The 64,130-nt window shown below is 38.1% G+C and overlaps 1 protein-coding gene and 2 long non-coding RNA genes across 4 annotated transcripts; all 3 read right to left on the bottom strand.

Annotated features, from left to right (window-relative positions):
- Positions 1-10,532: 10,532 nt before the first annotated feature.
- Positions 10,533-25,313, bottom strand: LOC103446900 (probable LRR receptor-like serine/threonine-protein kinase At1g53440). 2 transcript variants are annotated; one of them, XM_070805988.1, is made up of 23 exons: positions 25,125-25,313; positions 24,797-24,944; positions 24,593-24,664; positions 24,313-24,384; positions 17,625-17,696; positions 17,445-17,516; positions 17,261-17,332; positions 17,043-17,114; positions 16,838-16,909; positions 16,668-16,742; positions 16,518-16,589; positions 15,475-15,549; positions 15,315-15,389; positions 14,747-14,812; positions 14,545-14,643; positions 14,365-14,427; positions 14,135-14,182; positions 14,004-14,056; positions 12,593-12,969; positions 12,310-12,502; positions 12,066-12,218; positions 11,541-11,593; positions 10,533-11,483 (listed from the first exon to the last, which is right to left on the bottom strand). In XM_070805988.1, exons 7-23 carry the CDS (start codon positions 17,314-17,316, stop codon positions 10,824-10,826), a joined length of 2,262 nt encoding a protein of 753 aa, XP_070662089.1. In that variant the 5' UTR covers positions 17,317-17,332; positions 17,445-17,516; positions 17,625-17,696; positions 24,313-24,384; positions 24,593-24,664; positions 24,797-24,944; positions 25,125-25,313; the 3' UTR covers positions 10,533-10,823. The 2 variants fall into 2 exon arrangements, with proteins under 2 accessions (XP_070662089.1, XP_070662088.1); XM_070805987.1 differs by having other exon boundaries at positions 10,533-11,593.
- Positions 25,314-54,168: 28,855 nt separating this feature from the next.
- LOC139188336 (uncharacterized) lies at positions 54,169-55,552 on the bottom strand. The gene is made up of 3 exons (XR_011571708.1): positions 55,456-55,552; positions 54,393-54,548; positions 54,169-54,306 (listed from the first exon to the last, which is right to left on the bottom strand). It is a non-coding gene; the product is annotated as an uncharacterized lncRNA (long non-coding RNA).
- A 564-nt stretch (positions 55,553-56,116) lies between these two features.
- On the bottom strand, positions 56,117-56,976 carry LOC139188337 (uncharacterized). Its single transcript, XR_011571709.1, has 3 exons — positions 56,879-56,976; positions 56,697-56,794; positions 56,117-56,521 (listed from the first exon to the last, which is right to left on the bottom strand). It is a non-coding gene; the product is annotated as an uncharacterized lncRNA (long non-coding RNA).
- Positions 56,977-64,130: the final 7,154 nt, after the last annotated feature.

Raw genomic sequence — 64,130 nt, 5'->3', positions numbered from 1 at the left:
TTGGTTTCCAATTGCTGGTTATAGTCCGTCACTGCAAAGTCCCCGATCTCTTTCAAATGGGGTCGCTGATGTTTACGGCTCCCAATGGCCGAGCAGAAGGTCCCATCGGTCCGAGGCAGTGGTCAGGAGGACGAGGGCGAAAAGGAGGAGGTATTAAGGGCGCATCATGACCGTCGTTTTCTTTATTTTGTTGAAGATTTTTTACTGCACACTCCACAAATGACAAGTGATGACCTTCACTGGAGCATGGCTGGATTATACATGTGACGCAGATGCATGTATGATGAAGGGCTCTTTATTTTTTCAGTACAAATTTAATAGATTTTAATTATATTTGTTGAACTCACCATATGCTTTGAACCTGCACTCCTTCGCATTAAGTTTCTCTTAATTTTGTGATGCGATTTCTTCCAATATTTGTATGCTACATTATTTGATTTGTGATTCTCACATACATCTCCTATAAGAGAATATGAACTTTATGAAAGTTCAGTAATATCCTTGAGGAACGTTTCAAATTCTCCATGACAAGGTCCTCATAACTTGTTGAAATCTAATCACTCATTTAAAGGTCAAATATGTTTTAGTGATATTTAACGATTATCTCTGACCGTCAATGAATGATTATACTTACAATGTGTACGTATTGTAGCTATTCTCCACTTTTAGGTTGCTAATGTCATTTTGTGCTATAATAAGCATGCATATTATGATGGCTAACGATTTTGTTAAGTCTCTCAAGTGGATCGTCTGGTGTAATTGAGAATACAAAGTTTTGGGAAGAAACTTGTAACTCAATGAAATCTAAAGGTTATTTAAATTTATTTATTTCTCCTCTTTAATTGTTAAAGTTATTTGTGAGTTTTTTCAAAGGAAAACTAATGGAAAGGGCTTGAAAACTTTGAGTTTTAACGATAAGGGCAAAATAAAATGTAAAGTGAATAGTAACAGTATTGATTTTTTTGTGTAAAAATATGATTTTTCGTTAAAGTGAACAGTACCGGAAGTTTTTTTGTTAAAGTTCACTTTTTCAATTGCAATGGAAAAGAACCAAGTATTGTTTTATTCATGTTAAGATTCATGTTTTGTATCTCTTTGAGGGGAGTTGGAAGAGGTGACCGTTTAGCTAGCTCCGCCAACCAATGCAAGGTTCTTTAAGAGTTGTCTTGTGCACCTCAAAGGGGTTGAGAAAGGTGACTATCTAGACTTCGACTCTTATGTGAAGTTAGTTATGCCCCTAACAGGTGATGAATTAAGCTTTACTTTGATGCTTATGATGGTTAACTATGATTGTATTTAAGTTTTTCACTCGATTAACAATGAGTTTTATTTTTTATTTTATTATTATTTTTTATTTTGGTGTGGTAACGTTATTAGAGAGTTTAATTATTTTTCTTGGGCTTACTTCTTGTACTCCGACACCGCGAACTCTGCGATCTCTTTCAAATGGGGGTCGCTCATGTTCTTTATGGGTTGCCAACCGCCGGTTATAAGGCCCCGTTGGTCCGCGGCAGCGGCCACCTGAGGAAGGAGGACGTGGCCGGGGATGAGGAGACAGTGAGGGCGCATCGTGACCGTTGATTTCTTCAATTTGTTGAAGTTTCTTTAACTGGCTCCACTCCACATATGACAAGCGATGACTGATGACCTGCATTGGGGGATGCAAGATATATAGGTGGCGGTTGGACGTGCATAACGGGCAGGAAAGTAAAGGGTTTGGCTGGCGTACATGGAAGGTTAGATACTGACTTGTGTATTTTGGTTATTACCAACCATTAATGAATCACTCGGGGATTTCCATCGCGATTGCCTTCATGATATATTTAGAGTAGGGTGTTATCCTTAAGTGGACTAAAGTTATCCGTCTTTATAAAATGAGGAAGCAAAAATGGTGAATTTTTCAGTATCCTACAATGCCCTCACCTTTATAGAAAAGTAATAGTGAACAACTACCCCAAACAAAATAGTAATTTTAAAATAAATCTTCCAACCCAGGAGACCAATATAAAAGAAAATTAGATAAATCTCAAGGGACAGACATGGTCAAGGGACAAACAAGGATGTATCATCGATCATGCTTGTGAAGACGGAGAGTAGCGACAATATATATAGGATGACCTGAAAGCACGAGTGAGATTCTCTTTCCTACAATTTCTCTAACCTTTTCTTTTCTGCTCTTTTAACACTTTTTAGTTTGTTTTTCTCTCTATTAAAAAGTTAACATAAGATGTTGACGAAACTTAATCGTGACTATTTACATAGGAGAGGGAAAAAAAAAAGGGGAAGAATTCTACTCTTTGAAAGCATGTTGGCAATCAAGGTTTTACTTTAAAGTAAATTAACAACATAGGTAACCAGACTCTTCATAAACTCATGTAGTGTCCATTCATTCCTAATTTAAAATTCATTCTCTCAAATGATTGCCTCGAATTATTTATTTATTTCATCTCACTTTTATATCAGCAAAAAACTATATGGATGACCAACGTGATGGATAAAATACAAATGCTTGTTATGTGGTTTGGAATTTAATCTGCATCATGTCAATATTTTTTGGCAATTTACTAAAATGATCAAAAAAAAGGTTTTTGTCAAACAAGGTACCGTTTGGTACGCAGACGGGATGTGATGAGACAGAACGGAACAGATGTTCCACGGATAATGTAAATATTGAAAAAGATAAGGGGAAATTTTGTCTAAAAATGTTATAAATTTATGTTCCATAGATGTGGAACCAGTCGTTCCAGTGAGGAGGTGGAACAAAAAATCAGCCAAATTTTGTCCCATGTGATGAGACAACCCGTTCCACTGTTTTTAGGCGCACCAAACGTGACGCTTCGTCCCACTGCGTTCCGTCCCGTCCCACGTACCAAACGGTACCCAATAGATTTGTTAGATTAGGTATTGGATTAGAGTGCCGACATGATTCGAACCCACTTTGTGGTGTAAATACAACACTCATCTCCACCACTGCGGTAGATGGACACTTGTAAAAATGATCAAAAATTAAATCTTGATTGTCTAACTGATGGGACACTCTTATAAATCCATGATCCATCATTTAAGGATTTAATATTGAAGGATAACCCATTTTCCGAATTGCGATATTACAATTAGGGGTGGGCACTAAAAATCGAAAACCAAAATCAAAACACCAATCAAATTGAATTGCACCGAACAGTTTGATTTTGTAGTCTTAAAACGATTTTGATTTGAAACCGAACCACAATATAAGAAAATGATTTGATTTTGGTTTTGACTTTTAAAATGTTCAACCATGAGGCTGCAGGGGCAGCCTGCATAAGTCAAATCAAGCAACCAAAATACTAAAAAAAAAAATAGAGTGGTGATATACCCACTCCAGTGTCTTATTTTCTCACTCACCTTATATTTACACCCATCATAAAAAGTGAAAAAAAAAAATCATATAACTATTTTCCCACCCAGCATTTTTCCAAAATAACCCTATATATTTATTCTCCAATTTTTCCTTTGCTTTTAAAAGAATTATGATAATTAAAAAAAATTATCATTAAATAGGAGGGTGGTAGAGGTAGATAATGGAGTCCTCAATTGCTTCCTCAGTCTCCGTTACAAGCTTATGACGTTGTGAAATTCCCTTTCCAAACGCCTTTTGCTTGACTGCTATTACGCCTTTTGCTCGACTGCCATTACGCTTAGGTAGTTGATGAATGGAAAGACCCATCTGAGGAAGCTCTTGCTGGTGGCAAAGGAATATCAATGTTGTAGCAAACTCAGCAATGAAAGCTTTTGAATGCCCATACCTGCTTCTCATTGGCACTTGCAAGCGGGGTCTTTACCCTTCACAACATTAAGTCTTCTTTGCTAAAGCCAGAAACTCCTCCATTTTCAGCCCCATAATTTGATCGGTTTTTAGATTTTTTTCCTTTTTTTTTCTTTCTCATTTATGTATTTTAGGTTTTTGGCAATATAACTAATCATGTGGCAAGACATGATTGGGTGGTCTTTAGATCTTTGATGGTCATTTTCTACAAGGATAAAGTTGTCAATCAAATAACCCATTATCCTACCAGGATAGGCACGTGTTGGCTGACACCCGAGGGTGACGAAAGCCAATTATTAAGTGCAAATGCTGAAAATAAAGGATAGATAAGACTTATAAACATAAAAGAATAATTAATATGCATTTAAGGAACGTATTCAGAGCATACAACTAACTAGAACACTAAAAGAATAATATAAAATTTAATGAAACAAAGGATGAATCCTACACCGAGAGGACTCGAAGATGCCGATGCGGAAGTGCCTTGACACCGGGATTGTATGCCTCGATTCTAAGTCTTGAAGGGGGCGCAAAACAAACATGAGTGGACTAAGTTGATATATATATATATACACACACACACTAAAACAGTTATCAATGTACTAACCCCCAATTTTTTTATGAAAACACATATATATCATGATAAACATAGGTTTTCCGAAACCTATCATGCCGTGTAATGTCTCAAATCATAACTTGTATATATAATAATCACTAGTGAATGTCCAATAACACTTCAGGCCCCATGCAGGCTCCCCGTCTCTGAGTAGACGGTCAGAGGAAAATACACTACAAGCCCCATGCCGGCTTCCCGTCCTTGTGCTAATAGCTAGAGGAAACACACTTTAGGCCCTATGCCAACATCAAACCGTCACCCGGGATGGACCAAAATCTATCCCTACGTCCCGTAGCGGAATAGGGACCACTAAGGAAGTACAAAACCATTGAACATACATATATTGAAAAGCAACTTCATAGTATAAAGTCATCCATTATCTATACTATAAAGAGGTGTTCGAAACATGTTCTAAATATCATATCGTCATCCTTCAGATATTCTATAAGAACACGGGTTATAGGAAAAATAGTAATAATTCAAAATAGAATCAGTAAGCATGTTATCTCATAAAATGTTTCATAAAACATAATCATTAAATCATGCTTTTCATGTATGCATTTCTACTATTAAAACATGCATTTTTAGAAGGGGTCCACTCACAGTACTTCGCCATCGAAAAGCCACACAACCTAGCGAAGAAGGAAGCGCCACACATAATTGCCCCTAAGCACATAAAGGATACATTTAGTCAAACTCTACTTAAACGACTTAATTTTGGAAAATGGACATCGGAAACGGGTTCAAGATGTCGAAATTAGCCTAGGAGAGGTTTTGAACGAAAACCTGAAAAATCAACCCAATAGTCAACGTTGATTGTTGATCGGGTCAACGGTCAGACCGGGTCCGAGTCAAATCGGGTCAACCAGGTCTGGGCTTGGATCTGGGTTGGGCCCTAAGGGTTTTGGGCTTAAGGGTTAATTGGGTTTAGGGTTTAGCTATTTAGGTGGGCTGGGTTTAAGGGAAAAAGGGCTTAGGGTTTTAAGGGTTTAGGATTTGGGCTTAGGGCCCCAACCGATATGGCTTAAGGGCCTTTAAAATTAAATAAGAATAAAAATAAAACAAAACTAAAAAGATATGGGCTTGGGCTTAGTGATCCGGGCCAAAGGCTTGGGTTTGGGTTTCAGACTTGGGCTTGGGTAAATGGGTTGGACCTTGGGTTAATGGGTCTGGTTGGCCCATTTCCAGGCCGAAGTTTTGGCCGGTTTCCGGACAAACTTCAAACGCCCATAACTTCTTCGTTACTCAACCAAATCGAGTGATTCAAAAAAGCAAAGTTGTAGTACTCAGTGAGACGAAGAGATTGATAGCTCGCACACTGGACAACTTACCGTGATTTGGCCGGAAATTGCCTCGAAATGGGTGGTGCTTGCCGGAAAATTTGGAAAAGCTACTCCGAGTTATTTACTGCAATTCAAACGTATACACAACTTAAAACAAGTTTTGATCTAACCCTAAAACACATTCGAAGGGTTTTTAGAAGCTTACCAATGTTGGAAAATCACGAAACTCATCAGGGAAGACGATGAACAGCAGTACCAGCCGAATGGAAGAGAGGGGTTTGTGGTGTTCTTTCTTCGAATCTTAGTTCGCAAGGGTGATGGTGATGGTGTTTAGTTATTGTTATATGGTATGATGATGAGGGAGGTGAGGGTTTGCAAAGAGGGAGGGCACAGATGAGAGGGAGAGAAGTGAGGAAGAAAGAGAGAGAGAAAGGGAGAGTCATAAAAAATTCAGAAAAAAAAAAGGTAAGGATAAGGGAACCAGGGAACAAATCAGGGGGTGGACCGCTTGGGCACACCTATTAAGACCCTAAAAACAATTTTTAAATAAAAACCCAAAACTACCTTTAAAATCGAGAGTGGGGTGTAACACTTAAACGTTGATAAAAAAAATTCCAGGAAAGCAAGCGACGCCTACACTCTCGCCGTTTTGCATATCAAAATTCCCAAATTCTTAACATAAACGTCTGTACAAAAAGCTTGCTATGTAGTGGCATCCAGATAAAAGTGTTGAGAATAGACAAGAAGCAGAGGACCAAGTTCAGTGAAATTGAAGTTGCTTACGGGATCTATATATCCCACCGAAGCTCTTTTTAATCTTCCTTTTATATTGGCTTTTTGTTGCAAGAAACAAACCTAAATTGATGGACAACACGTATCCCTCTGCCTCTTGAATGAATCCTTTTTCAGGTTCTTGTTGACGAGGACAAAAGTACCAGATATGATAGAGGTGAAGATATTGAAGAAATGCGAATGGGTAATGGTGGCGGCGGTTTTAACCCCTTTGGTGTTGGGATACAGCAATTTACATTCACTTTCGAATGGGACTTTCCTTCCAGTGACCATGGTGGATTTGACTTGCAGTTTTGATTTTCCGAAACAACGGACTCCTCTTCCATGGTTCAATGGTTGGACCAGGGGCTGGGAAATTTTGGAAGCCGAGAAGAGGAATTGGAGTCCAATCGTTGCTTGCTTTCTTGGAATTTTATTTTTTAACAATAATGTTATTCTTACAATATTTTTGTACCATAATTATATACCATCTTAGTTGACATCTGATATGGACAGCACATTATCTAAATTAATTAGCATTTAATTTCAAAATGTTAATCAATAATTAATAAAAAAATTGTTAATTAAATGATGATTGTAGTATACGAGGAGTCTCATTCTTCCATCTAAGATTATTTAGGTGTTTTAATCAATAAAAAGATTAAAATTAAATGATGTAGCTTGTCCAACTCATCTGCCACCTAAGATGGTAAAGAAATGTGGTATAAAATTGTGGTAAGAATATCATTACTCAAAAAATTTAGGAGATAACAGATCAGTAAATAGAGTTAAGGTTAGCAAGTGGGTGGACACGTGTCACATTTTTAGAGAAGTCACAGAGAGACCACAAGGCTTTATGGTTGCAGAAGATTTCATCACCTTAAAAATTCTTAAAAAAAATAATTGTGGGTGGGCCATAAGTCTTAAAAAAATAATAACAATAAGTAATTGTGTCTTTTGAAGTAAAATATAAACACAAATGATATATTTGAGTCTAATTTTTTGAAAAATATGTCTGAGAAAAATATTTGTGCCAAATGGGCACATTAGTTGGTGCCCGTATAGAAAGGAAACAACTACAATTGTTTTGTGTGTAAAATTTGTTAGCCACAAACAAAATAAATAATTGTGTGTAAATTTTTTTATTTTTATTTTAATTTTTGTTGTCTCTCCTCTTCCTTCTACCGTTGTGAGAGTTTGCTGTTAATTTCTTCCTCCCTCTTCTGTCGCCGGCCCTGGCTGAGTCCAGGGTTGGTGGTTGTCTCCCGTTTCTCATTTTCTTCTTTTATTTTATGCATGCTCCTTAGCTTGCGTTTCTCTTCTTCCAATCTATGTTTCCTGTCCACTCCCTATTTCTACTCATTCACCATCCTTTCAATCACACCTTGCTCCGTCCTTCCTCTATCTCACTCTATTTCGGATCTGCATACCACCTTTCTTCACGTAACTTGTCGCAAACCTCTCGAAATGTGTGTACAACTCTGGCTTCGGTGGAAACACCACCACCTTCCATGTGTATGCCTTTATTGGCACTGTTACTGGCGGGATCTCCTTCCTTCTGGTTTCATTAAATTTGTGGCTTAGACCACAATATGTGGCTCAGATCTATTTGGTGCTTGATGGAGGAAGATTGGAGCTTTCTTTTCCACCACTTATGGGACATCGGTTAGCTGAAGCTCTGGTTTCTGTCGGGGATGGTGGTGCACGATGGTGGATTCCGGTCAATGGTGGTTGTGGTGCAGGCTACTCGGGCTTGTTTTCTTCTTTGTTTTTCTATTTGGGCCCAAGTTTGTTGGGCTTTGTTTTGCTTGGAGGGCTAATTTTTATTTTGTGCTTGACTTGTAATTGAGCCTCCTGTGTTGTATGGTCGTTGTGTTATTAATGAATTTACCTTTGAGCCAAAAAAAGAAATTTGTATTGAAGTTAGAACTATAATATTTTCTGCCATAGCATGACAATTGTGTTTTAATCCAAATAGATGAATTTGGATACTTGAAAATAAAATAAAATTTTCGTGTACCACTTCGTGTTCTGAGCAAACTAAAAAATTTCTTGCAATTAAAAATCATGGAGTGTATGACTCATTCGCGGAATGCGTGAAATATAATTTGAATAAAAAGAAAGGAAAATTTTCAAACAAAAACCAAAACCTTAATGTTTATAAGACCATCTCTAACCCTTGGGTAAAAATCTAAAATTTTTAATTCAAAAAATTTAGTTTTTAACTAAGAAACAGTTTTTTTGCTCTAACCATTTTTGGTTAAATTTTTAGTCCGAGATTATTAAAGAATGAATTTAGGATAATTTTTTTTCTTAAAGTAACTTAAAAAAAAAGTTATGTAGACTATCCTAATTTAATTTTATGAACATTCCAACCTAAAAATATTTAGATTCCGGTAAATATTGAAAAATCACTAAACCAACACCACGAAACTCGTGGAACATTATGAAAGAATATGAAACACATGAAAGATCTTTTTTATAATTATTTTAGCTGTTGGATTTAAATTTGAACCATTAAATCTTTTTTTTTTTACCGTTGGATTTGATCATATTAGATCTTAGCTGTTAGATTATAAATAAAACTAAAAAAAATACATGTATATGATGGCCCAGCCCACCAACACAGGGGGAATTTTGGCTTAAATTTGCTCCAAAAAAGAGTTCTGGGTTACAACTCATATTTGGCCCAGGTTGGAACAAGTTGAGGTAAGTTTAGAGCCTAAAGTTTGAGTTTTACTCCAAAGTTGGAGTAGGTCCATTATGAATGACAATTTGAACTTAATTTTTGCCAGCAGAGGTTAAGCCTGGATTGGCGTGTAATTCTCTCTATCTTCGCCCCACTGACGTGAGCTTTCTTTTGTATCCCCCTGTGGATTTGTGTTTCTAGTAATGCTGAATGCGGATGCTGATCTGATTGACTGCCTTAATATCACTCTCGATGACAACCTTGACTTGGAAGAACGTTTTGACAACTCCATCCATCTTGTGGGGAGGCTCATTGCGGACAATGAACCATCCAAAAATGTGTTTAAGGAAATCTTGCGCTCTACCTGGAACAAGATGGGCGTAGTTCGCGTCCTCCGTGCGAAGGAAAATATATGTGCTAGTACTGTTGGGGAGGAGGAGGTGGCTAGGAAATCCTTGGTTTGTGAAAGATTACACCTTCTTTGTGAAACTGTGGCCGTCTTACCACTCTCTGGATGACATTGAGGCTGACCGGGCCATTTACTGGATTCAGGCTCATGGAATCCCGAGAAGTCACTGTACATAGAAGAACACCAGAAACTAGGGTTCTAAAATTGGCTCGTTCTTGAAGTGAATGATCCATGAGAAACTGGGTTTCGTGGTTTCCTTCGATTGCAGGTGGAGTTCGAAACCAACAAACCCCTCCATATCTGTTTCTCATTTCCATGCCCCATCTGGGGATCTTATTTTCGAATCTGATGAGCTTCTGATTTTGGAGGCTCTTCAGGACTCCTCTACTAATCTTTCCCATATCGGGCAGATTATAGAATATCAAGGATCTTCTCCCAACAATCATTGAAGCTTCATTTACCCATTCTCATCGCCAGGCCAATGAAGCTGCTCATCACCTTGCATGGTTTAGTCTTACAGTTAATCAAGATTGTATCTGGAGTGTTTCGCTTCGGGGTTTCTGTTGGATGTTCTTCTTGAGGACACTCCTTTGCCTTGATTGGCTTTGTAAAGACCTTTTATCTTGAATATATCTCGGCTATCGTTTCCTTACAACAAAAACATGAATATACCTTTTTTTAATAACAGAAACCCAAAGTTTTCTTTTTCACGAATAAGGAAGATTGTTTATTGTTGCACGAATAAGGAATCTGTGCAAAAAAACACGTACAAGATTGTAATTATATAATTTTTTTGGTTGCTTTCGACTTATAACAGAAGATTGTTGATTGTTGTAACAGTACGGAATCCGTGCAAAAGATGATATTTGTACATTATGCACAAAGCTGCCTAGTTAAAGTTTTTAATGGGAGAAGAAAAGGTCGGTGGGGTCATAACTTGTGAATGAAATAACTTTGCATTTGTAACAAATTCCCAAGTTTTGATATGAAGTGCAGCAAAGATGCGGAGTACAGAAACCACAGAAAAGATTAAACCACAGAAAGGATGTGAAGTACAGAAACCACAGAAAAGATTAAAGCACAAAAAGGATGTGAAGTACAGAAACCACAGAAAAGATTAAATCACACCAGTAACTGTAGCAATTCAAGATCGCCTAATGCTAATCACATGAAACTTTTAATCAATCTAGAAATAGTCCGATGATCATGTGCGCCTTAGGTTGAATGAGACGAAGTTGATGCTACTGAAGTCAACTTCTCCAAAGTGGGGAAAAAGACTCTGCCATATCAGAAATGCCTGCCGACTCTTCGAGGGAACCAACAACATTGATGTCGCCAGTGGGCTTGGCAGGTGGACAAACCTCGTCAATGATTTTTTCGCCAAGAAGTACAGAACCCTTATCGCTGCTTTTACCCCTGCGAACGCTCTGCGGCTGCTGCGGCCGTTCCTTGTTCCCATACTTCTTGGTGTCGCCTTCTTCGATGACGGTAGACTTGGACTGGTTAGCCGCAACACTCCTCTTACCCCTGCCAACGCTCTGCGGCTGCTGCTGCCGTTCCTTGTTCCTGTACTTCTCGGTGTCGCCTTCTTCGACGACGGCAAACTTGGACTGGTTGGCCGCAACAGCCGAACCCTTATTGCTGCTCTTACCCCTGCCAATGCTCTGCGGCTGCTGCTGCGGTTCCTTGTTCCCGTACTTCTCGGTGTCGTCTTCTTCGACGACGGCAGACTGGGACTGGTTGGCCGCCTGTTGCTCGGTGTCGCCTTCTTCGACGACGGCAAACTGGGACTGGTTGGCCGCCTGTTGCTCGGTGTCGCCTTCTTCGACGACGGCAAACTGGGACTGGTTGGGCGCCTGTTGCTCGATGTTGCCTTCTTCGACGATGGCAAACTGGGACTGGTTGGGCGCCTGTTGCTTGTAGTCCTCCTGGACGTTTCGGATGGGATTTAGGGACTGGTTGGGCGCCTGTTGCTTGTAGTCCTCCTGGACGTTTCGGATGGGATTTAGGACCTGGGAGGCTGGGACGATTACAGAGTAAAATAGATCTGATTAAAATTTGTAATAAAAATTGAAAAAAAAAAATGATAAATCAAGATATCCGTGAGGTGGTGGTCGAAGTTGAGAGGAAGGGATGGTGTTGGCCGGAGACTCGGAGTTAACTTCTGAGAAGCTGCGGTATCTCAACTATCGCGATTCAAGTGGGAAGAGTCAGTCTGGACTCTTGGAGAGAGAGATCGTGAGGGAGGAGAGTGAGAATTGACGATCGACATACTAGAGGGAAGGCTGAGGAGAGAAGAATCAGAAGATTCATCATTCAGTCTGGGAGTCGGTCTTTTGCGAAGGTGAACGGCATCCGTGTGTGTGAGATTTGAACAGCATAGATGTAATCTCCACCAAAAGACACTAGGTACGGTTCGGGCCCTATATTCTCGTATTGCAGAATATAATGCAGTATTTTATTGTAGTTCAACATTCAGCTTATAGACTTACTGGGGGGGCGCTCTTTGCTTGACGGCTCTTTGCTTGACAGCCAGCCCATCCACCAAGCAAAAGCCAATGAAAGCGGCAGAGCAGCAACAATTGAAGCAAGCGTAATCAATGCAACACGTTGACCATTATTTCCATTGGAACTAATTTTGAACTCTGAAATTAGTGGGAAAAGTATGATAATACGTGATTGTTAATTTGAACAAAATAAATTAAAACGAAATCGAATCACGGAATAAAGTATTACCAGGAGTCACAGAAATAGCTGATATTAGAGGTCCATTAAAACTAGGCTGGTATTGATACGATCCCTTTCCAGGCCAGTAAAAGTGGATGTTCAATAGACCGCTATCATTTACAACCACAGCTGAAATATTTTCAGTTATTGGTTCACTTCCGTTCTTCTCTCTAATGTTGACATAATTTAGTCTCCTCACATCCTGCAACACAATTTACTTAAAATAAGATGATCCAATAAATAAAAGTAGAATGATGTGATTGTGATCATGACCAAAAAAATAAACCGTTACCTGAATATATACATCAAATACGCGTTTCCTTAAACTAGTATAGTCTTCCTTCTTAGTGTATACAACTTCATTGAAATAAAATGTCACAGTATAATTGCCTTTGAGCAGACAAAAAGCATAATACTTGAGAGATACCGGGGAAAGCCTAGCTTTTTCATACAACGGTGCCTCAGTTGCCTCAGTAATGGGAACTCCACGTGTCATGCTCTTGATGTAATTACTAGTATTACTTTCTGGTACACCATAGCCTCCGGAAATGCTGTAAGCCCAGTTTTCCTTTGGACTTGTGTAAAAGAGGGATGTGTCAGTATCTTGATCATATTTATTCCCAAGAACAGTTGTTTCTTCACCACCACAATTAATAAACAAGGAATGGTCTGCAAGAAAAAATTAACATATATCAGAATATATTCTGCAACATTTAAGGTCTCGTTTGGCACACCTTATAGAGTACTCGATAGGACTAATTATACGAATCCAATTGTTTGGTGCAGTTTCTTATTAAATAGACTCCGGATTAATTATCCTGACCTCACCTATTATATACTGCTCACGCCGTTAACTAATACACTCTAAACCCTCTGTATTATTTAGTCGGGTAGGAATTTGCTCGCTCTCTCCGTCCCTTCGATCCACCGCACCCACCACCAACTCTTGACGCCGTGTCCTTGGCGAACTACAAGGCATTGCTGAAGACCAGCCGATGCCTCGCCGACGACCGCACCATCGACGAATTGATGCCCTAATTACAGATTTGAGGAGGATGGTGAAAGTTATGATGAAGCAGGTTCTCTGTCTTTGCATCGGCTTCGTTTCGTCCTCCAGAAAAGGGTTTTACAGACTTACCCAACTTTTTGTGTTTAGAGCTTCTTTCAATTTGGAAATGCAAAATTGTGAGCAACTCTGTTCGGTTTGCTGGGTTGGGGAAGATGCGGTGGCGAGAAGCCGTGTTCAGCAATTGAAGTGTTCACGAATTGACTAAGGGTGGGGGTGGGTATGGTGTTTATCGCCGGATTTGAATGAGGTTGGTGTGGCGATGGTGTTTGTTGGGGTGTTGGGTGGACAAGGGCGCTGAATTTTTTCTTTCTGTTTTTTAATTTTTTAAAAATATATTAATAAGAAAGTTTAAAAGAAAAAAAATAATTTGGAGGCAGAATATTTCATCACAAATTTGGGTTTTCTGTTTGTCCCTTTTTTTTCTCATTAATAAAATTAATAATACTCCGAACTATTTATTTGGGACAATACCAAAGGCCGTATTATTTATAAGTCATTAGTCTAATACTGCACCAAACATCCGATTAATTTAGTCAGTATTATTCAATCATATCTGACTAAAATAGTCAGTACAACCCGAGCTGCCAAACAAGACCTTAGTTTGTAATTTTCATGCTGCGAAGAATAAACTTACACTCTGATTTGTTTGCAGGACAGTATCTGTTCTTCATTTCAAATGGATCCATCCTAAAAGTAGTTACCAATATGTTATAGAAAGTTCTGATGATCGAGTCTCTTACTAATACAACAGGAAAAAAAACATACATTTGTGGCTCGGTGGTTGAGGAGTTGCGGCAGCATGCAAACAAGTTCCTGAATAAAAGTTAAGGTCATGAAACAAAATATTTTATAATTGATACTGCCCCCAACTTAAGTGATGTGCAACAATAATTGTGGAGTTTTAAACAAAATGCCTCGATGCAATTAGTAGTGGAATGTGGAAGTGGAACCATTCAATTTCGTCAACAGAACGACAAGAAAGAACATATCCTCACAGTAGTTGTTGGTTGCTTGATGCTAGAGAGCCTCCTGCCGAAAAATTGTTGAACGAAAGATCTCTAAAAGATAACATAACATGCGTCAGTCTCATTAATTAATTTGTACATATGAGCAAAAACTTAAAACTGTTACAAATGAAAGTTCTTCTAACTTCAGTTCAAAATATGAAGACATACATCCTAGTTTGGAAGTCCCCACGTTTCCGAGGTGCGATTGTCTCGTTAAGCTGTATCCAAGGTGGGATTGTCCCATCAAGCATATTTCCAGAGAAAGACCTGAACATAATTAAGCGTATATATCATATTAACGCTTGTAATTAATAAGACTCGTACCTGTAATTAATCTAAATTCTTCCAGTTAAGAATGTTATTCCTTTACATGTCAATCATATTTGAACTCATAGTCTGAGGGAGGCCACCAGTTAACTTATTGAAGCTCAAGTCTCTGCAAGACAAAACACAAGAAGGACTAACATTAAGGGAGTTTTGATCAACAATGGTATTAAAAAAAACTCAATTCTGGTTCCGTGTAATTGGCTATATTGTGAAATAAAAAAATAGAAAGGTATATCAAACGGTGCTTAATTAATAGTCCGATCCGATGATGAGGTTAAGGGTTTGTAGGAGATCACTTCTATAATGGCTAAATGTACTTTCTGGCAGTGAAAACTACTTATGACTGCGTTTGTCACAAAAAGTAATAAATGATTTTGATTCATAAAAGTGTGTTCTGAAAAAAATAGTTTTTTCAAGAAACACTTCCAAATGCTTTTACACGAAATCACTTGAACTTTTAATGATAAAAAACTAAAGTTTTTTTAATGAAACCACTTCTAGCATAAGCGTTTATGAGTATTAAACAAGCCCTAAAACTGATTCAATTTTCTTTCCAGCCAAATTAACAGGACAACTCCAAAAACAAAATTACAAAAGTGAAGTGAAATTACAGGTATCTTAGAGATGTCATTTCTTCACCAATGTATTCGGGGATTGGGCCGGTGATTGAGCAGTTCCTCAGTGTTCTGTAGAAAACCAACGTGAAGAATGAAAAATGAAGTCTTTGGGCACAAACTGGGCTAGAAGCAATTATTACAACAAACCACTCACAGAGAAATGAATTTGGCACTGTTGGCGATTTTTGGTGGTAACTGGAAACTATTATTTGCCAGGTCACTTATCAACCTGCAGAGGAATAAATATATATACATTTTCAACCTCTAATCATAATATATAGAAAAAATTAGTATCCGGTCCCTAATTACTAATGTTCATTAACTGAAATCTTATTAGTTTTCAGATTTTGATCCAAGTTCCTAAGATTAATATAATAATGAATTTACATGTCAGTTACATAATTTTTTAAAATAAAAATTAATAATTAATTTAGGATTTTAATACTCACACCTTTATTAAACTCCTAACTAATTTTTAATCCAAAACATTTCCAAAATAAATAAAAAATTAAAATAAGTTTGTACCCATTAGCTTTTTAAAAAATGTTTTCAAATTTTTAATCTTATATGTACCCATTCATGTAATTTTTTCAAATTTTTAATCTTAAAATGTACCCATTCTTAAATATACCAATTTGTTATATGTAAAATGTACCCTTTTTTGCTAGCAAAAAAAAGTACCCTTTTTTTTTATATAAAATCTATTCAATTTTTTTTCTAATCCATTTTTAAACTTATATGGATACATTCTTTTTCTTTGATTTGAGAATGTATTAATGTTAAGTTTTATCGAAGAAATTTACTAATGTTATTAAGCCTAATATCTATTATTTTTTTGTGTGGTTTTGAAGAATGTACCGATGTTTTGATACAATAATTTTGTGTTAATTTTGATGAATGTACCCATGTCTGTATACACACACACAATAGTATAATTTATATTTTAATATTTTTAATCCCACAAATTATGGGTTTTTATTTAAAATCTCATTAACATAAACAACTATAAATTTCAATTTTTAATTTAAAAAATATGGTAACATAAATAGAAATAAATTATCACATTAATTTCAAGAACTTAGATAAAAATTGAAAACCAACAAGATTTTAATCAAAGAATATTAATAGATAAGAACTGCATATATATTATATATTATAGAACCAGCAAAGTGAAAGAAAGAGGAAGTTGTCCTATACAGATACTGAAGGTTTTGCAAACCGAATATTTCTGTTGTCAAGTTTCCTTCGAAATTGTTTCCCACGAGCACCCTGCACGCCGTGTAAAAAAATTGTCTTTTTAAGAAACAAAATTACTACCTGCTAAGTGTAAGGCTGAAAATTACTTACAGGGTGTTGATATTAGTCCACTTGGCTATGGTTTCAACTGGTAAGGGACCAGAAATGTAATTCCCGGCTATCGAACTGTATGCATTCACCAGTCACCATCATATTCTCTTAATTATTTAATTAATGTGTGGCAAACCTCAAATTAATCATTGACCGGAATGAACACTTACAACTTTTTCAGGCTTATGAGGTTGTCATAACCTTTTGGAAATTCCCCACTCAAATTATTGGCTGACACATAGCTGCAACAATGAAAGAGACACTCCTATGTTTATTACTTTTGCATATTAACTCTTGATTATTATTTCTATTTTATTTAGTTTTTAAGCGATGAGTTTGGCTTTTTTTTTTCTTTTTTTTTTCATTTAAACTTACAAGGTTGTGAGATATTTCAACTTTCCGAGGCTTTCTGGAAGAGGACCAGACAGCTGATTCTCAGACAGATCCCTATGGGAAAAAATGACAAAAGACTTCTTAGAATTAATGTTTCAGAAGATTAATTATATATATATATATATATTATCTAAACATGCATACAAATAAAATCACAAGTCTATAAGTATAATTATATGTGGTGTAAGCAAAGAACAAACATAATTTTAAGACGCAAAAGATTTCCAAAATCCTTGGGAATTGAGCCTGAAAGCATATTAAACTGCAGATTCCTGCAAAAGCCCGAGAAAGTAAAACATGCATGAAATGAATTAATGAATCACAAATTAAAATCTGATGAGGTGGAGGAGATTAAGAAAACAAGTAATTAATTAATGTACTCACAATTCAGTAAGTTTCGTCAGTGAACCAAAACTTTGTGGTATACCTTGGCTAAGCAAGTTGTATTGCAGATATCTATACATAGAGCGTGGAAATGGCTTGATAAGAATTTTAACAAAACCAATTAACGGAAATTAATCAAGATGACTCTTCATAATTATATTGGCGATATCAAGCCCTTACAGATATTCAAGAGAAACCAAGCGCCCTAAGCTTGCTGGTATTGAACCATTGAGTTGATTTCACGATAGATCCCTTCATACAAAGAACCCCAATTTTCACGAGTACGTACTAAAGCATCCAGTTGATTGATTAACAATGAATTTCAATGTAAAACTATCTAGTATATATTTGTTGGAGCAATATTAGAAAATATGAAAATAATAAAAGAACTCCAATGATAACAATCATACAAAAATTCAAAACATAAATTATGTACAACATTAATATAAACAACTAGAGAGAAATTAAGAAGGACCGACAAACTTGGAGATTGAGGCTTGCTTAAATGCAGTCCTGAAGATAGAATTTCTTTCTTACTCTTGTGCTTATAGTTCGGTAGGTGTCCGTCTCTTAGGATTCAACAATCTATAATTCGAAGTTGAAGCACTGTGTTGAATGATATACCACATCAGCAATCCACATCAGCAATCCACATCAGCAAGGTTGTTATTCTGTCAGTTAGATAGTTAGTTGGGATTGTAGGAAGATATAAGGTGGTTATGAGTTTGTTAGAAACTGATTAAGACAGAAATGAGCATGTATAAATAGAAAGGTTCTCTCTAAGACTTGTATTCCAATACATTCTGAAATATACAAATCATCATTCAATCTTTTGTTCTCTCTTTCTTTTCTCTGCTGCTTTACTTAAAGATTGTTCTGTTCTTCTTCTTAGATTCATAGTGTAGTGTTAATATGGTATCATCGCCATGGGTGATCATTTGGTTTCCGCTGTAGTCTCTCTGGAAGTTTGGTGATCTATGAAGAGTGTTCGTCTTGTGGGCACGGTTTATATGCTTCGATATGGAAGTTTCTTGGGTCAGGAAGAGCAGTGCACGCCAGGTGTTTGATGTTTTGTCTCAGTGAGTTTTCTGTTTGGTATTTTCATTGCTTTACAAGGCCGATAGCCAACTGAATGTTTACATAGGCTGATTGCCATTTTCTTCTTGATTAGTATACTCTCTCCTTAAAGGCCGATTGCCGGAGTTAGTACGGTTTGTAGTAGTTTGATATTTTTCCTCTGTTCAAGGCCGATTGCCAAAGAGGATTACTTTCTCCTTAAAGGCCGATTGCCGGAGTTAGTACAGTTTGATATTTTTCCTCTGATAAAGGCCGATTGCCAAAGAGGGTTGCTTGCATTGATCTTGTTTTGTTCATCATATACAAAATCTTGGTTGAGAAATTCTTGAAATCTTGATTGTCAATATGTCTGCAAATACCATAGAATCTGTGAAGATAGAAAATCTTTTGGGCATGCTCACTGTGAAGTTGCAGGATGATAATTTTGTTAAGTGGAATTTTCAGTTTCAGTCTGTTTTGCGTGGGTATGACTTACTGGATTTCTTTACTGGTGATAATCCCTGTCCACCTAAATATGTCATACATACTGAAAATGGTGTGACAAAAGAGATCACTACTGCGTATAAGACTTGGGTTAAACAGGATATGGCTTTACTCAGTTTGCTTATTGCTACTTTATCTGATGATGCAATGGAGCATGTTATTGGCTGTAAGACATCACACGAGGCATGGAGTGCTTTACAAGATCGTTATGCCTCTGTGTCAGTTTCAAGAATCAATCAGTTAAAGACTGAGTTCCATACTGCACAGAAAGGCGGGGACTCGATTGATAAATTTTTGTTGAAATTAAAGGCTATAAGAGATCAGTTAATTTCTGCTGGAGAAAGAGTTTCTGACAATGATCTGGTTATTGCTGTTTTAACTGGATTACCACAAGAGTTTGATATGATCAGAACTGTGATTTTGGCAAGGGAGACACCAATTTCTTTGAAAGATTTTCGTGCACAGCTTCTTAGTGCTGAACTGACCATCGACTCCAGAGTTTCAGTTCTTACAGGTTCAATGGCAGCAATGTATATGGATGGGGGTAATGGAAAAGGCCATTCTGGTTCCTATCAAGCAAATGGTACTTATCATGGTGAAAGCTCTGCTATGGGGGCTAGTGGTTATCAAGGGGGTGAAAGTTCTACCATAGGGACTACTGACTATCAAGGAGGTTATGGGTTTACTGGCAGTAATCAGAGGATTTTTCCTTCTCAGAATAGAGGGTCATTCAATAATACCAGGAACTCTTATGGAAATAATGCTTCAAAACCTTATTTTGGCAACAAGAATAAGGGGTCAAATAGCTCCTTTTCTGATTCAGGCAGAAATTCTCAGTCCAGTTTTAATGGTCAGTCATCTAATGGTGGATCAAAGGGTAGTTCAAATTGGCAGAATTGGAATGTGAATACTACTTATAGATCATCAATCACTCCTGAATGTCAAATATGCTCACGGAGAGGTCACACTGCACCTAATTGTCATTTCAGAAGTACTACTCCTGCCAATCAGTATCCAATCTTGGTGTGTCAGATTTGTGGAAAGAAAGGTCATACTGCATTAGAGTGTTTTCACAGGAACAATTATGCATATCAAGGGGCTCCACCACCTCCAACACTCACTGCATTATCTGCACAAGGTCCATCTAGTTTCTCTCCACCATCAACTGAGTCTCACCCACATGGGTTTTCTGCTGCTGATACATGGGTGCTCGATACTGGAGCTACTCACCATATGACTGCAAATCTTAATAATTTGTCTCAAGCTACTGCATACACTGGAGATGAAAAGATAATCATTGGAAATGGTCAAGGTTTGGATGTGAAGCATATTGGTTCTACTAACCTTTTTACTCCGGTTCATTGTTTATTCCTCAAAAATGTTTTACATGTCCCATATATTACTGTGAATCTTTTATCAGTAAAGCAATTATGTCATGATAATGACTGCTGGTTTATATGTGATGATACTGTGTTTTTCATACAGGACAAGGCAACCAATGTGGTAATCTACCAAGGAATGAGTGATGGGGAACTCTTTACAATACCTGTGACAGTGTTTTCAAGATCTGGCTCTGTGAATAAAGGAACACAAGGTGTAAAAGCTGGTTTTGTGGGAAAGATGATCAAGACTGCGATTTGGCATAAGAGGCTGGGCCACCCTTCTGAAGAAATATTGACTGCAATGCTAAAAGCAGCCAAAGTACCAGTTAGTCTAGATTCTTCTCAGATGTTATGTACTTCCTGCATTTCCAGTAAAATGTGTAGGCAGTCTTTTCCTGTAAAACAAAGTAGTGTTACTTTTATGTTTGAAAGAGTACATTCGGATGTATGGGGGCCTTCTCCAAAAGTATCAATTGAAGGATATAGATATTACATCAGTTTTATTGATGAGTTTTCCAGATTCTTGTGGATATTTCCTTTGGTTAATAAATCTGAAGCTGTTTCTGCATTTATCAAGTTCCATGCTTTTGTATCCAATCAATTCAACACTGCCATTAAATGTTTGCAAACTGATGGAGGAGGAGAGTATATGAGTAAAGTGTTTGGTGATTTTCTAGAATCAAAAGGGATTGTTCATAGAATATCATGTCCATACACTCCTCAACAGAATGGCATTTCTGAGAGGAAACACAGACATTTGGTAGAAACAGCATTGACTTTAATGTCTGAAGCAAACTTGTCTCCATCTTTCTGGTATCATGCTTGTTCATATGCATCGTTTTTAATCAATAGAATGCCAAGCAAAGTGTTACAAATGAAGTCTCCATATCAACTATTGTTTGATAAGGTTCCTGATATTCACAACTTAAAAGTTTTTGGAACTGCAGTATATCCATTTCTTAGACCTTATAATGCTAATAAACTGCAAGCAAGGTCTGCTCAATGTGTTTTCCTTGGTTATGCTTTGGGATATAAGGGTGTTGTATGCTACAATGTGGAAACAAGGAAGATGATTTTATCCAAGCATGTAATTCATGATGAATCAGTCTTTCCATATACGATCTTGCACAGTACTAAGGTCAGTGACAGTTCAAAGACTTCGAGTATAACTCAGAGGCCTATTGTTGTTCAGATTCCTATTGCTACTGTTCTAGAGGATCAGAATACTCCGAGGACAAATAATGGTGAGGCTGTCCAGGATATGTCTCTCTCTATATCCGATCATGGTGCACATTCTGCTGACAGATCAGGTTCCTTGAATGAAGTATCCGGTTCAGAATCTTTATCACTGTCACAGGGTATCTCATCACTTCCAGATTCCTCTCTCATCACTCCTAGCTCTATTGGTATACCACAAATGTTGCCTGTCCACAATGATACACAGCTTGAGGTAATTTTACCTTTTTCATCTCCTATATCTTCTAATCTTGGTGAATCCAATAATGCTTCTGTTCATCCAATGGTCACTAGGTTGAAGAGTGGTACAATACCACAGAGGAGTTATAAGGGCTATTTAGCTACATTTCCTGAACTTCAGTCACTCCAATTGGCTGAAGACACTTACTTTGGTGGAGGTTTTTCCTTTTTGGCTGTTCATAGTGATGATGCTGAACCATCAACTTTCAGAAAGGCTGCTACAATGCCACAGTGGCAGAGTGCTATGCAAGACGAGTATGACTCTCTTCGGGCTCAAGGAACTTGGGAATTGGTTCCACCTCCTAGTGATAGGACTATTATTGGCAGCAAATGGGTCTACAAAATCAAAAAGAATCCAGATGGCACAGTTTCAAGGTACAAAGCCCGGTTGGTGGCACAAGGTTTTTCCCAAGAGAAAGGTGTTGATTATTCCGAAACCTTTAGTCCAGTTGTGAGACATACCACAGTTCGAATTGTCATAGCATTGGCTGCTATTAACCATTGGGACTTACGCCAGCTTGATATTAAAAATGCATTCCTGCATGGTGAATTGCAGGAAGATATATACATGAAACAACCACAGGGATTTGTGGATGTCACTAAGCCAACACATGTCTGCAAACTGATTAAATCTCTCTATGGGCTTAAACAGGCTCCAAGAGCTTGGAACTCTAAGTTTACAAGCTATCTACCTGCCATGGGATTTAAAGCTTCAACATCAGATTTCAGTTTATTTGTCAAACAGTGTGAAAAAGACATGGTCATTCTACTTCTCTATGTAGATGACATTATTATTACTGGTTCCAATTCCAGTACAGTTCAGAGGATAATCACAGAACTGTCTGAGGTATTTGAGCTAAAAGATATGGGTAGATTGACATATTTTCTTGGTTTGCAGATCACTTATAAATCCAATGGAGATATTGGGGTTAATCAGTCTAAGTATGTCAAAGATCTTCTTCACAAGGCCGGTATGGACTCCTGTAAACCCGCATCAACACCATGCAAACCTCATACTCCTTTGCTTCTAAATGAAGGAGATCCTTTATCAGATCCTACTTTATATCGCAGTATTGTTGGTTCACTGCAATATCTAACCTTTACACGGCCAGATATTGCATATGCAGTAAACACTGTGTGTCAATTCATGGCTAAACCAACTGAGGTCCATTTTGGGGCAGTTAAAAGGATATTACGGTTTTTGAAAGGCACTATGCATCATGGAATCACATTCTCCGCTCATACAGAAGTGGGAATTCATGCATTCAGTGATGCAGATTGGGCTGCGGATTTGAATACCAGAAGATCTGTTACTGGTTATGTGGTCTATATTGGATGCAATCCAGTTTCTTGGCAATCGAAGAAACAGGATTCTGTGTCCCGTAGTTCTACCGAAGCTGAATATAAGGCCTTGGCTCATACAGCTGCTGATATAGCATGGATCAGAAGTGTGCTCAAAGATATGGCTGTCATTTTAAATTCTGCTCCTGTGATCTATTGTGACAACAAATCGGCTATTGCTATAAGTGCAAATCCAGTATTTCATTCCAGGATTAAGCACTTAGACACTGATTACCACTTTGTACGGGAGAAAGTTCAACAGGGAGATCTCCAAGTTCACTACTTGTCCACTGAAGACCAAACTGCTGATATTCTGACAAAGGGGCTGCACAGTCCATTATTTCTCAAGCATTCTTTCAATCTCAAACTAGGAAACCCAGTTGAGATTGAGGGGGGATGTTGAATGATATACCACATCAGCAATCCACATCAGCAATCCACATCAGCAAGGTTGTTATTCTGTCAGTTAGATAGTTAGTTGGGATTGTAGGAAGATATAAGGTGGTTATGAGTTTGTTAGAAACTGATTAAGACAGAAATGAGCATGTATAAATAGAAAGGTTCTCTCTAAGACTTGTATTCCAATACATTCTGAAATATACAAATCATCATTCAATCTTTTGTTCTCTCTTTCTTTTCTCTGCTGCTTTACTTAAAGATTGTTCTGTTCTTCTTCTTAGATTCATAGTGTAGTGTTAATACACTGCAATCTTCGGATTATGGCGAACCTTATATATTTCATACTCTTAAGACACAACTTGGAATTGAACAACAAAGAAAAAACATAGAGTACAAAGGAATACTCTTATGTCCGGTACGATCTAATTAACTCTCTGTCTCATTCTGCTTTTACACGGCTGAGATTAAGAGTTATAAAGAACCCAAGTGACTTCTAGGAATGGTTGTAGTGGCTGCTCATGAATTGATGCCACCTTTTCATCTAATTCATACACCATTACAAAAGTCATGTCTTTTGCATAATGGTACTGCTTCACTATTTGGTTTTATTAAGAAGCCTAATTATATGCACTTTGCGTCAGTGACATATTTTTTCATTCAATCTTTGAAATTAAATATTATAATAAAAATTTCCAACAATATTTACTTACAGGACTTGGAGATTCGTCAATTTCCCAAAGGTATCTGGTATTCTGCCATGAATTGTGTTGTTGGATAGAATGCTTTTGATATGATATTTGAAAGAAAGAAAAAAAAAACAAAATTTAATTAGATTGAACTTATAATATCTTTAAACCCTTGCTCAATGAATATTTTTGTGAAGGGTAGTTCTTTTTACACCCGAGAGTTGTCATGAAGTCTGCAATATAACATAAACAACTGAAATTACATTAAAGATTGGTAGGCAGACAAAGAGTGAGATTAACGTACAGGTAGGTTAGGTTTCGAAGACAACCCACACTTTCATGAATAGTTCCAGTTAAACCTAAGTAGCTCATTCTACTGCCACACAAAATGAGTCCACACAAAAAAAGGTTAGTATACCACTAATTAATTAATTAATTAATTATGTATATATATGTATATATTAAACAAGATTTAACGTGTATATGTGAAATATTGTTTCATACATACATTCCAGTGATCCGGCATCCACTCACGTTAGTGCAATGACATTCGATGACAAAACCATAAGTCCAGACTACGTCACTGCAATATGTCGTTTCAATGATTTGCTCTGGCCTTAGCTCTAAGTTGCTCATAAAGACACTGAGAGCATTCACTGCCAATATTTCATTAAGTAATTAATTGATAAATGCGATGATCAAGCCTCTTAGCTGAAATTAATTAATTAAGCATGTGTTTGTGATCCACTTTGGGTTATATATAATCATGTTTGAAGGCGATAAACTTAGAAAGTTAGCTGATGATAAAAACAGAGAGTGAAATTGGTAATGAATACCTTCTTCTGATGGCAGTAAAAGTTGAGGCTGATCGGCTCTACAGTGGAATTTGAATTGAGGCCACTGTCCAAGTTGCCAAAGTAGAATATGGTATAAAAGAAGCTTACTAAGCTGCTGTCTTAGAGAAGGCTTACTCATTTCTATTGCTCGCTCGTCACTAGTTATAGAAGATAGATTGCTCCATCAATGTCGATTGCCTATATATACTACCAGTGGCGGAGGGAAGAAGGGACCAGGGTGGGGCTAGGCCCATCCTCACTTTATTTTTAGCCTACTTGTTCTTTACTGCAGCCTTTCAAATTCGTTTCGCATCCCAATTTTTACACTAATATTTGTATTTTACTCTCTCATCTCTCTTGCAAATTATTTGTTTAAATTATGATTTTGTTTTTTGTTAAATTGATCTATCGCAATTTTTTTTAATTGATTATCAAATTTATTTTGGATTTGTAAACTTGAGCGAGTATTTTTGCAATATTGTGAAGAGCAACCTATACAATTGAATGGGTGATTTTGTGGATAAATAATTGTTTGGTTACTTATATTGATAAATATATTTTAAATAGTATAGATGACGAGTCTATCATGATACGGTTTCAAAATATGAAAATTCGTCGAGTACAAGTATGATTGTTGTGAATTATTATCGATGAATTTATTATTTTGGACTCATATCATATTATATTTGTTTTATTTTATTTTTTGTAATTTTGTAGATACTATCCGTTTAGATTTTTTTTTAACATTTGAGGTAGTGCTATTCACACATCATTTTCACCTCTCACACACTTTAGTTAAATTGTTAGAAAATTGAGAGATGTGTGTGAGAGATAAAAATGAATGTGTGGATAATATCACCTTAACATTTGTGAAATGTTCCGCCTCACATGAAATCCTGGTTCCGTCACTGTATACTACAAAGCCACTTGAAAATGTAAAAATTTAATAAAAAATCCGAAAAATTAAAAAAATTTAAAAAAAAATTGATTTAATTTTTCTATAAATATTTTATCATTATCTTCCATCTTACACCACAATTTTATATTTTCTCAAATACCTTGGGTTGTAATTTCTTATTTAATGACACTTGGTACAATGTGACCGATTAAAAATTCTATCCAAAATTACAAATAAAATTATTTTTTATTTTTTATAAAATAAAAAATACTAATATTTTATTGCCTATTGCCATGACTATTCAGTTTAGGGGTGGAGATGCAAAAGGTAATGACTGTTCATTAAAGACAATTATTGTTTATTGGAGGGGATTGAATAGGAAGTTTCCCTAGGGGGCCTTCCTTACGCTGGAGTTGCTCTTAGGCTATCCTCACTCGATTGCTCAGTCGGGTTGTGTAAGGCCACTGTAACGACCCGAAATTTCTAATTCAGAAGCAAATTACTAAGATAGGCCCCAAATTCATTTTCTTAGCAAATTTCACTAAAAGATTTATCTCAGGTATTTTATTATGGCTGCATCTAACCTTCTCATTAGATTGTTTACGTACCCTACTAAGAGATCAAACCATTCGTAGTTCACATTACACTCTAGAACAACATACTAAAACTTCATTTCAATCCAACGGTCAGATCTCCGCCAATCACAACATTCGAGTGGCAGTCGACGTTTTAATTTACTAACTTGCAAATCCAATTCGAGAAGATTCATACGTTGGATTCTTGGTCCGTAAGTTCCTAAGGTCTTCAAATATTATGTACTATAATGTCTCGAAGTTTGGTGACGATCCAACGGTTGAATGGTTGTCAATTACGAAAAATCGTACGGCGATACAATTATTCGAAAATTTTGAATATTCGAATCATTGCATCAAATTTCAACGAACGGACTTTGGATATGGGCTCAGGACATCAAGGATGTCTCGCTGTCCAAAATCCATGTAAACAGATTTCACCCCACGCGCCGCCGCGCGTGGTGGTTTCCGACGACCGAAAACCCTTTTTTTTTTGTCTAACTCCAAATTCTACCAAAATTTACAGGACGATAGAGCTCAACAAGAGGAACAAGTTTTATATCTACCACGAAGTCCAAAAGTGGACGGAAGAGGGTCAATTCCGCTAATAAAACCGGCGGGTGCCTAAAGCTTCCCGGTGTCGATTCGTCGCCCACGGTGGTCCAACGGGATCAAAGCTGGTCGGGATTTACTCCTGGGATGATGGGCTACAAAACCCAAGTTGTGGCATTGGCCATCGCTTTGCCGATTCACCGGAAAAATGAAAAGGGTGGCCGGAGCACCATTGGTTTTCATCGGGTTTTATGGCCTCACACCGCCACATACGGTGGCTAATCAAGGTCGTTTGTGGTTGGATTACGTAGAAGGGAGTGAGAGCTTCAAGATGGTGGTGGTGGCGTCAAAAAATTCCACCTGAATTGGCTGGAATCGACCTCGGAAAATGGAAGGTCGCGGGAGGACAAATTGAGGTTTTTCTGGGTTATTTGGGCATTTTCACCAGGTTTCCGAAGTGAAAACCTTCTAATTTCAGGGTGACTAATTAGTAATTATAGACTCTCTACTAGTAGTAAGGCCACATGTTTAAAAAGTCTCACTACTTCCGAAGCTCGTAACTTCTTAGTTTTAACTCGGAATTAGGATCCGTTTGCATCTACACGCTCATTGGGTCGTTCTCTATTCAAATATATTTAGAAATACAATAAAATATATAAGGATAAAATACGTCCTCATAAAATTATGTTTAGTCAAGGAGAGACATTTTCGTCTTTTCACTTTCCGATAAATTTTTTTCCACATAATCATATATTTAAAATTTTTCAGGATATTACAGCCACAAGTAGCCCGACTAATTTGGCTGGGGTGGAGAGAATTTTTCGGATTTTGGGAATTCAATTGCCTAATTGGTTGGGCCATTCGGATGAGGTGGACTTGCTGTAATAGAGATAAACTCACATGTGTTGGAATCTTGATATATGTCACTTCAATGGTTAAGATAAATAAAAGAGTAATATTTCACTTACTACATTTGTATCACATCTCTAATAAAGATAGGACCCACTAATACATATAGGTCATATCTCTATTACAAAGATAGTACAAATATTGTAGGAAAAATATGATAAGAGTTAGCATTTTTTGTTTTTTTGTTTTTTTGTTTTTTGTTTTTTTTAGAAAAAGGCCTGATTCAACATTCAAAACTTATTGAAAAATGTAATGAAGTTATGCACAAGTGATGGAAAACTAAAACCTCGGAGGTAATAAGTTCTAAACTCGTGAAAAATACGTGACTCCAAACAAATCAAATCAATAGCTCCTTAATTGTATGGAGCGAAGAAGTGCTCTTTAGTTTGGATTGTATTACGTTGATGCACAAAATCAATGAGGACTTTAACACAACAGAAAGTGTTAAGTTTGTGACATTCGATAGATTGTTTCGGTCATTAGTATGGATAAATATGTAAATGGATAGAGATATGGAAGCAAATACAAGATGTACGTGGTTCACCCAGATTAGCTACATCTATGGAGTAGAGGAGTTCTTATTAATTGTGAAGGGTTTACACAAGTACATAGGTTCAAGCTCTCATTTTATGAGTACAAGTGAATGATTTAATACAAATGACATTAGGGAATATTGTGGGAGAATGATCTCTCTTTTATAGAAGAGAGTTTCTAGCCTTGTTCTGCTATTGACACGTGTCGTATTGTGATTGGCTTCCGATGTTGACACGTGTCGCGCTATGATTGGTTTCTGATGTCGACACGTGTCGCTCTGTGATTGGCCTCCTGGTTGGAGGGAAACTCTTTTGGGTCCTTGACAGTATAACGTTGACCGGTGCTCGGTAGTTTCGGGATTGGTCAAATATGGTACAAACATATTAAATAAAGTATCAATGTACTTATGACGGCTCGAGTTGATGACTATACATGAGATGCACATCTAATGTTACACTATCGTATTTTTCATATCATATTTGTACTAATTCTGTAATAGAGGAAAATCTCAATTGAAAGTGATGTAGAACCTTTTTAATGATTAAATTACATGTCCAACAAAAAACATGATTAAATTACATGGGAGAGATTATATTCACACATCCCAAATTACTTTATCCACACTATTTTTATTTTTTAGTATTTTTTAATATTTTACACATCACAAACATTTGATAGAAAAATATTAAAAAATTAAGAAGGTATAGGAAAAGTATTTTAAGGTGTGTGAATATACTTTCAATGGTTGAGATGTAAATTGATGACATGGAAATTAATTTGATTAATCATTTTTAAACAATGTACATCACTCTAAGACCATCTCCAACCCTTGGACTAAAAGTCAAATTTTTTAGCCCAAAAAATTTAACTTTTAGCCCAGGGTAATTTTTCTTTTTCCTTTTCTTTTCGCATTTTCTGCTCTCTTCTATTAATTCTCACTATTATCCATGACACCCAATTAAAACATCAATGACGTGTCTTGTTAAAAACGTCATTCATATCGTTTAAAGACGTTTGTTAAGGATTAGTGATATTCACACTCATTTTTATTTCTTACATATTTCTCTTAATTTTCGACCGTCATATCAAATGAATTAAAGAAAATCAATGAAAAAAAATTAATAAGGATGTATGGGAAGTAAATGGTTCGTTTGGGTGTGCTTTTAAAATGACTGAAAACGTTTTTGGTGAAAATATTTTTGAAACCAATCTTTAGTCAAATCCAAGTAAAAACTTGAAAAACACTTTAAGTGATTCCTACAATAAAATCCTAAAACCTACACTTAAAGTAATTTTGAAACTCAAAATCAATTTCACTAAAACTGTTTTAAATTATTTTAAAATCACATCTAAACGAACCCAAATACAAATGTGTGAATAACATTTTGTTTTTAAAAGGCGGAACAATTAAAAATTTTACCAAAAGAGAACAAGCGGAATAAATGAAGGCAGCACGATACTTGAGGGCTGCGGGTCTGCTGTCCAGTAAGTGGTGTCTCTTCTATATCTCCTCTTTTATTTTTTTGACACGTCATACCACTTAACTCTGTGATTTTTTAATAAATTAAAATAAATAAATAATAAATGTTCGTCTTCTCTCGTTCCAGTGTTTAACCATTTTTAATATGTTTTTTAAAACAAAATCTTCACAACAAAACCCAACACTGGGAGCCCGGAAAAACCTCATTTCCAGTCTCGTCCGCTATTTTCTTGTCTGTTCAAATAATACCCAATCGTGATCGACCCAGCCCGTCAAACAACAAATTTTATGTAAATTTTGGTTTGAGGAAGGAAGAAATTTGGATTTCGTGTAGATGGGGGAGGCTTTGGCGAGGAGTTGGGGTAGCCGTTGCTGAAGTGGGGTTGGCTGGCGTGGGAGACTGTCGGGGTCGGGCTAGGTGGGGAAGCGGTGGCTGTAAGTTTCTTCATTTTCAGTTTTTTTATTTTTTATTTTTTTATTAAAAGTTAACAGGTCAAGGTTAGGTTTAAATGACTAGACACGTGTTAGAGAAATAAAAGAGGAGACAGTGGAGTCACTAACTTAGGACAACACGTATTTATCACAGATAAATGAATTTGAATTTCGAGATTAGTGTAATGAATAGGTACAAATTTCAAAATTTAAATTCATCTAAATGTGATAAATAAAATAATGAGTATACATTACACTAAATAATGATGAGTAAAAATGGACTCACAGCACGTAGCCATACTCGAGTCTCTTCTTTCTCTTGCTTAGTCATACCCCCACCTTCAAAGGGCCCCCATTAATGAATTGTGAGATTTGATTATTTTGTTTCTTTTTTGGGCAGAGAGAATGGAGAGATGGAGAGACATTAAGGCTTTAATATCATTTGTTGCTGAAAATTAAGGACTGCCTTTAATTTAGGTTTTGCTATAATTGTTGTTTTGCAATTTGGACAAGTGTTTCTAGTTTCTACTTTAATTTATTAATCTTTTTGTTTTGTTTCATGGTTTCTTTTATATGTTTACTAATAATTTTGTTAATTGATCACATGTTTTAAAATTTCTTTTAAGGTAAGGGATCTGGAGACACATGTTTTTAACGCATGTTTTGACACCTAATTTGTAGGATCCATTTCATAATGTATTTCAAAAATCCGAACAGTTCATATTTTAGTATATCATTCATATATTATCCTTGCAAAAAATTAGACAAATCTGAAACCATTATGACATTCATTTGTAGTAAAGAAAATGGACGAATACAGTTCTACAAAGACACATTAAGTTTAATTCAAAGGTCATATGGTTTTGAATTTGAGTGATTTTTGGTAGACATGATCTTTGAGAGAACACTAAAAGATTAATCGTTCGGATCGTTGAAATACATTACAAAGTAGGCTCTACAAAAACGTGTGTCAAAAGCGTGTCTTCGTATCCCAACCCTTCTTCTAATTATGATACTAATATATGATAATTTTTTAACTATTTCAGTATCCTTTAGTGAAATTATGTAAATCTGACTTATTAATTATATCGGAGCAACATGGCATGCTTATAATTTTTTAACAGGACTCCTTGTGGAGCAAAAAATAATCCCAAAAATTCACAAGGCGACACATGAATGTTTACTCAAGAAAGACAAGATTGCCCTCATTAAATGGGCAGGGCTCTCAAACATCCCCATTCACAACTAAGCATCACTAAAAGTTCAAGCAGCAGACTACGACTGCTTACAGCTCCTCTGCTCATGGGATGGAAAAGTCAAATGTATTAAAGATAAGGATTAATTACGAAATCCTATCTTTAATACAATTTTAAATGAAGACGAACACATCAAGTAAGAATCCCTATCACAATCAATTAGGGATATTCCCATCGTCATTCCAAGATATTATCTCCTATTTAATATCTTGGAAAAATTCTTTCCTTGCGGATCCTACGGATGACATAACTTGGCCAATAGGAAGCCGTCATGTGTATGGCAAAACCCTACACCCATGGCCGGTCATCTCCTCCTATATATACCCGCATATTTGATTGGAGTTTTGCTTAACATAATTAGGTCATATCTATAAACAATTATTATCCTGACCAGGGTCGTCTCTGAGATTTTAGAGGCCCTATGCAAAATTTGAAAGAAGGCCCCTCCTTAAGATAAGTTTTTTTTTTTTTTTAAACAATGTATTGATGCTAGAAAACAGTCACTTAAATCAAAACAAATTTTAACACTCGCTGAATGCTAGTTTACAAATGTCATTAATTATAAGTAAAAAGAGTTATAAACATAACCTTCACTAAATAATCAAAAACTGTTCATTCTTAATTAAACAACCAAACATGAAAAACAAAAAAACAAAAAACTCTAATTTTGAAGTTTCACTTGAACATATAATATTATTATATATATCGTTTTTCGGGTGTTATTATTGGCATACAAAATATCTCTTTGTACTCCAAATTTTTATATTTAAAAAGGAAAACAAAAATTACTCTTATAAGAGGTGCACAAAGAGATTTTAAAGTACTAACACAAACAATTTTTTTTTTAAATATAGAACTGATTACATAATATTAGATAACAAAAATTTTGGAGGCCCCTTCAAATTTGGGGCCCTGTACGACCGCACATTTCGTTCCCCTTCAACGCCCCCTCTGATCCTAACTGCCAGTTTTTTATTCATTGCACAAAACTTGTGTTTCATGCATAATCTGTCATTTTGCTTTTGGCATCAAAATTCAAGAGTCAAGTTTTTCCAAAAAGCTCCACTTACCATCTAAAAGTTAAGCTTTAAATCACCTTTTAGAATTTTGTCCTGAATGTTTTAGTCTGAGTCAGCAGGCACGTAGAACTACTGGGTCCTGTATTTCTGTAAGAGAAGTAATGAGAAAAATATCCCTGATTATTTCACAAACTGGATCTATACAAGCCTAGCTAATTTCTGTTAATTAATATATGGAGCTTATTTAAATAGACTGACCTTTTTTTTTTTTTTTTAAAGAAACGATAGTTGTTTTATTAATATCAAGGAGTTAACAAACAATCATCTGAGAGGATACCCTGAATAAACGATCCGACCATTGGATCGTCACCAAATTTTGATACATTAAAATACGTAATATTTGAGGACCTTGGGAACTTACAGATCGGGAATCCGATGCACGGATCTTCTCGAATTAGATTTGTAAGTTCGTAAAATAAATTGTCGACTACTACTTGAATTCGTGATTGGCGAAGATCCGACCGTTGGATCGTAATAAAGTTTTAATATGTTGATCTAGAAGCATAATGGGAACTATGAATAGCTTGATCCCTTCATAAGGTACATAGGCAGTCTAACGAGACGGTTAGATGCAGCCATAAAATAACCCAAATTTAATATCGTGCTGGATTTCTTTTAAGGAAAGAAATTTATTATGATTAATAGCGTAGAGATTAACCATGATTTTATTTTGGCCTATCACCGGTTTTAGCTTCCAATTTAGAATTTTGGGTCGTTACAAAGTGGTATCAGAGCGAATGATCCTGCTCTACAATATGCAATATTCTCGAGTTCATGTTGATGTGAATTATGATTAGCATTGAGATTGCATTATTTCATAATTCCTATGAATAATGAGACATTTATGTGAAATGCATACATATTGCGAATCACTGACGTGTGTGGAATATTCTTGAATTCTTATTATTGTGAAATATGTTATGCAAGTTGTCGTCCTTTACACATATGTCTATGAATGATTGAATTTTTTTTAGTGGCGTACATGCAAATTTGATTGGAATCTTGCTTGAAATAATTGGGTCATATATGTGAACAATTATTAGGTCATATATCTATCAACAATTATTTTCCTATCTACCACTTTGTGATTCATTGCACAAAACTCGTGTTTCATGCACAATTTGTCATTTTACTTTTGGCATCATAATTCAAGAGTTCAACTTTTCAAAAAATGCCCCACTTACTGTCCAAAAGCTAAGCATTAAAATTTCACAAGATAGATTTTGTTTAAAGCTTCATCGTACGAACGAAAACCATGGTTACTAAAAGGCAATACAATAATAGAGTACTTAGTGCCAGCATTAAGGGGGACCATCAAGGCTTTAATATCAATTGTTGCAGAAAATTAAAGACTACTTTTATTTATGTTTTACTATAACTGTTGTTTTGCAATAAGTGTTTATAGTTTCTACTTTAATTTATTCATCAATTTGTTTGTTTCCTGGTTTCTTTTATACTATAATGATTTTATTGATTGATCACATAATTTAAATTTTTTTAAGATTAGGAACTAGAAAGACGCGTTTTTGTTGTTGATTATTCATTATTTTGTTTTGTTTTATGGTTTTTTTTTACATGTTCACTAATGATTTTGTTGATTGACCATATGATATATTAAGGCTTTAATTTCATATGTTGCGGGAAATTAAACTATCCTTAATTTTGCACAGGATCTGTTGAGTTTACATGATTCAAGAAAGCCAAAAAGATTATAGGGAATAAATTAAACTCAAGGAATTATGCCTGGACATATATTTTATGGCGAATCATTCGATGCTATAGATAATCACATTCTTTTGCTTCCTCGGACCATCCTCATCACATACTTTACTTAAGGGATAATAATTATCTGTTCAATCATTCATGTTTTAAATAATAATTAGAAACAAAGTTGGATATCTGTTGGAAGCGGCAGTCTAGGCATAAGTTAACACAGCCTCCTACTTTATTTGAGAGATATCATTCAGAATGCAATTATAGGCATGTCCATGTCGTTGAAATGATCTAAAACAATGAAGAATATGAAGTCTTACCTCATGTGAAGCTTTTGAAATGTCGATCTTATACTCCTTTTTTTTCTTTTCCTAATTAACGTATTTGTAGTTTTATTGGTTAGGATTGTGTTCCACAATAGAGGGCGATAGTGGTTTTAAGAGGTGAAGAAGATAAATAATTTTGTGATACACGTAAAAAGTGATTGGGGTGTCTAAAATATATATATATATATATATATATATTTTTTTTTAAGACCTTATAAAGTCGAAATTGTTATTGCATATTAGAGTATATAAGTATTAATATGGGTGTATTCAATACTATGTGAAGTGCTAATAAAAAATCTTTCTTTAATTTTCAATAAAAAAAATAAAAATATTAAAGAAACTCTAAAAAATGAGACTCTCCCTAAGGTCTTAATAAAACATTAGTACCAAAAGATAATTGCTTGTGAGACTCGCTCAAAAGTGAGTCCAACACTCCCCTGAGTCCCCTCTTGGATTCCACGTGGTTTAGTTTTCAAAAGACGCAATGGGCTTTATTGGAAAAGGATCCTTGTCGGATTATTTTCCCAGGGATCCTAGTGATCTTATGATCATGATCGTTGATCGTATATCGAACGATCATAAATCATTTTAAAATTTAAAATTTAAAATTAAATATAAATAGTACCTAACGAAAACTAACCACACGATGTATGATAAATGGTCACGATCGCGGGATATTTTTCCGGCTTTATTCATTTACTTTTATTTCCTGTTATGCCCTCCATCAAGCCTAGGAACCAATAGAGATGACAATGGAGCGGATCAGGTTCGTATACGTCATTTTTATATCCGAACCCGTTTATTTTCTCCGAACTCGAAACTGGAGAATCTTCTAATTTCTTCTCATAACTAAACTCGTCAAGTAACGAATTGTTTATCGACCACGGTTTTTCTTATAATTAAATTGTAAATTTTAAATAAAACAAATTTAAATAGACTACTGATACAAATGCATATAATGCATATATTAAATAAGATAAAATATTAAATATTAAATAGTGTTATTAATACAATTGATACTAATATTATTAAAAGCGAAATTAATACTCTAAGCATATGATTTATATCTATAACTACATTAATAAAATCCTATTTGTCAATAAAAAAAGGGTAAAAAGATAATTTTATATTCCACAACAAAACAAAATCATGGGCAATAAAGTAAATTTACACAAACTAAATTTTACAGTTTTTTTTTTTCAAAACCTCACCCAAGAGTGATCCTAACATCATCTAATTTTAAAAAATAAAATATAAATAAAAAACTTCTATCTCTAATCCACTTTCTTTTTTTCTCTCTTTCTCCTTCCAATTTTAAAATAAAAAATAAAAAATATTCTCACACACAAAGTGTAGGGCATATGTTAGTTATTAATAATACAATGCATATAGGTACTAGTACGGACTTAATGCATGATTATTGGTAACTATTCTCTATACAATAAATATTTATATTTTTTTTATTAAAATGGAAACATTTCGGTTTCGGGCATGAGTTCGGGATGGATACCCCAATAACCTAACCAAACCCAAAATCAAAAAATTTATCCGATAGTTATCCATAACTATAAAGTACCCAAAATCTAATATGAAACCGAACCATTAGATCAGTTATTTACGGGGATTGAGTTTGATAGATTAAATTGCCTTCCTTATGAAGCGTTAACCCATATTCTTCTTCCTCTCCCTTTTGCGAGAGGGTTAAAATGGGAAACAAAAATATATCTAATGTCTGGTTTTTCTTGAAGTGGGCCCCATTTTGAAAATTTCATCTAAATACTAATGGAAATCCACGTGTCTAGCTAGTCCATGCAGACTTGCTTTTGGGCCAAGTATAGTAATCGTGGTTCCCCTTCAGACGGTTGCCCATAACATGTAATTAAAAAAAATTTGTTTATAGTTTTGTGAAACTCATTTTATTAAAACTCTCTATTTTTATGTCCATTCCGCAAATATTTAAAATTACATTAATGAAATTCTCTTTATCAATTAATATAAAATGAAAGACATCTTTATATTTTATCACAACAACAAAATTAAGGACAATAACATAATTTCACAAAATATTTTTTTTTACCTTACCTACATGTAAGTTTATCATCTCAAATTTTAAAAAATAAATAAAAATAACCTCTCTCCCTCTGTTCCTCTCTTCTTCAGTTTTAGCAACCAAAGTAAAAAAATTTCACACACACTTTGTGTGTGAGCATATACTAGTGTTAAATTATGAGAATGATTAAAATCCCTAATTTATGCATCTTTCTTTTTTGTTTCCTATTTTGAATGTTCTTGCCATGGGGCACCTGCAACGCATATAAACAAAATAGTTACCTATCAAAACTAAAATAAGCAATATAAAATACCTTACCAAATCTATTTAGTATAAAGTTAACACGATACTCAAATTTATTTAGTAGGAGGTTAACTTCCCAAATTTATTTAGTAGAAAGTTAGAAGGGAAAATATGAACAACAAAACAAACATGTACTCTTATCTACCTGATAGAAAGGTAATTACACAAACAAAAGAAAGGTAATTACACAAACAAAATACGCAGCAAAAAACAATTTCTTTATATAAAAACATAGAATGTATCTACAACATAAAAAACAAATCGACATCCAAATACGTATGACACCCACACAGATTGAAAAACACAAAAACCCAAACTCATCATACCTCCAATATAGGCAATGGAACTTCGAAAACTGAAACATTATATAAACATGAATCTTACAATTGCGTGCCTTATATTTATTGGCACTGTAGAGTAAATATAGGAGTGCGATATTTACACAATCTTTTTTTACTTTTTACACACATTTTTAAGTTTTGACTTTCAAATCGGATGAATATAATAATATCAAAAGACATAAATTAACAACGGGGTGTGGATGTACACCCTTAAACATAAGAGGAAAAAGAGAAAAGAAAGTTGAAGAAGATTCATGGAGGTGGCAAGTGCCAAAATTCCAAATAAACTGCAGTTCAATTATTAACAAGGGGAATTTGTTTAAGCAACCTTTAATCTCTTTTGGAATTGGGGCTGAATTTTGTAAAGCTCCTTCTATAGTTCTTGTTTTTTGGCATCTGCTACAGATGGCCTTGCTAATGGTAACCTGGGTCTTGTGGCTTGTGGTGGGGTTTTCCGAGATTCTGCAGGTTATTTTCTTGGAGGTTTCTCACTGAGCTTGTGGTATCGTACTTCTTTCTATGTAGAGCTTCATGCTATCATTCTTGTTGTGGAATTGGCTCACGCACGGGATTGGCAAAATTGACTCTTCTAGCGTGATATCTTGTTTTGCTTTTGGTTTTTGTTTTTTTCCTCCTCCTAGATCACTCCAGACTCATTGGAAGAAAGGTATTTTCCGATTGCAACACATGGTATTCTGTTGATCTCATGCATTTCGAGAAGGGAATGCAATTATTGATAAATTGGCCAATTTAGGGCTTCCCTCGTCTTCACTTGTTTGACATGCCACCCCTCTTATAGAGATTCTTCCTTTTTTGCAATCAAATTTCTTGGGTATGCCTTTCTACATGTTTATTTTCCCTTCTTGATGTGTAGTTTTTCTTTTTACCTAATTTTTGTGGATTTTCCTTTTTTGGTTTACCTGTCTTGCATGTTATTACCTTTTAGGTTTTATTTTAGAGAGCTTTGGTCATATGTCCACCCTTTCCTTTTCTTGTATTTTATATTTTCAAGAGGCTTAAGGTCTAGTCCCCTTTTTTTTCTTGTATTTTATATTTCAAGAGGAGTAATGTGTATGTTTCCCCTCTTTTCTTGTATTTTGTTTTTCTTGCTTGATAAGGAGCAAAGTTTTTGTCTTTCCCTACTAGGTATATCTTTATTTTTTTTTATCAATAAATTCTTCTCGTACTGTCAAGGTTTTCTAAATTAAAAAAAAAAAACAATTTCGAATCATAACAATTAAAAACCATTAAATCTGAATATGACTGAAAGATAACAATTTATTTAGTCTCCACTGAAAAAATAAGGTTACCCTACGGGTTTAATTATTAAAGGGCGATAACAATAATAGAGTTTGTCCTGACTTAAAGTTCATAAAGATGGACTTCGTTTAATGTTGTCATCCATTCCATGTTATATACGTCATGGCTATCTTCCGTCACCCACAAGAATCCATTACATGTTATATACACGTCATGGCTATCTTCCGTCACCCACAAGAACCATGATTACTAGAAGTCGACAACAATAAGAGTATTGTGGACCGGCAAAAGATAAAGAAGTTCTGAAGTAAGATTCTCTTCTTTTTTTTTTCTTTTTTTCCTCCTATTTTTTTTTATTGGTCACGGTTAAGTCACGTCAATATCTTATATTAATTTGTTATAGAAAGAGAAAGACAAAATAATGAATGTGAGAGGAGATGATGAAAAGAGGAGGGAAGAGAATCATAGTCCAAAAGTGCTTGTGTTCTTAACCAAAAAGGAAATATGTCCAAACTCAGGAATATTTAAGAACTGATAATAAGATTTGACGACGCTAAAGAAATTTCGAAATTCACAATACTTTGTGAGAGCTGTTTCAAAGTTCAAAAATTAAACATAGAACCTCTGAATCAACAAAATGACGAAGAAGAAAGACACGAAGCAGCATGCGTATGCATGTAGTGACATGATTGGCTACCTTAAAGTGATGCCCTTGAGGAAACCAAAACTCAATGAGTCAAGAGAACTTTAGAGCAAAGCTCGATCTTCATACAATGATGAATATGGTAGAGTCTCAAGCCATTACACTGAAAATTACAAGGTTGAACAGTTAATGGACAAGAACATTAGTCAGTTGAGCTACAAACAAGTGACTAAGTTCACCTCTACCGAAAAGTTCGTGGACAAGGTGCTAGGGTTTTACCATCGAGTACCAGACCCAGGTGAAGTTCAAGGAATCTGTTTATCCAAACAAGTTTGGATCTTCATCATCTAATTCCAACTACGACAACAATAAGAATTGCAACTCCTTTTGGAAATTGATGAGAACGTCTGTTACCGAGGAGTTTCCCAAGAAAAGCAATTAATGTAAACAAAGTCAACACTCGAAGAATTTGGTGCAAAGCTGACGATCAAAGGTTAAGTAACTTGACTTCGTCGCTAGAGAAATCAAGAAGGTTATCGATAGAATAATCACCGAGGACTTGTTCTAAAGATTTACAAGAACTTCTTCAGTGGTAATGAATCTGAGAAAATTGCTTCGATCCCACCAATCACCACTTATTAGACTTCGCAATAATTAGCGTTGCCGCTTTCTCTAACACGCACTCCGAATATTTCGAGCAATTTCCAAGAGATATGACTTTGCCCGTCATTCCCAAGGAACGCATGTCGCAAAGTATCGTCCTATGTTGAAAGTCGTTCAACAATCCTCTTCATCACTACTGAGGCACAATCCCGACACGAATTCTTGAATTTCAACAAGAAGGTGACAATTCAAATAGAGAAAGGTTTGCACAACTGCTCTAAATGACACCAAATCTAGAAGTCCTGACATCCAAATGATGTCAAAACCGACATTTTACGAGAATAGAAGAGAATCCTAAGTATGCTCTGAACAAAACCACGCTTTGATACCAATCTGATACGCCCCGACCCTGATATTCCCTGAATGCCAGGATAGATACGTGCTGGCCGACACCCGAGGGTGACAAAAGCCATTAATTGATACAAAAGCTAAGAATAAGAAATAAATACTGGTTAGAAATTTAAAATACAATGAATTAAAAATTTAGAAACGTGTTCAGAGCATACAACTAACTAGAGTTCTAAAAGAATTAATATAAAATTTAATAAATAACGGAAGTGGGTCCTACACCGAGAGGACTCGAATATGCCAAAGCGAAGATGTTGACGTCGGGATCGTATGCCTCGATTCTAAATCCTGAAAGGGGGTGCAAAACAAGGGTGAGTGGACCAAGTTCATATATATACATAATATGAAAACAGTTATGAACATACTAACCCCCAGGTTTATAAATAATGAAAACTACTAGCATTATAAATGATAGGTTTTTCTAAAACTCTAACATGCCATAAAATATCTCGATAGAGATAACGTAGAAAACATCATATAAATCATCGCGTGTATCATTTCGTAGATTGTCTCGTAAGCGCGGTGTGCTGCTAGTAAGATCACTAAATAATAATAACTCTCGGCCCAATGCCTGCTCCGTGGTCTCTGCGCCCGTAGCCAGATTACCAACTCCCGGTCCAATGTCTGCTCCGTGTCCCTCAGCCCGTAGTTAGGGATTATTTCTCTCGGCCTAAATGCCAACACCAGATCCTCGCCCCAGGCGGCATAGTGTCCACTAGGTACGCACAAATAGTTACGCCTCTAAAAAATAACCACTTCATGGTATAAAGTCATCTATCGTCCATACTATAAAGAGGGGTTTCTAAAACATGTCCTAGCATCCTATCGTCATCTATCGGATAGTCTATCAGTTCATGATTTTTATAGAAAATACGATATATTAAAATATAGCTCAATATAGGCCAACAATTAATTCCTCACAAAAAACACAAGACGAAAATCAACATATTCAATAAACATGCTTAATAACATAAAATCAAAACATAAACTCGTAAGGCATGCTATTCATTTATGCAATTGAACTATAAAATCATGTAATTTTAGAAGGGGTCCACTCACAGTACTTCGCCGTCGAAAAGTCACGTAGCTGGCGAAGACAGAAACGCCACTATAATTGCCCCTAAGCACATAAAGAGTCCAATAAATAAAATTATATAATAGGAATTGAATTACCCTAAGAAGAGTCAGAACGTTGAATTACCCTAAGAAGAGTCCTGGATAAATTTCGTAAACGTCGATAGAATATTCCTAGAATATTCTCTGACGGAATATTCCCTAACAGAATATTTCCCATAAAGGGTTTGGATCGATTAGGGTTAAGGGTTTAGGGTAATGGGGTTAAAAGGGTTGGCTTAGGATGCACGGGCCTAAGGCCCTAAAGGAAAATGGCCTAAAGGCCTTTAGTTTAGTAAATAAAAATAAAAACAACTTAAAGTAAAGAGTTTTTGGGTTTTAAGGAGGACGGGCCTAAGGCCCTGATTTAAAATGGCCCAAGGGCCTTTTACATTAAAACAATGTTTAAAATAAATAATAAAAACTGAAATAGGTTTTGGGTTGGGCTCAGCAGGAAAGGCCCAAAGGGCTTGGGTTTGGTGGGTCGCCGGACCCAAGGATGAAGAAGGCCGGAAATTCGGCCGAAAAGTTCTCTAACTTTATACGCTCATAACTTTGTCAATACTTAATGAAATCAAGTAATTCAAAAATGAAAGTTGTAGCCCTTGAAGAGACGAAGAGAATGGTACCTCACACGACATCTAACTCGCCGTGGTTTGGTCGGAAAATGCCTCGAAAGCCTCAGAGATAGTCAGAAACTGGGTAAGATTCAAATGAGTATAACTTCTTCAATACTCAACGAAATTGAGTGAAACAAAAGGGAAAGTTGTAGTTCTCAGCGAGACAAAGAGATTGATATGGGGCTTCATGGTTCGACTTCTAAGATGCCAAGACTATGGTTGAGTTCGTAGCGACGAGATAAAGACGATGGTGATGTTTGTTGGTAAGAAAAGCCCTCGGAGGGGTTGAGATAGAGAGAGCCGAGAGAGTGTAAGGGAGAGAAAGTTGCAAGAGAGGTGAAGGAGAAGAGAGAACTGAGAGAGAAGAGTGGGAGACCGGAAAACACAAAAATAAAACAAGGTGGGCCCCACAGCTCACCAATTAAGGACTAAAACTATTTTTAAAATATAAAAGGGGTTGGGGTGTTTCAGAATTCACCGGAAAAACCGTCGGAAAAGCCGAGTGGGTGGCCAGGGTTCACGGGTCTGTTCGACCCGACCCCTTGTTTTTTCCTTCTTCTTTTTCTCACATTTCCCTCATTTCCCTCCTTTCTCCCTCTCTGATTCATCACTTCCTTCCTCTCACCTCTTCTGATTCGTCCCCCTCCTCCCTCATTTTCTCTCCCGTACCTTTTTTTTTTTCGTCCCCATTGGTCCTCCTAACCTTTTAAAAATCTGATTGGTTCCTTAACCCAAATATCTGATTGGGCCTCTTTCCCACAAAGTGGGAGTCTAAATAATTCCTAAAATTTATAGTACCACAACTTCAAACGCCCGTAACTATACCGTTATAATCCGAACTCGCAAACGGCTTTTGCCTATGCGTTTGTGATCTCGAAATCAAATCAAAAATATAAATTGTGACCTCAAATGGTCTACGGATTTTAAATAATTAATTTCCTGAAAAATAATATGAAATCTCTATAATATCAATACGTAGATTATAATAATGAAATCCAGGAGCGGGATTTCACATTCTTCCCCCCTTAAAAAATTTCGTCCTCGAAATTTTAGTATCAATTCCATATCCACCATTGCCACAATTCAACCGAATAACAAATTTGAAATGACATTTACTCTTTAATTATCATCAAGCTTGACAACATCGAATCACAACTTACAAATACAATTATTATTGTCTCAGCACGACTTCACCACCAATCTTTGCACAATCACAAATAATGGCGCTACTAACAAGAATTCATCAATATACTCATAATTCTGGCAACCATACCAACCAATTTTGTAATTACAAGCATTTCCCATTATTCCATTTATGGTGAGTAAAATCATAACCTCAGTCTACGAGTTTATTCAACTCAAAACAAATAAATTAACGGATAGATCGTCATGATTCTCACCCATATACTCAGATTCCCATCAACATTATTGGCAGAATAAATATTAGAATTTCTAGCCATACACATTGACAAAATATTTATCAAACATCAAGCCACAGTCTTCACAACTTAAAATAATTACTAAATTATCCAATCACATTTACTATTGGTTAGACAGATACTAACATAATAATTACAATCATTGGTAAACAATCCACCATCATTGGCTATACATAGTCGCAACTACAATTCTTTCTCAAAATTTCTAGTCACATTCCCTTGCAAAATAACATCAACCTTAAGCCATAAGTCTTGTTGGCTAAATGAATATTAAAATTTCAATTAAAATTGACAAATCAAATTCCAAAATTCCAACCAAAATTATTGGAATTTCCAATCACATCACTAGGTAATGGAAAGAAGAATACCAAGTGATCACAAATGAACCGAATTATGAGTCATTGATCAAATTTGACTCAACTTATTTCCATATCATCTATCATATGCTTACTTTTGCTCAAAAACAAATTTTGACATTCCTTTAGTGTTGTTTTCAAAGCATACCTACGTCATATTTTACTACAAAAGGAACGAGATCATAGGTATCAACAAGGTTCTAAAAGTCGCTAGGCGCTAGTCGGGCGGTGGGCTGGGGCCTAGCGCCTAGGCGGCTAGGCGGGGCCTAGGCGGACTAGGCGGATTTAAGTAAATCAATCATATTTCGTGTAAATAAGTGTATGCTTATACTTGAAATATATATAATTTCATCATAAACTACAAAATAGAATGTATATATATTATGAAGTATTGGAACATAATGAAAACATGTGAAATAAGGATATATCGTGTGTTCATTTAAGTATGCAACAAGTCTCTTACAATTTATTGGAAAAAAACAAAATGCAAAATGAAAGTTATCTATTTTCTGTCTAAGTGAGTTGCGACCTAGGCGGGTGCCTAGGCAGTCTAGGCGGTCTAGGCGGGTGCCTAGGAAGTCTAGGCGGTGCCTCAGCAGGTCTAGGCGCCCTTAGCATTAATCGGGGCGGTGGCCAGTAGGCGGGGATTTTTAGAACAGTGGGTATCAATGTGAACATTGTGAAAACAATCTTTGAATTAATAATAGCTATCAAGACATCATATATTCTCTTTCTTACAAATGAAGGGTTAAACTTTAGTCAACATGCCACATTCAACCAATTTGTTCCCAATTTCTCACCAAAACAGATTATGCAACCAATACATGTATCGATTTTAAAGATAGTCTCAGTCATAGAACTAACTTATCTCACATTGACAAAGTCACACGCCGAATCTCAAGCCATAACTAACGTGGCTAACAAAATATCGGAATTTCACTCTATAATGCGTTAATGGTAAGCTAACCAATCAAGTTTATAATTATCAACCTTTCTCATCAATTATTTTCATCAAACGAAGAAACTTAGTTGGGAAAGCATTTATATTAAATGAATTCAAAAAATTTCATTCCATAATTTCATTCATATTTACCCACCATTCTCATTATAATGGCAAAATCATAATCACACTTTATAATTTCATTCCCCATCAACAAATCATCATATATTCCTTAAATATTAACATTTTCAACCACTTTTATCGTTGGCCAAAACATTTTAAAATTTCTATCCATTTATCATTGATAGAATAATGATTTCACCATCATTTTTTATTTATTTTAATCAGTGATTAGTAAGCTGGAAAAGATTGTAATATACCTGATCAATATACATCACACTTTCTTTTTTCTTTTCTTCTTCTTCTTCTTTCTCTTTTTGTTTTTTTCACATCTATGGGCCTTTATCGTCGAATCTCATAGATCCACCCTTATATCCACGGGCCTTTTTGCCCAATTCAATTTCTCAAGTGCCAGATATAATACAAATTCTCCATCTACTTATCACAATCCCATTATCATTCTAACATTCAAAATTTTCATAATACATAACATAATATTATTTCAATTCACTTCACTTCATAATAATTCACAACATATATATATATATATATATATATATATATATTTCACATAACTTTCTCATTATTCAAAGAACATAGGGAATAATGTAATACCAATGCAAATCATAATTCCCATTAATGAGATTTTTTTTTTAATCACCATGGAAATTTCACCACAACACAATGCAATTCATATATGTATCTCAAATGTATATGTGTCCATATATCACATGAATGCATATTTATGCCCATAAAATTTATGAAATCATGCAACCACAATGCATATCGTAATTTAGGCCAACAAGACTCGAGAAGGTTGCATATCATAGAGTAGGATCATTTGCTCTGATACCATTAAAGTTGTCACGTCCTGATCCCGACATACATCTAGGATCGACACATGACATTATCAAATACCCGTATCACTCACATACCCCGCCTCCGGAATATGGACAATGCACAACTCAAGATTCGAATTTCGTGATAATTTTTTGTTTGTACCATACTTGACCAATCCCGAAACTACCGAGCACCGGCCAACGCTATACTGTCAAGGACCCAGAAGAGTTCCCCTCCGACCAGGAGGCCAATCACTACTCGACACGTGTCAAGATTAGAAGCCAATCAGAGCGCAGCACGTGTCGACATCAAGAACCAATCATAACATGACACATGTCAATGTGACAAAGCTACAAGTTTTTCTATAAATAGGGGTCATTCCCCCACAATATGGGCAAATGCCATTTGTGTTAAATCATTCACAAGAACTCACTAAATTGAGAGCTTGATCCTTTGTACTTGTGTAAGCCCTTCACTACTAATAAGAACTCCTCTACTCCGTGGACGTAGCCAATCTGGGTGAACCACGTACATCCTGTGTTTGCTTCTCTGTCTCTATTCATTTACGTACTTATCCTCACTAGTGACCGAAGCAACCAAGCGAAGGTCACAAAACCTGACACTTTCTGTTGTACCAAAGTCTTCGCTGATTTTGTGCATCAACATTTGGCGCCGTCTGTGGGAAGCGACACTTATTCCTACTCTCTTCAGCTGTGTCAAGCTGGTTTCTATCATTCGTACACTTTCTTTTGATCAGGCATCCCTCTCCAGCATGGGAAGCGAAGGAAGCCACAGCACACAGAATGACACCCCCCTTGCACATAGTGCGAAACAACGAAAGAAGGAAGGAAAACGAGTTCTTCTTCAAGCTAAAGTCGATGAGTTGGAAGCTCAGAACAACAAGATAGCAATGAGGAATGAGGTCCTCAAGGAGCAATATGAGAAGCTCTTCGAGACACTCCACGAAGCTAGGCAAGCTCAGACACGCGAGCTTGTTGCCCCCGTGGAAGTCAACCATCAACTGGGTGCCCTCCAACATGGAGGGTCACATGCATTCGACATAGATATCCCTGATAGGGAACAGATTACCCCTCGACTTGATAATCAACATGAGGCTTCTCTTAACCCAGTTGCTTCGACCCGAACCATGAGAAGTAGAGGGAGACACCTCTTTGCTGAAGGGGCAGAAGGATCGAAAGCCGTCTTTCGCGATTGTCGGGATTTCCTGAAGCAACGTCGAGAGAATTCCATCCATATAAGCTCAAATATTAATGACCCAAGGATTTCTGAGAGACTCGGTCCCCTGCCACGGCCCAAGCCGGCCACCAATTTGGGGAAGAGGCAACAAGTCCTAGAGAGACATGAGGGTACAGGGGACTCAGAGGTGTTCCGACAGACATACCCTGGAAGCCAGTACAGCGAGTCCAGGGAAAAATCACATGCCCTTGATCAAACCTTCCTAATTCCAATAGGAGATGGAGATTTACGAAAGAAAGCTCCAGTGACACATAACTCCGCTCAGGACCCCCTTGTCCTACAACTTCTTGAGGAAGTAAACAAGTTGAAGGCTGAACGTCAGGCTGAAATACCTGACTGGAACCAACCCAGGCCTGGCCCTCTTACAAGGAGGATCCTCAACACCCCCCTTCAAGCAAAGACAAAGCAAAAGCTTGGCTTGCAACTTTATACTGGAAAAGAGGACCCGATTGAGCACCTTAACCTCTTTGAGTCCACCATGGCATACCGGATGCACACCGACGAAGAGCGATGTCTTCTCTTCCCCTCCACCCTCTCTGGTGGAGCTCTAAATTGGTATTGTCGTCTTACACCTGAGACGGTAGACTCATTTGAGGAATTGCGGAAACTATTTGTTTCCCAACACATTTTCCAAACCGATCGCTTGCACTCTGCAGATGACTTGTACACTATCCGCCAGAAGCCAGACGAGTCATTACGTATGTATGCTGGCCGCTTCAGCCATGAATACTCCCGGTGTGCCGAGGCAGACGACAAGACTGCCCTCAAAGCCTTCACGGCAGGCCTACGTGATTGTTTCTTTAAATACATGATCAATGCCAATACTTGGAAGACTTACTCTGAGGTGATGGCGCAGGCTTATAACCATGCCTCCGCCGAGGCAAAGACATATCAGGAGAAACCCCCTACAACCATCCTTTATCAACAAGTGGGAGGTGGAAGCCAGACTCACCTAAATGAGAAGACCTCGACTTTCCAAACAGCAGTGGCACCTCCCCATGCCTTGCATAATGCTTCACCGAATCAACAGACATATCAATTTCAAGGCAAGAGGAAGGATTTCCATCCTCACCACTCTCCTTCCAGTAAAAAGAGTAAGGGACATTATCCCGATAACCAAGGGTATCGCCACAATAATGCTCGCCCCCAGGCAGTCAATGCAGTGGGTCAAACCCGCGTCAAGATACCCCCTACCCCAAGGTATGAGACATACACGCCCTTGAATGCCACATGCGCGGCCATTTACCCCAGCATAGCTCACCTGATACCAAAGCCAAAGCCGAGGCACCCATATTACACGCCCCCGAATAACGCGGGCATGTTTTGTTGCTACCATGAGCATAACGACCATGATAGCGAGAAATGTATCATCCTCCGTGATCGTATTGAAGCTTTGGCACGAGAAGGAAAAATTGATCAATTCCTCCTTCACCCTCAAAGGGATAACCGTAACCAACGCCAGGTGAATGTCATATATTCCATAAGCGGCGGCACACCCATATCTGAATCTTCCAATATGGCCATGAAAAACAGTGAACGAATTCTGAGGCCTGGTCACCAAGTGTTTCACGTGGAAGACATCAGGGGAGGGAAGTATCAAAAGCCTAACTGGGATCCGATATGTTTCTACCCTGAGGAAGAAAGAGGCATCATCTACCCTCATAACGACCCATTGATCGTGGAGGCTCACATAGCCAACTTTGATGTTCGACGAATCCTCGTAGACACAGGGGCTTCGGTCAATATCATGTTTGCCGAAGCTTTCAGGGCACTCAGTGTAGCTGAACACTTGCTCGATCGCTCGATTTCTCCTCTGATAAGCTTCTCCGGTGATATCGTGCAACCCTTAGGGAGCATACATTTACCCTTTACTATTGGTACAGGCCCTTACACGGCTACCATTACCACTAACTTCCTAGTGGTTGACTGCCCAACGGCATACAATGTCATCTTTGGGCGCACAGGCATCAATGATCTCAAGGCTATGGTATCCACGCATATGCTGTTGATGAAATTTCCAACCCCCCATGGCAACGGCTACATCAGAGGAGATCAGCTTACTGCACGATCATGTTACAACACTTTAGTTAAGCAACAACACTTGCCCGGACCCAAGGAAACCCTGTCTGTACATGACCAAGTCACAAAGACCAGCCTAGATGAAGCGAACTTGGATCTTCCTGATAGCAACAATCAACCCGATGATCCTCGAGATGACTCTTTCACCCAGCAAGCCCAACCTGCTGAAGAGTTGGAGAAGGTACCTATCTCAAGAGATTATCCAGATCGCATGGTGAAGATTGGCACCACATTGTCACCACCCCTTCGGTTAGCATTGATATCTTTTTTGAAAGAGAACACTGAAGTCTTCGCCTGGTCATACGAGGACATGCCAGGCATCTCTCCCGATGTCATCTGTCATCGTTTGAGTATTGACCCCAAGATCAAGCCGGTGAGACAGAAGCGAAGATCTTATGACGCTGAACGATACGAGGCAATGAAAGCAGAAGTTGAAAAACTCAAAGGCATAGGCTTTGTCCGCGAAGTCAATTACCCGACATGGGTAGCAAATGTGGTCCTTGTTAGGAAAAATCCGACCAAAGAAAGTCTTTCGCTTCAAAAGGTCTTGTGGAGGATGTGTGTTGACTACACCGACCTAAACAAAGGGTGTCCGAAAGATAGTTTCCCTCTTCCTCTTATTGACAGGCTTATAGACTCTACGGCAGGGTGTGAGCTCTTGAGCTTTATGGACGCTTATTCAGGATACAACCAAATCCTCATGAACCCCTCAGACCAAGAACACACGGCCTTCACTACTGACAGGGGACTATATTGCTATAAAGTCATGCCTTTCGGCCTAAAGAATGCAGGAGCAACTTATCAGAGACTGGTCAATTCAATGTTCGCCGAACAAATTGGGAAGAACATGGAAGTTTACGTTGATGATATGCTAGTCAAAAGCAAACATGCTGACCAACACATCACCAACCTATCTGAAACTTTCACCATTCTAAAGAGGTATCGAATGAGGTTGAACCCTAACAAATGTGCCTTCGGCGTGGGCTCTGGCAAATTCTTAGGCTTCATGATTAGCCAACGAGGCATTGAAGCTAACCCTGAAAAGATCAAAGCAATCCTCGACATGAAAGAGCCAATAACTTCAAAAGACATCCAAAGCCTTACTGGCAAGGTGGCAGCCTTAACCAGATTCATCTCTAAGGCCACAGACAGATGTGCTCCTTTCTTCAAAGCACTCAAGGGAAATAAGAAGTACATTACATGGACGGAGGAATGTGCCAAGGCATTCAGGAACCTCAAAGAGTACATGAGTAAAGCCCCTCTGCTCTCCAAACCAGAAGTTGGTGACACTCTCATCATCTATCTATCGGTTTCGGCTTCAGCAGTCAGTTCTGTTCTTATTCGAATGGACAGTGGTGTCGAACGGTCCGTCTACTACGCTAGCAAGGCCCTACAAGATGCGGAGACACGATACTCTAACATTGAGAAATTAGCTCTAGCATTGGTCATGTCTGCTTGGAAACTTCGCCCTTATTTCCAAGCACACGCCATCATCGTGCTTACCAATCACCCTCTTCGACAGATACTCCAGAGTCCTGACACGTCTGGACGAATGATCAAATGGGCGATAGCATTGGGTGAGTTTGACATCTCCTACCAACCAAAACCAGCCGAAAAAGGTCAAGCAGTAGCAGATTTCATCGCCGACTTCACATATCCTGTTGACATTGCTTCTACACCTGAAGCAGTAGCTTCATTACCATCGGAAGCTCAGAAGATAGAACCAACAACCCCAGCATGGAGTCTGTATGTTGATGGCTCATCCAACCAACAGGGCTGTGGAGCGGGACTAGTCTTGACTACGCCCGACAAAGTAGCAATGGAGTATGCTCTTCGTTTCAAATTCAAGGCATCAAACAATGAGGCCGAGTATGAAGCCCTTCTAGCAGGATTACGTTTGGCCAAACACCTCGGGGTTAAACAAATTGATATTTTCAGTGACTCCCAATTAGTGGTCAACCAGGTTACCAACAACTTTGATGCTAAGGACAGCTCCATGGCAGCATATCTTGCGCAAACACAACTTTTGCTCAAGCACTTCCACTACCAGATCACCCAAGTTCCTCGAGCGGCAAACAGTCATGCAAACGCCCTGGCTCGCCTCGCCTCAGCTGTGGAAGACAAGATTGGAAGAAAAATTCATGTCGAACTGTTGGCAACACCAAGCACCATGGCCGCAGAAGTATGCAACTTACAACAGGGGGATAGTTGGATCACCCCGATCTATAATTTCCTTGCTCATGGCACCCTCCCAAATGATAAAGTCCAGGCTAAGCAAATTCGATACAAGTCTACCCGCTACCTGATCATCAATGATCAACTCTATAAGCGAGGTTTTAGCCTGCCATACTTAAGGTGTCTTACGCCTGCCGAGGCGGAAATCGTCCTTCGGGAAATACATGAGGGAGTCTGTGGAGATCATGCTGGATCTCGGTCCCTAGCACACAAGACTTTTCGCCAAGGATATTACTGGCCAACACTCCACCAGGATGCCATCAAAGTATCCCGCTCATGTGACAAATGTCAACGATATGCAACTATTCCTCATTCCCCTCCAGAGCCTCTTACTCCTATGATCAGCCCTTGGCCCTTCGCCCAGTGGGGACTTGATTTGATCGGCCCAATGCCGGCAGGGAAGGGCAAAGTCTGTTACGCAGTCGTTGCAGTGGACTACTTCACAAAGTGGGCCGAAGTAGAACCCTTGGCAACCATTACTGAGGCAAAGATAGAAGACTTCGTGTGGAAGAACATCCTTTGTAGATTCGGCATTCCCAATGCGATAGTCACTGACAATGGGCGACAGTTTGACAACAAGAAGTTCAGGTTGTTCTGCTCTAAGTTCAACATCAACTTATGCTTTGCCTCTCCAGCTCATCCCCAGTCTAATGGACAAGTTGAGGCCATCAACAAAATAATCAAGCGCACTTTGAAAACCAGCTTGGACAAAGCTAAAGGCTGTTGGCCAGAATTTGTACCCCAAGTTCTTTGGTCATATCGCACTTCATATCGGACTTCAACAGGAGAAACTCCATTCTCACTTGCCTTTGGCACAGAGGCGGTTGTCCCTGTTGAGCTCGAGCAAGCAACATTCCGAGTCCAGAATTACATTCAAAGTGAAAATGACAAACAACTCACCCTCAACTTGGATTTAGTCGAGGAACACAGAAACCAAGCTCACTTGAGGAATGTCGCCTACAAGCAGCGCATCTCCAACTATTATGACTCTAGGGTCAAGCCTCGTTCTTTCAAAATAGGAGACTGGGTCTTAAAGAAAAGATTACTCTGCGACAGAGTCCCGAGTGAAGGCACACTTAGTCCAAACTGGGATGGACCGTATGAAGTCATTGGCATCAGTCGCCCTGGCTCTTACACACTTAGAAGCTCCGATGGCAAGACCCTTGGCCATCCATGGAACGCTGATCACTTGAAGTACTACTACAAATAGACTCACGATGTACAAGTGTTGAGCTATAGCCGTTCGGCATCCTATGTAATGAAGGCCATTTGGCAATGAATTCAATAAAGAGGTAATTTAGCCAACTCAGCCCTCACTCTTTTACATTCCTAGCAATGGAACACTCAAGTGTTGAAACCTCAAAGCAGATATATCCAACACGAAACAAAATCTAAGTATGTGTCGACAAGACTATACAAAGAAAAGAACAACCAAACAAGGGCTTATATCCAAACAATAGATCTATTCATACATAGCCAAACATGCATTAATAATAGTGCAAACACTCATAAACACCTAAAATCCAAAACTCTCAAGCTTATAACATGGGCACATGTTATACACACATCAGACTACTACATCCAGAATACATGCAGATAGTAAAGACACTGCTATTCATTCTCATCTGAAGCCGAACCCTTGGCAGTATCACTCCGCGTCCTACCATCATCCTCTGCATCCCCAAGATCCTCTTCACCATGCTGAGTCTGTGCATCAGCACTACCTTCATTATCAGACTCATCTTCGCTGCTAGGATCAACAGCAAGGACAAATGTCTCGCCCTTTCGATGATGCTCATCTATATCTTCGTGGTATTTTCGAAGAATGCTCCCATCATCATAACGATCAAGGACGGCCATCCATTTCCTTTTTTCAAAGCGAGCTTCTTGAGCACAGTAGGGTTTAATAGCAAGATGAAAGGTCGAAGAACTTAAGTATTCTTGCACAGCAGCTTCCCTTTCAGTTGGAATGCTCTTTTCCAGTTCAGAAATCTCAACTAAGGCACCATCCAATTCTCCCCTAACCTTGGATACCTCCAAGGTAGCCACCTCCAACTGTTTTTTAGTTGCCTCAAACAATTTCTTAAGCCTTAGGTTCTCACCATTTCGCCTTTTCAAGCTCTCCATGGTTTCGTCATTCAGTTGGAGAGCCTGAGTCAAAAGTCTCTTATTCCTTCGGGCCTCGTCCACAAGCTGCTTATTCTCCTTCAGTTTTGCCTTGTACCGCTCAACCTCTTGCAGTCTGTCGTGATACTCGGCCATGACCTGCATGGCAAGACGATCATCACTACCTAAATAATGATAATAAAGAGGAAAAAGTAAGGAAATGACAAAGTAACACTCACATATGAAGACAGCTTCAACATCCGGTCGCAATCCGATTCATCCTTAGCTAAGGGCTCTCCGAGCTCATCGAAGGCGAATCGACGCCCTGCCAAGCAATTGTTGATATCCCCAAAATCCTTTGGCCGCGTGGCAACCCTCAAGTTCTTCCACGGGACACTGCCAGCTCTTTCCTTGCCTTTCCCCTCATGGCGGGAACCAGGATCACTTTCCTGGACAGTGTGCTCCATAGTAAGAGGAGGAGGCAACAGTCGGCTCCCTTCTCCTACAACTACGGCAGCAGCATTTTCAACGGCCTCGACTCCAGTCTTCCTAAAGGCAGGCCCCTTAAGGACTCCATCTTGGGACTTAGGTCTAACGGATGGTTCCCCTCGGAACTTATGAATTTTCTTATGCGGTAGGATGTCTTCCGAAGGAACTAACACTGGTGCTTTCCTTTTATTGGTGCTAGTCCCTGTTTTCTTGCTTACCTTCTCCACTGCATAAGGAAAATCAAAATAAGAAATACAACTTTCCAAATAAAGTAAGGAATTGAGCTAAGTTTACATGAAGGATACAACTTACTCGATCGTCCCTGGCTCTCGGAAACTAAGGGTTGGAAACCGTACCGACGAAATAAGGGTCGTAGCTTGCTTAAGTGTCTATCCTCTTTGGGCACCCTCAACACCTTCTCTATGTCAGATAGCTCCTGCCCAAACAGTTGGATGGTGCCCCGCGTCACTACATGAAACAAAGTGTTAGAAGCAAGAAAAGACCACAACAAATAGCAAATAGTACGAACGGTTGATACGTTACAACCTACAGTCTGGAAGTGAGTAAGCACACGTCGCTCAGGCGTGACACCCTTATCATACTCCCAATCATTATACAGAAAGCACCAACGGTTTTTCCATGTGTAGTATGCCTTTTTCTTACCATACACAATACGCTCTCTCTCACTCCGACATGCACACTCGGCATAACCAGTGCATGATTTTGCTGGGCGCATCTTGTAACAGTAACGCCACTGATGGAAGGAAGGCTCACACAACCCACACTCCATCCAAATGATATAAAATCCAATCAAAGTATCCCAGAAACCAGGATTGAGTTGCCCAGGTGCATATCCGATCAAAGATAACATCTTTTGCAACCACGGATGTAAAGGTAGTCTCACCCCTAAAGTCAGTAATATCTGGGTGTAGAACATAACATGACCCTGGGGAGGCTCAGAAGGCCATTCTTCATCATGTACCAAACGTATCCCTACACTACGAGAGATATTACATGACTGCCTTAGCGCCTCAACCTGCTTCTCATTATTTAACAAGTTATTCTTTAGATGGTCTGCTGTGAACTCAGAGCGAACTATGGGTATGGCATCAAAAACAACCCCCTCACCCAACGCCATGGAGGAAGAACTAGCAATAGCTAAAGTTCGACGGTTGGGAAGATCATCCAATGTTTCTCTAGTACAGGACTCTAACAAAGACCCTGAAGACTCCGACATTGCAGACTCAGACTTAGAGCTAAAGCTAGAAGAGCCCTCATCACTAGAACTTCCAGGCTCTGACATCTACAATAAGAAGAAACAAATTCTATCACTACATGCATGATCAAAACATAAGGAAGTTCCTATATTACCCACATGAAGATGGTGCAAAGCGATGCCGGAACCCTTCTCAATCAGAAAGCAATCCGTCTTCCACAGTCACTACAAAACAAGCAAATGAAGACCGTGTCAAGCGCCAAAAAAAAAAAAAAAAAAAAAAAAAAAAACAGCTTCATCCAAAAAGCTTCACCCGAAAAGCTTCACCTCCAAAACTTCACCCGAAAAGCTTCACCTCCAAAACTTCACCCAAAAAGCTTCATCCAAAAAGTTTCACCCAAAAAGCTTCACCTAAAAAAGCTTCACCCAAAAAAAAAAAAAAAAACTTCACCTCCAAAAAGCTTCACCCAAACAGCTTCACCTAAAAAAGCTTCACCCACAAAGCTTCACCTAAAAAGCTTCACCCACAAAGCTTCACCCAAAAAACTTCACCCGAAAAGCTTCACTTAAAAAAGCTTCACCTACAAAGCTTCACCTAAAAAAGCTTCACCTAGAAAGCTTCACCTACATAGCTTCACCCAGAAAGCTTCATCTACAAAGCTTCACCATCAAAGCTTCACCTCCAAAGCTTCACCTACAAAGCTTCAACACAAAACCTTGCTCCAAATAAACAAATTTTGTTCACAAAACCCAAGATGCCCTTGAACTTGTACAAAAACACTTGGGTAAACATAAACATTTTTTGTTTTACACCCACAAGGGCCCAAAATTTTCCTTCTTATTTATTCACTTATATATGTTCCCAAACATATTATAATAGATCCAACAACAAGCCAAAGTCCCAAGTTTCATAATGGACAAAAGTACAAGCAATTCATCAATAATGAAGGTGCTACAAAACTTGGAATCTGCCCCAAAATAGAAATCCAACCCAAGAGACTTTTTCTCTCTCTCCCTCTTCCGCCTCCTTTCATCTATCAAATTTCTGCAACCTCTGCTCTTCTCCAATGGAGCTGAATTTTGGACACCCTATAGTTTTTGAGCATATGAACAACTTTCAAGAAGGAACCATTTCTGTTTGAGCGACGGAAATTAAAGTGTTGAAGCTCCAAACATGACAGTCGGATTCTTGCAGATTTCGAAGTTGCTGTGATGTTTCGAAGATCTGGAAATATTTAACCATTAGTTCATTCTGAATTTTTGATATGTTATGAAAGAGACGATGAGGAACAACTTCAATGAAGAAAGCATGCTGATCTGAACAATAGAAAATGGAGTTTCGAAGCTCACAACAAATCTGACGGGTTGACAGAAAAATAATAACCAGTCATTCATCATACCTGAATTTCTTGAGTTATACAGCTCCGAGGGATCTCAAATTTGGATATCTTGTAGTTCACAAGTTAAGGAACAACTTCGATGAAGAAAGTATGTTGATCTGAGCAAGAGAAAATGGAGTTTTTGAAGCTCACAACAAGTCTGACGCGTTGATATACAAATGACGAACAATCACTCATCATACCTGAATTTCTGGAGTTGTACTACTCCGATGGATCTCCAATTCGGATATGTTGTAGTTCACGAGCTAAGGAACAACTTTCATGAAGATGGTTTTGCGATTTGAGCCATAGAAAATGGTGTTATATTGAAGAGCTACCACTCCCTCTACGTAGACACCCTCCTTGGTTTACCTAGCTCCAACACCCACATTTCCTTCAACAAGACTGCAGTAAATCAGATTGTGAGGAAAGATGGCAATCTTTCCAGCCAAAAAGGAAAGGCAAAGCAAAAGAAAATTAAACACATTGATGGCATATTATGAAAGAAGAAAAGGAAAAGTAGTAAATGATGATGAAGTGTGGGAACAACATCATGACAAATGATGATGAGTCATGCTTTCCCCCCTCCTTGGATTCGGCTGAAAACATCCCCCTATTTGGATTCAGCTGAACACATCCCACTCAGTCGACAAAAAAAAAAAAAAAAAAAAAAAAGGGCCTAGGCCTCCACTTCTTTGGGCCTAACACATCTTCATAACAAAAAAACAATATATGAAGAAAGAGCCCTGGGTTACCACTTCGAAAAGAAACAAGTGAAGTTTTCCTACTCATGACATTGACTACTAGCTAGACACCTCATTCGGCAACTCTCTTCGCTTGAAGACTTGGGGGACTCCCACCATATGCTACTGCACCTTGATACTCGGCAGTCTCACAACCACTCAGTGACTTGGATTTTTCAAGTCTCCAACCGAGAAGTTTTCCTCACTCGGGAAATTAAGGGAACACTACCTCAAACTACATGCTTCACTCACAAAGCTTCAACAATACAGGTTTCAACAAAAGCAAAAATTCAAAGAACTTTATGAAGAAGGCTTTGGTGTATTTAACACAATATGTTGAAATGAAGCAAAGCTTATTTATTAATATTTTCGATAAGCCACAAATATGTACATATACATGAGTCAAAATAAACAAACAAAAGGGAGCCTTCACAAAGGTTGCTTAGGGGAAGTCTCAGCAGTCGGTAGAGCCCCAGAAAGAGAAAGCACCGGAGGGTGGTTATCCGGAGCCTCAGTACTTGACAAAACCCCAGAAGGAGGAGGCATTGGAGGTTCATCATTTGAAGCTTCATTACCAGGTACAGCCCCAGAGGACGAAGGCAATAAATGCCTTTGGAACAAACCCACAAACCGCTGATGATCAAGTAAAACCTTACCATCAGATTCCTTCATCTGGTCAAGCTTCCTCTTCATGTTTGTAGCATAGTCATGGGCGAGCCGGTGCAACTGCTTATTCTCATTCTTGAGCCCTCTAATCTCCTGTTTGAGACTCATCACTTCAGCAGCCAATGATTCAACTTGGCGGGTTCTAGCAAATAGGCGTTGGGCCATATTAGACACAGAACCTGCACACTGAACACTAAGAGCCAGAGAGTCTTTAACAGCCAACTCATCAGACCGTTTGGAAAGTAGTCTGTTATCTTTGGGAGTGAGAAGGTTCCTGGCCACCACTGCAGCGGTCATATCATTCTTCATCACAGAATCCCCAACGGTAAGAGGACCAGTAGGGGATATGAAGGATGGGCGCCATATGTTGTCTGGAGAAGGCGTACCTGTCTCTTCTCCAAGGTTCAAGTCAAAACGACGGTCGGAGGGTCCAGACATTTTCAAATGTGTTGAAGAGGGAAGAGGTCAGACAAATCAAGATCTTAGAAGTGCAAGAAATGAGCTTCTACTGGTAGAGATTCAAGTGTGCTGTGGAACTTAATGCCAGCCTCTATAAAAATCTGCACTCGACGGAGCTTCAGAAATCGAAGAGGCGTTTGCTTTCTCAAAAGCTGGGCTGCTCAGAGACCACGAGGGCCGATCTCAGAAATCGAAGAAGCACCTGCTTTTTCAGCCTCGTCAGCACCTGTCACATGCACACTCAGCTTTGCGGAAATTACGGGCAATTTGTCGAAGATTTCTGGTGAAGTAGAAAGCACGTGAATCTTACTGTTCAATCACCGCTCTCCATATGCATCATCAACTCCTCGGGTACCACATATAACTTTGTCAAAGATCTCTGACAAAGTTTAGGCACGAGAATTTCGAAGTTCCAGCTACCCTACTATTACCCATAAGGGTAAAGGAACAGCACCACTGCTTGACAACTGGAAAGTCCCTATGTGTGTCGACCTCCGTGTTTTGCGGCAAGACAAGTTGGCTAGAACTTCCAACCTTTACTCACATTCGAGAAAAGACTCCCAACATAATTACTTTCTCAAAAACCGGAGTAGCACCGCTTTCCGAATCTCGAGAGTCAGATCCTCGACGGGATTGCTTGTTCGAAAACCGAAGAAGCACAACTCTCAGAACTTCGAGAGCCAGATTTCCTTAGATAAAGCTTGTCTGTAATCTTCACACGTAACATCAGCTTTCCAGATACCACATACCACTTTTTCAAAGTGCTCTGACAAAATTAAAACACGTGAAGCTGGCAGCTCCCACTACATTGCTGTGACCAAAAAGGGTAAAGGAATAGCATTACTACTTGTTATTGGGAAATCCCTATATACATTGACCTCCCTCCTCAACGGACAGGCAAACCTGCAAAAATGCTCAACCCTTTCTCGCGTTCGAAAAGGCACCCTCAACATAACCTCTCGAAATACTCAGTTTTATTTCCCCCCGATAATACCTCAGCAAATAAGCCACACCAAGAACAAGAGTATCTCATATCATCAGGGTCGAAAGCAAGAGTATCCTATATCATGCTTTCTCCCTGTCTTTGTCTTTGTCCTTGTCCACACCTGCAGGACAAGGAGAAAGAGAGCAGTCAGTCGGAACCTGAAATCAAACCTCCAATTTGGAACTGACTACCTGGAGCCTTTGCCTGGTTGCTTACTTAGCATTGCTCTCGAGTACTCATCCTCAACTGCTGTCAAGGTCACGAATTCCACCGGCAAATACCTCATGACAGTTGATCAGATATTGGCTCTTTACACTGAAGCTGCCAAGCGTGGATGAGTCACTATGAAGGAATGTTCTGAAGGACCATTTAAATGCAAAGGTTGCACACCACTTCTGCCATGCAAAAGATTGAAGCAGAAGGTTCAACGGTGAGCTGAAACAGATCACTACAGCACGACACCTTTCCATACCACATTCATTATTCCGTCAACAGCAAAAGTATCCCATATCATCAAGGTCGAACGTACTCTAGATTTGATGGACTTGTTTTGACCCTCAAATTTTTGAGTCGGCCTTATACTCTGAAGGGCACCAGAAAACCCTCCAGCACAGTTCAAGAATAAGCCTGTGGAAAGTTACTTCTTCAAAAGCAAAAAGTATCTCATATCACCTCTTATCCATTTGCTTCTCCTTATCCTGGCAGTTGAATGAGAGACAAGGAGAAGGAGAACAATCAACCGGAAGCCGAAGTCAAACCTCTGATCCTGGGTTGCTTACTTGGAAGTTTGACTGCTTACCTTGTCTGTCACCTCTTTCGGCAGATCTCCTAGCTCGGCAACTTGGGAGACTCCTACTATAGGGTTTGTATCGCACTTGACCAAGCCCGAAACTACAAGTAAGCTTCAAAGTGAAATTGATACATTACCTTGTGCATCTTCATCAGCTAAATACACCATTCCCGGACGGAGGAAAGGTACTTCCAGAGAAGGGCAGATGAAGATCAGACCACATTTCGGTACTTAGAAGTTTCGTGATTACTCAAGGGATTGGATCTTGCAAGTCCCCAACCGAGGAGTTTCCCTCACTCGGGAACTTAGGGGAGCACTGTTTGTACCATACTTGACCAATCCCGAAACTACCGAGCACCGGCCAACGCTATACTGTCAAGGACCCAGAAGAGTTCCCCTCCGACCAGGAGGCCAATCACTACTCGACACGTGTCAAGATTAAAAGCCAATCAGAGCGCAGCACGTGTCGACATCAAGAACCAATCATAACATGACACATGTCAATGTGACAAAGCTACAAGTTTTTCTATAAATAAGGGTCATTCCCCCACAATATGGGCAAATGCCATTTGTGTTAAATCATTCACAAGAACTCACTAAATTGAGAGCTTGATCCTTTGTACTTGTGTAAGCCCTTCACTACTAATAAGAACTCCTCTACTCCGTGGACGTAGCCAATCTGGGTGAACCACGTACATCCTGTGTTTGCTTCTCTGTCTCTATTCATTTACGTACTTATCCTCACTAGTGACCGAAGCAACCAAGCGAAGGTCACAAAACCTGACACTTTCTGTTGTACCAAAGTCTTCGCTGATTTTGTGCATCAACATTTTTCTTATACTTTATGGCTGCATCTAACCTCTTCGTTAGACTGCCTACGTATCTTCAAAAGGGATCAAGCCATTCGTAGTTCACCAATCATCAACTCTAATCTTTCTGTAAAATACTTCTAATAGAAAATCATAATGCACTATATTACACATCAACCTTACGTCAAACAACAATTATCATATTTTATACACGCATGTAACCCATTCTCACACAGATACTTTCCAAGTCATCCATCATATAAATCACTTTGTTTCACAGAATACCGCAAATCATAGTATGTAACATATCAAAGAACCAATGAAGAACAACGTTATGCTTAAGTCACATTAATCAATTACTCTAATCATAATAATCTCAATCACACCCAACGTCATTCCACAATCACATCAATTAATTAATCATGAATCAAAGATACATGATCTTAACATTTAACTGTTTAATCAATGAATGCAGTAACATATCATTTCATAAATTTAACCAAGGAACTCTAACAACTCCAAAGGAGTCACCCAGACATCCAACGGTTCGTCTGAAACAAATCACAACAGCTCATAATCATAATCTCATACAACACTATGAAAAGTAGAGCTAGAGCGACACAATTCGGTTGAAGCCTACATCTCTGAAGCTGAAAACAAATCCAAGGGACCAAGACACCAAAGGGATTCCGGACCATTCAACGGAATCTCGAAGTACTATGCATATAGAACCGAACCATTCGATGAAATACAAGTTGGATACGATTTCGGACCATCACTCAACGGAATCACAGAATAGAAGGGATTTCAGACCATCACTCAACGAAATCCAAACAAGCATATGATTCCCCCATCAAATGTACCAAGTATAAAAAATCCTCCTCACTTCCAGAAGGCATATGGTCCCCTAACGTGGATATACCAAGCAGGACCATTAGTGATCCCCCAACGCGGATTAACCAAGCAGGGTCAAGATAACCAAGTAAGTAGTAACTTTCCAACGCGGATTAACCAAGCAGAGTCATACCTATAGAACTGCTATGAGGGTATTGCCCTCCATTTGTTGTGAGGATTGAGTATGAGACTCTTTTGATCTTTTGGATGTGAGACCTTGAATGTGAGTCCCCCAATGAGGGTGAGAGAGAGTCCCTTTTATAGAATAAGGGTTCCCTCCCCTTTTACATTTGTCATGGGCTTAGGGATGAGGCCCAAAAAACGAGGCCCAATATATGGTACCAATAGGAGTCCCCCAAGTCTTCAGTCAAGAGAGTCTTTTGGTTGGAGACTTCAAATCCAATCTATGTACAGGCTGAAGTGGCTAGATGTCTTAAACCAGTACTCAACACAAGGCAATGCTCAACATAAAGCAATACTCGGCTAGAGGTATCACACGTTATGAGACGGCTCGGCTAGAGGCGATGCTCGTTGCGAGGTTGCTTGGCTAGAGGCTATGCTCACGGCGAGACAGTTGCTCGGTTGGAGGCGATGCTCGTTGCGAGACTGCTCGGCTAGAGGCTATGCTCGCTGTGAAGCGGCTCGGCTCGTGGTATTCCTCATTGCAAGTATCTACTTTATGTCGACATGCACTCATTATGAGTTGATTCTCGACATAATTCGGGTCTGCTTGTCGGGTTCACATATTGGGTTCTTTTAATCAGCAACAATGTTGATCAGTGGATCTAGTTGCTCAATAATTCCTGACAATAAATGACAATATAAGTATGACTGTATAATGAATAAATCAAATTGACAAAGTTTGCCAAGGCAAAATATTGTACCATGTGCCTTCTATAAATAAATAATTTATTCGGTCGTGTGGTAAATCACATGTTGTATAAGTGACATAGTTTAATGGCGGTCACAATACTCTAGGCCACATGTTAACAAATATCATAAAATAATAATAAAAAAATATTTAGATAGATAATGATATTGAGAAAACATAACCATGAGTTTTTTTTCATGGCCGACAATATCAAAGTGAAAAGTAGAGACTTCATAATAAAAGTTCTTTTATCTTGAGTTTTACTGGGTATATATTATACCCTGTACCTTTTTTTTTGTTACCTTAAAGTTTTATCCTACCACTTTAAATAATGATTAAAGGTATAATAAAATATTAAATAATAATATTTGTAATAGCTTTTTCAGAAAATGGGAACATGCATGATGATAACATATATCAGTGACATATTAAATAAAAAGATAAAGTTCTTATCTTTTGCATGTTCTCCGGTGGGTTTTTCAGTGGATGGTGGATGACTGCTGTACCATCACTTCACCCATCATCAGTAGCTGTCTTTTTTATTATTATTATTTTTTTTTTGCAGCATCATCCTGACTTTTATCCTCTGCAAGGCACTTCAAAGGGAGTTTTCGCTCTCTTCCGAATTCGCAAGACTAACTGCCAATATAATACAATTTTGCTGGATAATATAGTCCATAATCATCTTTCTAACCATTGCTTCTATGTCTCTTGGTTGTTCTCCCACCAGAACTTTCGTGCTTCCGAGCAAATCAACCAGAGTCATATTAAGCACATTCGGAGAGATAATCTTCAGCCGGATTTGCTTATCTGAAACCCCTTTGTTCAATCCGACCTCCCTATCCGTCTTCGCCTGAATTTCATGGTGGATTGTAGAGAAGTCGTAGAATCGTTTTCCGGGCAAGTGGCGGAACTCGCCCCATTCGATGTGTTCATCACCGGGCACCGTCGCGCGATTCTCGAGCATCAGCACAAGCGGCCGTTGAGTGCAGATGTCACGGCCGCAGGGAAGGAAGTCGCGGTCAACGAGGGCTTCGAGGATGCTCGATTTCCCACTGCTCTGGCTTCCCACGACCACCACTTGAGGCAGCGAAATCTGCGGCATATCACTGCCCACCGGCTCGAGAATGTCACTGTGATTACTAAAAGTAAGATAGATAGAGAGAAAAAGAGATAGAGGTCTATGTCAGAGGTAGCGGCCGTGGTGTTGGCCAGTTTGGGAGCAAGATGGAGTAAAC

Source organism: Malus domestica, chromosome 10 (genome assembly GCF_042453785.1).
Source record: "Malus domestica chromosome 10, GDT2T_hap1".
In the NCBI taxonomy this organism is placed as follows: domain Eukaryota; kingdom Viridiplantae; phylum Streptophyta; class Magnoliopsida; order Rosales; family Rosaceae; genus Malus; species Malus domestica.
The sequence above is the reverse complement of the archived record's forward strand: the minus strand, read 5'-3'. Positions and strand labels throughout refer to the sequence as shown.

Bases quoted from the DNA above. Each gene is read 5' to 3' on its own strand.
- LOC103446900 (XM_070805987.1), bottom strand. From the start codon at position 17,316: ATGCTTTCAGGCTCAATTCCCAAGGATTTTGGAAATCTTTTGCGTCTT. The intron at 16,910-17,042 runs GTAAGTTTAAAT...TCATTGTTGCAG, and splicing joins TTGAAATATCTCACAACCTT to CTATGTGTCAGCCAATAATT. The intron at 12,970-14,003 runs GTAAGTTTATTC...TTTTTCTTGCAG, and splicing joins TCCTGCAAACAAATCAGAGT to ACCATTCCTTGTTTATTAAT.